We start from the raw sequence: 72,089 nt of genomic DNA, 5'->3' as shown, positions 1-72,089 counted from the left end.
CACTTCTCTTGGTTATTAAAGAAACTTAAAGCTCTGAGTTCATTGACTATAAATGTTATAAGAGATGATACAGGTATTCTTTACATTAAGGAAATTCAATATATGAACATCTAGATTGCAACCAAAGAAATTGGATATTTTTCCATCTTACAAAAAGGCTCGCACTTTGCCAAGTTACTTCACTTATAGATGTCATACCACACATCATATTCAATTTAGCAATCTGTTATTTATTAACAGACAACATTTACATAGCACTTTATGGATAGAAAGCACAGTATAGAGACCCAAACCCCGCCCCCGACACTTTGCAAATATTACTATCCTCCTTTTATAGATAAGGAACCTGAAGCTCAGAGGAGCAAACTGACTCACATATGTCCTCCGCTTATAAGAGGCTGAAATACGTAGTGGGTAAGAAGCAGAGCCAGGATTGAAATCCATGCCCTTGAATTTCCAGGCCAGGGCTCTTTCCATGCAACCATCCCACCATACTTTCATATCAAATGACAAAGTTTAGGGATTATTACTATTATCACCTCCCTCTCACAGTATACCGTATAGTGCTAAATCATATAGTAGATAGTCAATAAACTTTGTCAAAGTGTACAGAATCCGATCACAATGGTTTGTTAAACTGTATCAATCAAGGGCAATTCAGACATTTCTTTAGATCCCAAGGGGTTCAGTTGAAATGATAGATGTGGATAACTGACAGTGGAATCGAGATATCAGAATGGTTTGGTGCTATCTGAAAATTATAATGAATCAGGGCTTAAGAGATTGAGATTGCAGTCCTGAATGAGATCAACTAAGGAATTTCCTGTCTTTGTACCTCACTTTCTGACTCTGTAAAGTAGGAGTTGGATAAAATAGCTTTTAAGGTCCCTTCCATTTCCAGATCTATGTTCCTACATTAGACAGAGGGAGCATCTTAGAAAGAAGGGAAAGGGAAGGGAACAAATATTTATTAAGCACCTACTATGTGCCAGGCACTATGCTAAGCTCTTTACAGCTATGATCTCATGTGATCTTAGAATTTTGAATGTCAGACCTGGAAGATCTGAGCTGAGAGATCACTTAGTCCCACCCTCTCATTTTACAAATTACAAAACTAAACAACAGGGCAGCAAGGTGGTATAGTGAATAGAGAACTAGCCCTGGAGTCAGGAAAACCGGAGTTCAAATCTGACCTCAGACACTTGACACTTACTAGCTGTGTGACCTTGGGCAAGTCACTTAACCCCAATTGCCTTGAAGAAAACTAAGGCACAAGGAGATTGGTGTCTTTCCTAAGGTCACAAAGGCAGAACTGAAAATGAGGAAGTAGGTATCAGGCGACCTATTTCTGTTCAGGAGCTTGACTCAACCTCTCCTACTTGCCCTAAAGACGATGCGACTTCCCCCAAGAGGGAGACAGAGAAGTTTTGTGAGCTGCCTGCCAGTAGCATTCAGAGCTGAAATGTCTCAGCAGGCAGAAAGACATACTTTGGAAGGAGCAACTGAAATATTTGGCTTGTCTGATTGCACTTTCATCCCTTGGAAATACCTCCTAGTTGGTTTTCCCAGCTCTGGTCTGTCCCCTTTTCAATGCATCCTTCACATCCTGTCCAAACAAGCTCCCTGGTGCAGTAGCCTGATCATAGTGGCTCCTTAGAGCCTAACAAGTATATGAGCCTCTGATCTGTCTGGAGCCTGTCCTCCTAGCTTTATCTTATATTAATTACTTCCCTTCACCTTCTAGAAAAATAAAACTGCTCTCCATTACTGTTCTCGTCCTACCTCCCCCTTTCTCCATGCCTTTGCTCATTCCATTCTTCATGCCTAAAATATAGTTCTTCCCATCCCTCTCTTTGTTTGATCATATTCCTTCCTTCCTTCCTTCAAGATAGGTGCAATCTCCTCTGTGAAATCCTCTTTTATCCTCCCACTCCCCTGGTGAAAATGATCTCTCCCTCCTCACATTTCTTGGAGCACTTTACTGGAAACCATTCCTCTGCACTTATTCTCTCTTGTATCATAATAATTGGTGTTGCCTCCCCCCCCCACTTCCATTAAGTCAGAAACTCCTAAAGAGCAGAATTTGTGTTTCTATCTTTGCAACCTCAGTGCCTTGCATTAGTATACTTAATGATCCGCTTGCTGGATTGACTGGAATTACCTTCTTTTAGATTCCAGGAGGCAGGAAACAATGGGATGTGTGTCTTAGGTTCTCTCTTTCCCACTCCTCTCCTATTTAATTACTGAGGGGAAGGAGGGAATTACAGGGGCTGCTCTTCCCGTAAAACCCGAGGAATCTTACAGCAAGAGGATATAAGGTCACTGAACCAGCTGAAAGAGAAGTGGAGAGGGACGGGGTGTTGTACTATCCCATCTGTCCATGCGCACACATCTGTGCCTCACAGCTGGAGGAAGAGAGCTAGAAAAATGAGTGTGTCTGCAGTTCCCTTTATTCCCCCTACAGCACGTTCCTTCTTGGCTTTTGTGTCCAGCAATTCCTCATCCATTACTATACTGACTTCTCTCTCAAAGGTTGCTGGAGTTATCTGTTAGATTCTTGTCTTCACTCATTTTTGTTACTGACTCCGATCTAAAGGGATTTCCCTTACCACCTCAAATTGAGGCTGACGAGTCCGATAGCTCCCTGGGGGGAGCAGGAGGAATGGAATTCAGGTTACATGGTCTAACATTCTCATTCTTCATTCCACATATTAGCTTTGCTTAGATAATAATAATATTAACAATAGCTAACATTTATATAGTGCTTACTGTGGGCGAAGCACTGTGCTAAGTGCTTTACAAATATTATCCATTTGCTACAACAATCCTGGGAGGTAGGTACTGTGACTATCTCCATTTTACAGAGGAGGAAACTGAGACAGAGATTAAATGACTTGCCCCGGGTCATACAGCTACTGAGTGGCTGAGGTTGGATTTGAACTCAAGTCTTTCCACCTCTAGAACCAGCACTTTATTCAACAGGATCAAGATGGAAAAGACCTCAGTCCGCCCTGCTGCCCCTCTCCCTGAACCTCATTTTGCAGATAAGTAAATTGAGGCTCAAAGAAGTTGTGTCTTGCCTAAGGTCATCTAAAAAGAAAGGATTTGAACTCAGGTCCTTAAGTCCAAAACCACATCTCCTTCCATTGCGTTATATTATTTATTAAAGACCTTAACTTAAAAAGGCCAATGTCTCCCAATGCATGCAGTTGTCCTGATGGCATATCTTATCACTGAACCCAGATGGCTCTGGAGGAGAAAGTGAGGCTGGTGACTTTGCACAGCCCTCCCTCACTTAAATCCAATTCACTTGCATGTCATGGCATCACCTTCCTAATGTCATGGTCCTCTTCCAGATAGAAGGATAAACAACAACTGCCTCCTATGGTATAGGAAAAAAAAGCTTTCCCATATCCAAAGCTGCTTTTTTCTAGGCCGTAGGGTTTACAAAGCACTCTCCTCACCATAACTCAGCTGGCTCAACGTTCAAGAACTTTGAATTTAGGTAATTTAGGTTCAGAAGCCACAATTTCATTTGAATCATCTCACTAAAAAATTCTGTGGTAGTTTATAAGAAATCTAGTCTAAAGATTTTACATTTGTTTTAATGTACTACCCCTATCTAAATCTTCATTCCTTTATTCAGAGGCCTATGTAGTCACATTAATAAGTCTCTGAAAGGAGACAACAGGCTGCATAGCATGGGGGAGGGCTTGCAAGAAGCCCAAAGCTATGGAACCAGTGTTTTGGATCCCTGAAGATTCTTCCATATGGGCATTTTCTGCAGCATCTTTCTCTGATGAATTTTTCCAGAGCCAGGCAATTCTTCCTAGGAGGAAGGAAAATCATTTCTGCAGCCTCTTTCCCCCAAGGTCTGTGCTGGCTGTCTGGCAAAGAGCCTTTAATAATGCATACATGTTGGGCAGGGGAGGGTCACACATGAATAAAACAGCAACTGCTCTCATCTCTGAGACGTCAGGCCTGAAAAATCAGGGCCAAGGGAACAAACCAGATGGAACGCAAATTAGAATAAGCTTTCCTGCTTGCACCAAGGATTGGGACTGTGGATGGTCAAGGCCCACAACATCTCTACAAAGGCAAGTGGTGAGCAAATCACTTTCACTGATGGAGTATGGGTGAATCTATACAGAGAGTCAAAGTATTATGGGATTTAGGTTTGAAAGGGCATTGGGGATGGTCTAGTGCAATCTCCTAATTTTATAGGTAAAGAAACCAAGGGCTGGATAAAGGGGCAGTGTGACATAGTAGAGAAAACATCTGATTTAGAAAACTAACAACAGCATTGTCACAATTGTGCTACATGCGTTACTTTTGGCCCTTAATCTCCTCAGCCGTAAAATTAGAGGGTTGGACTAACCCTACATGTAGGACCACAGATTTGAAGCTAGAAGGGGCTTTTCAGGCCATCGAGTCTAAACTCCTTATCTTACCAATGAGGAAACTGAGGCCCATGGAGGCTAAATGATTTTCAGGTAGTATGCATTAGAGATAGGATTTGAATCTGCATCTACTGATGGGGTTCTTAACCTTTTTCCTTCTTTCTTTTTCTTTTCTTTTTTTATGGACCCCTTTGCAAGTCTGGCAAAATTTAGGGACCTCTTTTCAGAATAATGTTTTTAAAACCATAAAATGAAATCCATAGAATTACAAAGGAAACCAATTATATTGAAACATAGCTACTAAAATATACATATAAATACACACACATACACACACATATATGTGTATATATATTTTTATACACACACACACACACACACACACACACCGAGTTAATAGATCCCAGATTAAGGATCTCTGTTCTAAGGCCCTTTACTGTTCTCAATCTTATGGTCCTATAAATGACCAAGGTCATTCATTGATTTAGTGCCAGAGTCATTGACTCTAAGCTAGTTAGCTCTTTCCCTTAGTCTCCATAATATTTTTTCTGAGAAAGACAGGAAGTAGTATGGATACTTGTTCTGATCTGCCTCATTTTTGCTATCAACTGAACATAACTCAAGAAAGCTCATTATTTTTTTAATTCAATAATACTATCAATAGCATGACAGCATGTGATAGGGAAATACACATGCCTGACAGAAAGAAAATGAATCCACATGCTTTTAGCACTACCCATTCTCACCATTAACAAGAGTTAGCAGAAAGGGCTGTCAAATATAGAAAGGCTAAGAGAGTAAAGAACAAAGGTATGTCATAGAAAAAGGACCACTTTGGCTATATACTTGAGACATTCATCTCAGCTGTTCTCTCAATTTGGAGGTGGTTAGACTTTATTGATAAGAACCAGCAGCAGAGGACTGACTGATGCTGGTGATCTGATGTAGTCATTTGCCTCATCCCAGCTCAATGAGAACCCCAGGGGAAGGCAGAGAGTTGTGCAAAAAAGACACAGCATTAGTGCAACTGTATACAATCATTAATTGCATAAAAGAGATTCAAGACGTTGTCTTCATGCAAGCAATCGATGAAGTCAAGCATATTTGGAAGTCAGACCCTGGGTGTTTGTGACGCAGTGTGGTAAAAACAGTGTTTGAGTATGGTAAGGAGGTAGAATTAGTTTTTGGTTTAAACAATGGAGTTGATGAATGATTAGTTAACGCAACTGTGTGGAAGCTGAGAAATTATTAGTTATAAGTCAGTGAGTGTTTGTGATAGTTATAGGAATGTAGTTTGCAGGTCAATCTACTAGACTTCAAACTCCTTGAGAGCTCAGAAATATGCTATCCAGTTACCTCCCATCTGTTGGATGCTATAATTGCTCTAGAGGAGTTAACACCAAGGCCAAGGATACACTCAAAGTGACCGGCTGGACACTTAGAGAGTACCTTGCGCTGACTTAATTCTCAATCACCCTGACACTTTCACAAATCAAGGCTTGACCTAGAAGGAGAACCTCCAACTTCCCAAGAATCTTTTCTAAAAAGCTTTGCATGTGATCCTAGATTTAGGTCTTGAAGGGATCAGAAATTGAGGGCCAGACAGGTTAAATGGCTTGCCCAAAATAAATGACATAATTCAAACCCAGATCCCATAATTCAAAATCCAACACACTTTCTATCACACTACAGCTTCAATAGGGAGGGTCTTGAGCATACCTGCCTGCCCAGTAAGATTCAGAGGCACAGCGAAGATGAGATTTTTCTCACTTTCAATCTCATCCTATAGCTGATGAAGTAAAATTTTTGTCAAGAGTTTCAATGCTTTAACTTGCACTTTTTATTCAAGTTAAAATGTAAATCTCTTGAAAAATGTATAAGGAGAAAAGGAAAGTCTTATTTTAAGTTGTCTTTACTAATGGATACCCCAAAACTTGGCTGTTAGATACCAAGGATAAATATCACCTACTTCATATTTTCACTCTTTAGTATACAGCTTAGGGGAAAGAAATGGAATGAAAAATCATTTGTTAAACACTTAGTACTTGTCAAACATTGTGCTAAAGACTGAGAATAGTAGATGGTCTCTGCTCTCAAAGAGCTCACCTTCTAATAGGTAGAGACAACACATACAGGAGAGATTGGCTGCAGTGTTGATGAAAAGATCTAATGGTCCTTAGGCTTGTGGTTTCCAAATTTTAGGTTAATAACATGGTCTCACATTCCCGCATTTTTTTACATAAAAAATCGTCACATCCACCTTTCATAAAACAATCCGCTCAAATGATTTTCTTAACTCATGATTTATTCAAATAGAATTCAGAATTTATTATAACTCATCTGTGTCATAAGCCCATGCCAACTGACAGTGACGGTGGCAGATTTTACTTGCTTTGAGACTGTGCTCTGATTCAAATGTAACCTCATTTTCACATACTGAATTAAATAATCACAATACTGCATTTGCTGTCAGTTGGAGTTTGCTGAGCTATCCTGCTTTTGTTGACTCTGATTTGAACTTTATTTTTCATTGAAAAAAGTATCTGTATTTATGCTGGAGTTTTACTTCAAAAAGTCTAGTAATTTTGGCCATTGCTTCATGTATCTCATCTTCTCCGCAATTTGGGAAACTATGCCTTAGGGCAAATGATGATGATGATGATGATGACAATTCACATTTCTCTAAGCACATTAAGGATTGCGAAATGCTTCCTCCACAACAACCTTATTGCAATAGATTTCTAATGAGCTTCCCTACCCCAAGTCCCTCCCTTTTCAATCCATCTTCCATGCAGGTACCAAAGTGATATTCATAAAGGAGGGGTGGGGCCCTTTGACTGAATCCAAACTTCACAGAACAAGTCTCCTTAAAAAAAGGATTTGTTCCATAAAACTTGGACTCAGTCAATAGGTCACACTCGCGGATCTACAGGGCCACATGTGGTCTCGAGGTCGCAGGTTCCCCACCTCCTGTTCCTAAAGCATGTAACATGCCCATCTTGTTTCCTTGCTCAGAAAACAAAGTGACTCCTTATCACCCCTAAGAAAGCATCTCTGTTTGGCATTTAAAGCCCTTCTGAATGTGGCTCCCACCCACCTTTCCAACTTTATTCCCCTTCACACACTCTTCAATGCAACGAAACTGGCATTCTTACTGTTCTTCACACACGACATGCCATCTCCCACCACTGAAACTTCACAGAGGCTGTCATCCGTGCCTAGAATGCATTATTTCCCAACCTGTCTTTTAAAAATCTCTATCATTCAAAACTCGGCTCTTTCGTTACTTCTTACGTGAAGCCTTTCCTGATCTCCCCAGTTTTGTCCAGTAGAGCCCATGAGCAAAGAATGAAAGCCAGGAGGTACTTTGATTAAGGTTTCTACAGTTATTCAAGCCAGAGGGAAACACCTATCTCCCAGATGACTCTCATGAGTAACTGACATTACCTCTTCCTTTCAGTTGGGAAGTTAAGCATTAAGCATATGAACATTATGTTTTATCTTTTATCTTCCACCAGTGGGATCTGGTAAGAATGACATTGCATTCTGAGGTTGGTGGACTTGAAGTTTTCGTAGTTTTGGTGATGCATGTGTATATTTTATTACCTTTTTATCAAATCCAACTAAACTATTTGCTAAGATTATGACCCTTGAGCATAGGTTTTGATTGACATAGAGCCCTGGGGAGAAACATAAGGTGAGGATCTAGTTATGAATAATTAACTGCAAGATGGGGTCATAAACTGTTAACAAAATGAATCATACTCTTACACAGCAAATAATAAAGGGTGACTTGACAGTATGGGACCAGAACTGACTGACATCTTCCCCTGTCCATGGTCCTAACAGATGATAAAGTACCACCAAGTCAAATTGCTACCACACACCCTATTGCATAGATGTTGGGCTTCAGATTCAAAGTTCTTTTCACCGCACTGCACTACATAAGGCCCTCCTGGGATTATAAAAGCCTTACATACTGATCCTGTTTTAGTGTCCATAATGACAACAGATGGGATCTTGTCAAACATCATGTAGCACTTGTCATTTCTGGAATCTATTTTTGCTTTAAAATTAGCTTCTCAAATTAAATCTCCACCGACTTCTGTAAACAAAAGAAAAGCGATAATTCCAGACAGAGAGTACGGTCTCCTGGATTACTGATAGAGTATACAAGATGCTAAATAATTGCTGGGATAAAAAGGTCATTGTTGAAGTCCATCAAGCAATCAATACAGTTAACAGATTATGTTTGCCTTATGAGTGCATTAGGCCGTGGGGGAGAAAAGGGAGGAAGCAGGAACATTTTGCCAGGTGAGGTCAAAATACATTTCTGTTGGAAAAAAGTATGCATTCAACTATGATATTTAAACAGAAAATGTAATGTGATTTTGCAGGTGTATGAGACCATCTCCCAGGCTTCTAAGAACACAGTGTACTTTGGTGTAATGAAAGAAGGAAAAGAGAGACTTAAAATTCTATTTTCATCTGGTTACATGCATTTTGTATACTCTGCTTCTGTTATTACAACAACTCTTGTGAAAAAGAAACCAGGAGAGTATAATCCTCTGAAGTGGCCATGTCTGCCTGTGGCTATGACAGGATATTCTAGAACCCAGTCACAGCTAACACCATTCACACAAAACTTGTGATGAGTCTGCCTTCAGGTTCAACAGAAGCTACACATGTTAGTCTTATCTGTGACTTCTCTTTCTGTCACAGGATGCCTGCCATGGACTAAGAGCATGACAATTTGTTCTCAACCTTCTGCAGTTTAACATATTTATTCCCTATGTGACATTCAAAATCAGCACAATTAGCCTTAGCAACCAAAGACTAAACAGAAATAATTTATTATTCTGCCAAGCTCAAAAAAAAGTATCATGGTTGTAACAACTCCAAGTACAGACTAGACATCAATTAAAGGATGTTCAGTTGTTCCCAGAAAAATAAACAAACTCTATATGATGGGAATTTATTAACAGGTGTTTGGTACTTACTCAGACCACCTAAGATGGAGACACACACATGGGAGATGCCAGACCTGCTTGTGAAAGAAGACATTCTATGCTGGCCTACCATGTAATTGGGACCAGCCTCTTTCCATTGGCTGCATAGCCAGAGCTGTCTCTATCTTTAAATCTACATGACACTCTCTCTTTCCAACAGCATCCAGGGATGAGGGATTCATTCACTTACAGCGAGGGAACCATATGTAATGGCAAGCAAAATGGAACTTTTCATTGTTCTTTGTTTGAATAGGGCTGGCAAAGTGGTATCTTGTCTTGGAATGTTTCTCAGCATTAAGACAATCAAGAGTCATTGACTTATATATGATGTGATGCTGGGGATGGGGAACTGTCACACACCCAAGATGGGTGAGGTCAGAGCCCTCAGGGCTCCGAACAGGATATAATTGAGGGGAGCTTGGTGTTTTACTTTTGAGGAGCACACTCACTGAAACAATGTGGGTGATGAGACTCTGGGCAAGCCGTTGAACCCTGCCCCCCCCACCCTGCCCCGGCTTTGTAACTCAGACAGGTGAGATGTTGGTGCTTCTCTGGTAACTATGAATTGTGATTTGAATCAGATAAGGTCTGTTGATGTTCGTAATTTCTGTTTGTATTTGCCTTGAAGTTCAGGGGGATGATCTTTTCCCCCAGAACTAAATGAATGATATATGTATGTCTACTTAAACTGAGATTGTTAACCCCTTAAAGTTGCTTTCCTTAGAAAAGCAGATCAAAAAACCTGCGTTAGCAACTTTCTGTATGCTGGTTGTTGTTGGTTTTCCACAGCCACAGTAGCTGCTAGCAAGACTGTTGCTACAGCATGTAATAAGCTGGGAGCTTTAAAGACCCCAATGGTCAACCTTCCTTGCCCTTAAGTCCTGTAGCTACAAGAAGTGAGCTTGGAGTTTTGATCTTTTCTTGTTCTTTTCAGTTCTAGGTTCAGGGAGTATAGTGGCCAAACTGGATACTTGTATGTTAGGTACTTTGAAGCCCAAAATTCTAGATTAGATCTTGCAGCCAGCCCAGAAAGGAATTCCTGAGAAGGATTCATGCCCAAGGGAGAATTTTGACTTGGAACTTGATGGGGCTAATCCTATGTAGGAAATGAGCCCAAGTTATAAACCTAATCTCCATCTCCTCCCTAAAGACCAAAATAGCATAGAGGGAATTATGCCCCACCATGTGTTAGGGAAAATGCATGTTTGCTCTGCCATATCATTGAAGTAAATATTCCTTTATGATAGCTAGACTGATTGTTAAGCAGTTAAATGGAGTTTGAGAGCTTGCATCCCTAAAACGAGGAGAACAAAACCTAGGGGCTATAGTAAATGACAGAGATGAGCACCCCCAACAACTCCTTAAAGGTAGGGGAGAACCCTGGGGAAGGGGTGAAATGTAACACAGCTGGCCTTCGGGTAATAGGGGACAGAGTAATCACTGTAACATAAGCTTTGAGGAGTTGGTAAATGATGAGTGATGGAAAAAAGAAGAAAAAGAAAAAAAGTGTCAATAAAGTATTAAGAAAATAAACCGAAGAGAGCAAAGAGAAGTTTAGAAGAGGAGACCAGACAAGCAGGACAGTTTTGTTCCTACCATCTTAAATATGATACATGCTTCAAAAAACTTGAATGTATGAGCAAAAGAAAACAGAAGGAAGTTCAAAAGGAAACAGACCACCAAGAGAGCTCTGAAAGCAACATGTTGAATTTAGCACATACTTTTAAAAAAAGCAAACTGTACCAAATGGAGGTTTATTATTTCACATATAATCCTACTTTCTGTTATACTTTCTTCATGAAAATATTTTTTCAGTTTTTTAAATTCACAACAAATTAAAAACAAAATTAAAAGATATAAAGAACAGAGGTTCACAGTTTCATATGCAATCTTTTCTGTAATTTGTATATGTTTAAGTTTATATTGGCATAGAAAATTCACATTAAAAAAGAAATATAAACTCACTGGCAAGTGGATTAGTCTCTGCTTTGGACAGGCTCATCAACACCAATTTCTTTTTCATCTAGAAGGTCTGTGTCTCTTCACAGCCCTTTGGATCACTCACATCTTTCATTCTTTAGAGATGGTGGTGTTCCAAGATTCATAAAATTATATAACACCACCAAGACATTTTTTAAGATAGTCAGTTGTGTGGTACTGTTGAAAGCACTGAACGTCTCAAGGGACGTTCATCTCTTTTCCTCCTATTAAATTCTGGGACTAGCTCCTTTTCAATCTATGATACCTATTCCAAATATATGTACTGATTAATTAATTCAATGGACCGACCATCCAACGGTGTGTTATAATTTAAACCAACCATTTTTCATATATTTGGATTTCTTCCATGGACTGTTATATTGATCTCTTTTGAGTAATCATAGATCTCATTTATGAGGCACTGTAATGTTCTAGGGCTTAATGTAATCAGTAGAGTGTTCATGAGGCAGGAGCAACATAAGAGCTCACAGTCTGTAGGACCTCAATCTTCCATTTGGACTCTGCCCAAAACATCCTCCATAACAGTTATGAACACCTTTGGCAAGAATATCTCTCTGGAATGCAGTATGACCTACTGAACAGAGTATGGAGGGAGGAAGACCTGGGTTTAAATGTTGCCTGACATTTACCAGCCATATGACCATAGGCAAGTCCATTTACCTCTCTGCACCTCAATTTTTCTCATCTATAAGATGGGCATAATAATACCTATATTACTATCTCATAGGATTGTTATGAGGCTCAAGTGAAATAATGTATATATATATATATATATGTGTGTGTGTGTGTGTGTATAGCATTTTGTTACTTTAAAGCACTATAAGAAGTCATAATTACCATTGAGATTTTGTGCCTCGTCTGACGTTAATATACAGAAAGTCATCGAGTAAACATCTCTGTGGTTACTAATATATGCATGTTAGACATCTTGCTGGAGGAAAACATTTAAGGCTGTTTTTTGCTCTAAAAAGCAAAGTAGGTACATGGATCAGGAATTATTAATGTTCTCTTGATTACCTTTTTTTGGAAGTAGTACTATCCTTCTTTTGGTTTCTTCTACTCCCTGTGATTTTTTTGGCAAATAATCTCCCATTGCTTTCAAAGTTATTCCATCTCCAATTTGGAACCAAGGTCTAAATTCCTCTATTTTGTGCCACAATTTTCCTGACCCTATTTATTCCTGAGGGTATCCCATATCCCCAGACAGATTTTTATGTATGCAGTAAGTATTTATTCAACCCCCAAAAGTTTCATGGCAAACTTAGTTTGGAAAGTTCTTTATTTTTAACGTAGAATGCCAACTAATCCACTTCTAATGGCTTATTAAGGTAAAGAAATGATACTGGTTTCTCACCCAAGGGCAGCAGAGTGAAAGCTCTTATGGGTTCAAGTCCAGCTGTGGTGATGGGCTCTGTTTTTTGAAGACCAACCCAACCCTATGTGGAGGAGCTCAACACCAGGAGTTCCACTAAGGGAAGGTTTTTAACCACGACTACTTTAAAAACCATTTACTATAGCAGTCAAACATCTTAAATCTCAGGACCCCTTTACACACTTAAAAATTATCGAGGAAGCCAAAGGACTTTTGTTGATGTGTGTTATAGCTATTTGTATTTGCCATCATAGAACTTAAGATGTCTCAGTACTAGCATGAAAATAGTTTTGACCTCATGGGGCCTCTGAAAAGGTCCTCAGGCTCCCCCAGAATCCCCAGACCACACTTTGAGAACTGTTGTATTACAAGATGGTGGAATCATAATCTACACAATCCACATTCATAATGATCTTCACAAGAGAATATTCCCCCACTAAGGAAATACTGGATCCTTATCTATTAAGGTGGTATTTCTGGAATCTAAAACTAATCCTAGAATCCTCAATAATCATTCCGGGGAGTCTGTGGGCTCCTGGGTATCACCCATGAATGCAACATGAAAGAAGTATTCTATTTTAGAATCACAAAATTTAGAGATGGAAGGGACCTTGGAGATTATATAATTCAATTAGTCAGAGATGACTGCTTTACAGATAAGAAAACTGAAAACCATACATGTTAAGAGATTTGATCAAAATGACAGATGACATAAACAGCTGATCTGAGATGGAACCCATGTTTTTAGACTTCAAGTCCATTTGACTATTGCTATTATTTCCTTTACTTTTAGAGCACTAGCTGTAAAGTCAGAGGACCTGGGTTCAACTCCTACCTCTAATGCTTACTCACTTGGGACTTTAAGCAGGTCACTTAGCTTTCACCAGCCTTCGTTTCCTCATCTGTAAAATGAGGAGGTTGGTCTTGTTTATAAGCTAGGAGAAAGGTCATAGATCATTGTGAATTTTTTTTTGCAAAATACTTTTATATCCCAGGACAGGACAGCGGAATGTACATTCAATTTAGAGTCAAGAGATTTGGGTTCAAATCCTAGCTCCTACTTTAGCTGGGAAGCCATGTGAAAATTACTCAGCCTCTTGAGTCTCCATTTTCTCATCTGTAAAACAAGGAAAATAATACTGGTACTACCTTTACTCACAGGGATGTTGTGAGAAGGGTATTTTGTAAACCTTAAAGGGCTATAGAAACATCAGACATGAACCATGGCTACATAACTTTAGCCTCTTTGAGCCTCACTTTTCTCTTCTGTAAACATGGGTAGGATAATGGTAAGAGCAAAGGAGTTAATACTTTGCAAATCTTTAAGTAGTAAATAAATCTAAGCTACATCAAAATGTTTTTCTGGATGCTATAAACACAAGTTCTTGGTACAAGATTAGCAACAAAAACAATAATAAATGACATTCAGCCCTTTTAAGATTTATAATACACATTATCCACATCGTCTAATTTAATTGCTTAATCTTCACAATGATCTTGTGAAACAGTAATAACATATACAGGGCTTTAAGGTTTTCAAAGCACTTTATAAGTAGTATTTCAGTGAATCCTCACCACAACCCTGGGAGGTAGGTGCCGCTATTATCCTCATCTTACTGAGGAGGAAACAGAGGTAGAATGACTTGCCCAGGGTCACACAGCTAGTGTCTGAAGTCAAATTTGTACTCAGATCTTCCCGACTCCAAGTCTAATCCTTTATCCAATGTGCCGCCTAGATGCCGAAATAGATATTACAAGCATGAAATACATTTTACAGATGGGGAAACTGAGGCTAAGAGAAATGAAATGACTAGCCTAAGGTCACACAGACAATAAGTGGTAGAGCAGGGACTACCCCCGGGTCTTCTTTAAAACCAGTGTACATCCCACATTATTTCTCTTCCTAAGGACCACTAATGGACACAAACACTTCTCCAATGTTGGCTTTTCATTTCACAAAATGGAAAGGAATCCCATTCTTGTGGACTTCCAAGTTTTAGTTTCAACCTTCTGATCTTCGACTGCTCAAGTTTCAGCCCCACACAACTCATATAATTTTGAGTGTCCATCTTCATGCGGCTCCATCTTACAATTCTTGCTTCTTCAATTATTTACAGTTTTGTATGTACTTGTACTCACAAGCTGATTTCATTTGAATAATGGACTTTAATGGAATTTGTATCTTCACTCGGTACAAACCAAACCCTTTCATTAAGGATGTAGTTACCATGATTTAAATAATGCAGCAAGAATGCATCCAGGGATCTGCTCCACTTCCTTCCGGCAAATATTTATCTATTCTACATTTTGAGAGTGAAAAATGCCCAACCTCGGAGGAAAAAAAAGATGGCTGTGGTATGGTCCAGAGAGTAGGTTATGAGCTCTAAACTCAGTCTTTTGAGCTTTGACTAAGTAGATGGGTCAGTTCTGAACCCACACATGGTAAAAACAATTTTGTCAGTTCAAGTCGATGACAAGTCTTTGTGGGCTCCATAAACAGCGGGGACAATTAAATTCATTTCAGTGAGCACTTACTAAATGTCTACTATATGTCAATTACAGTGCTAGGCACTGGAGAGAGGGAGAGGAGAGAGGGAGCAAGAGAGAGAGAAAGAGAAAAAGACAGAGAGACAGAGACAGAGAGAGAGAGAGAAAGAGAGAGAGAGAGAGAGAGATGCAATTTTTGCTATAAACAGCACCTTTGTTGCTGCCCGTGAAAGTTATTACCAGGCCTTATAGGCGTATGGCCTTCAGCTAAATAAGGTTGTTTGTAAGCCTAACTTTAGTGTTACTGAACACGTCCCGTTTTCTCCTTCTGTGTCAGTCTCCCAGTCTTACATCCCTTTCGCCTTGGATGCCCCTGGCCTCAAGACTGCTCAGTCTCCTAATTTTTTTCTTTTCACTGAACCAAGAGCCAGTGTCCAGTCCCAGCTCTGTCATCATTATCTCTAAGACCTTGGTGAAGTCTTTCAACCTCATCTTTAAATGAAGAAGTCAGAGTAGATGATCTCTAAATTCCCTCTCAGTTCTAACATTCTTTCACTCCATGGACCACACCCTCCATCCATTTCCACAGAGCCTAATGTTTCTTGCATCCACTAATCATCCACTGATCTCCAGCATTCAGCCCTGTCTTTATCAATAGGATGCTGAAAATAAGTACCTTTCTCTGAGCAACTTTAAAGAATTTTACATCTATGACTTCCTTCAAATTCACAACAGTCTCGGAAAGTTAGCTGGAGACACAGAGGCACTTAGCCAGGAGTGGAGCTCAGAAGACATTTCCTTTTCATTCAGGCCTGAGTACGTGCCTTCTCTGGGGTTGCCTGCCTCTAGAGAACATAGAGAATGGGCAGTCATTTTAACAGCGCCTGACACAGGGAGGAGTGGTTTTTTTTTCCTTTTTTTAGTAGGAACTAGATGGGCCATGAAAGCTCAGAAACCCATTTCAGACTATCAGATGCTCCCATACACAGGCAAAATCATTCTCCCCTAGCCGAGCACTGAGTCAATAACAAAGTACTCTTGGATGTCAGATTGGTTTCCTTTATAAATGGGAAAACATAAAGAAACAAAATGTTCCATACCACCACAAACCTGCCAGCTAGCGATAGTTACATACACAGGTTTCACCAACATAACTGCATAACACTGCCTACTATTGATGTTAGGTAACTTTTGATAGGTTAGCAAAGTGCAAAAATTTGGATTTCAAATTGCAGTACCACCAAATGCTGGAGAGCAATTCACATACAATGGGGGCACTGTATTTTTTTCCACAAGGAACAGGAAATGAACTTATTAATGGCTGTCTCTTGGTCTCCCCATAACTGATACACAAATAGGTATGATGCCAGGAAATAAAGCCCTATTTAGATACTTCTGGGAAATGAGACATTTGCAGATGTCACCTTCAAACTACAAGCAAGAGAATAATTTTTTTTTGTTTGTGTGTACCTGTGCTTTTATTAGGCTGAGGAACTCCCTTTACTGATATAGATCAGTAATGCTCATCCATAACTTGTAGTCTGAGAGAGGATTACTTGAGAGCACTGAGAGGTCAAGAGATTTGCCCAGGGTCACACAGCCAGTATCCATCAGAAGCAGGATTTGAGCCAGATCTCCATTCACTATGACACACTTTTTGAAAACAGATACCAAAGTGATTTTCCCAGAAGTGTTTCCCGATTATTTTCAAATGTGGTCCCCACCAAAGAGAGCTGGGACCTACATGATAATTTAAAAAATAAGACAGCGTTTTAAGAATAACAATTTATGGGTCTACCTACCTTTTAAAAAATGTTTCACAACAACATGATGTAAGGTAAGTAAAATTATCCTTCATTTACAGAGGATGAAATTGAGGCCCAGAGAGGCTAAGCCCATGATCACACAGCTAGTCAGTGCCAGAGCCAGGTGTTCTGACTTAAAATCTGATGTTCTTTCATTTTTGGCAGCCATGATATACCGCATCTGTTCATCTTATTTTCACATGTCTAGCCTTTCCCCCCCTTCTCTCCCCTTACACGGCCCCAATCTCGGTTCAAGACCTCATCCCTCTTGCCTGGGCTATTGAAATACCTTCTGACTGGTCTCCTGGCTTCAAGTCTCTTTCTTTTCAAATCTATCCTGCACAAAGCAAACTGATGTTCTGAACTCACAGGTCTGGTCTTCCTCAAGGAGCTTCAGTGGCTCCCTATGGCTTCTAAGATAAATCATTAACTCCTTAGCCTGGAATTTAAAGCCCTCCCCAATCTGGTTACACTCTTTCTTTCTAGACTGATTTTATATTACCTCCTCGAAACCACCCCACAATCTAGCCAAATGAGCCCACTTGCTGTACCTCTCACACATTTCATCTCCTCCATCTGCCTTTGAACAGGTTGTCCCCTATCCCTGGAAGGCTCTCCCTCATTACCTTGTCTTCTTGGAATCCCTCCAAGACTGCACTCAAGGGCCACTCCCTTTTCTAAGCCCTCCCTCCTACACCAGCTCTTTCAGTATATAATTTTGTATTTACTTATGAGAGTACATTTACTGTATCAGAGGACAAAACATCTACTGTTTTCCCCAGTAGAATGGTAGGTCCTTGAGAGTAGACATTATTATGTTTCTGTCCTTAATAACCTCAGCATCTGGCACATAATAAATGCTTGCTGAACTGAATTCTGGCCCTTGGGTGTCCTGCTCTGCATAAAGTCAGTCAACAAGCACTGATTAAGTACTTACTTATATGCCAGGCACTGTACTGGACACTGAGTAAACAAAGAAAGGCAAATACACTGTCCTCTGCCCTTTAGGAGGTCACAGTCTTATGGCAGGGACAACATGCAAACAACCATGTACACAGAAGATATGTAGTGTCAATGTGAAGTACTCTTAGATGCTAGCAGTGGGGGAGAGCAGGAAGGTAGTAGAAGTAATGTTTAGGCAGAAGAAGCTGAGGCAGATGTGAGGAGAGAGACCATTCCAGGCATGGGGAAGAGTCACATGGGAAAGACACGAAAATAGATGTTCTCTAAGAGCTCCTCTGAACTAAGAGTTATCATGCTTACAGAGTTCCATGGGTAACTCAAAATGCAATTATGTTATTGATTGGTGGAAGCTCAGCCTCTTTCGGGCACATATGTCTCATTGATTTGAAAGGAGAGACTATGGCATTGAACCACCTAAACGTGTCAATTTGGGAAAAGAGATTTTTAAGTTCATATAACCCTTCATTATGAAGGTCATTGAGGGTAGAGAAGCTAGTGAGATTTAATTATTACCTTTTTAGGCAATTAAAATGTAATTTACATAAAACAAGCAAAAAACAAAATTAAAAATCACACAGGAGGAATTTTCTTAAATCAGTTTCACAATCCTGGGAAAGACCAACGAGGTGGTGGTAGCCACTAACTGACCAAAGCCATAGCACAGGGTTTTTTAAATAGAATAAAGCCCAAGAAACCAGAACTGGTTGGAGTTATCCCATCTGGAAAGCATTTAGAATAATTGCCATTACTGTCCCCAACGCTTTTTAATTCTAGTGCCTTCCTATTTTTCATTTCCTATTTATTCTATATATAGCTTGCTTAGTAACTATTTGCTTGTATGTTATCTCCCCCATTAGATTGTAAGCTCCTTGAGGACACTTTTGCCTTTTTTAGTATCCCCAGCACATAACACTAGCTCATAGTAGATCTTTAATAATTGTTTACTGAATGAATTCCTGGGTCTTGGACACTTTGTGGGAAAATAAACCACTTCTGGCTGGAGCTCCAGGCCAGGCTCAGGGGGAATGACAGATGCCAAGTGATCAGACCTGTACTGCAGTGAAGGATTAACAGCACAGCTAATCTAGCACTAGGCATGTTCTTATAGAGAACACCTTTACAATTGTAGAGTCAGCTGGTATGCATTGGGTTAGAATTTACTTTTGGTCCTCTAATATTGCTCATGCCCAGTATATTATTTATGGATTTTCTTTTCCTTTTTGCATAAAGGACTGCAAAGCTCACTTGGACTTAAACATATGTAGATGGGGTCTGGGAATGAAAATGCACATAAGCATTGGGAAAGAAGCCCTAAATAGTAGAAGCAAGTTGAGGGCAGAGAAATAGGGACCAGAGAGCTACGAACACTGAACTTTAGGCTGCTCAGATTTTGCATTTAATAGGACAGAAGTAGCACATCTTCCATGCACATTTTCTTTGTGATGGAGTTAGTCAAGATTAGCAGTGGGGCATAGCTTTTTTTTCATAAATTCTGATATATAATTAATATAAGCTTGCTATGTATATTAAAGGTCATTACGAATAAAGTAGAGAGGCAATCTAACAGAATGGATAGAAAGTCAGCTGGAAGCCAAGAAATGCTGGGTTCGAGCCCTGCATCTAACACTAGCTGGTCTCAGAGCGTGGGGGACCAACCCTCAGGAGTACTCAAGGGGGATTTTCAGGGCAAAACTATTTCCATAATAATACTAAGATGTTATTTGCCTTTTCCAGTCTCATTCTCTTGAGTATGCAGTAGGGTCTTTAAAGGCTGCATGACCTACGAATTAATATCATTATCATTGGCTGGAAATACGAAAACCAAGTTACTATCTCATTAGCAGAATTGTACTTTTGCCTTGCAAATGGATGAATCTATAGACTATGAGGTTGCACTTGTTTTGCCTTTATTCATTCAGAATCAACACCAACTATTCACTGAGGAAAATCTTCTTTTATGAAAATATTTGGCAGCCCATATAAGTCACGCTGAATAACTGCGCTGACATTTGCACCAATGGTGCAGAAGCAATGATGGGTCAAGCTGCTGGTACCTTGACATGAATCAAGGCAATGATATCCCAGTCAGGGGCAGCTAGGTGGCACAGTGAGTAGAGCACCAGCCCTGGGGTCAGGAGGACCTGAGTTCAACTTTGACCTCAGACACTTGACACATTTACTAGCTGTGTGACCCTGGGCAACTTACTTAACCCCAATTGCCCTACCTTCCCCTCTCCAAAAAAAAAAAAAATGTAAAAAAAAAAGTGTACTAGTCATCATGGGCTTCTTCACCACTATCACTCACAAAAACGCCATTTTCATTATGAACGTCCTACACGAAGCAATATTAAATTTTATTTTTTTAAAGTCTTTTTACTATTCTGTGTGATAAAATGGAATTTCCAGCGAAAGTGCTTCTGGCACATAACTGTGCAATTGGGACATGAGATGAGCTGAACTAGGTGCTTTTTTTTGTTAGAGATTGCCATTTTTACTTGAAAAAATGACTGATAAACAAACTATGGTTATTCAGACTTGAGTATTTGGCAGACATTTTCTCAAAGCTGAACAAAATAAGCCTGTCACCTCAAGGAAAACAACTGACAGTATTTGTTGCCAAAGATAAAATTCAAGCTTTCAGGAAAAAAAAATTAGAGTTTTGGAAAACTTGTGACACTGCAACAACTTTACAATACTGATGAGATTGGTAGTGATATGAATAAAAGTGATTTTTTAATATTGTATAATAAAGGGTGTCAACATTTGGAAGATCTGCCTAACTCAGTGAACCAATATTTTCCAAATGACCAAAGGACAATATTATAAAGTCATGCAAAAAGATCATTCAGAGGGCCAGACAGAACAATGGATTTTAATATAACAGAGCACAAAAAGTTCATTGATCTGGTTTCAGATTCTACATTGCAACTAATCTTTTAAAAACTATCATTTGTCAGTTTGGGGTGTGGTATCAAATAAGAATATCTACAATTTTCTGAAACAGTATTAAATTACTCTTCCCTTTTTAAATTACATATCTATATGAAGATGGATTTTCTTCATGTGTTTTTATTGTTGTGGCTCAGACGTTTTCAGTAGTGTCTGACGCTTTGGGACCCCATTTGAGGTCTTCTTGGCAAAGATATTGGAGTGGTTTACCAGCTCATTTTATAGATGAGGAAACTGAGGCAAACAAGGTAAGGTAACTTGACCAGGGTCATACAACTAGTATCTGAGACTGGATTTAAACTCAGGAAGATGTCTTTCAGACTCCAGGCTTGACCCTCTATCCATTGCACCACTTTTTTAATATACATCAATCAAAATGATATATCACAACAAATTGGATGTAGAAGCAAGTATATTAAACTAGACATTAAAGAAATTTGGAAAAAATGTAAAATAATGCCCCTCCACTATTTTTTTTGTTTTAGAAATATTTTTTACAGAAATGTTATTCACATTTGCATGTAACAGGTTTATTGTTATTTTAAAATTAGTAAGTATTAACACTTTTTGGTTTTAGTTTCTAATATGGTAAATATCAGTAGATATAATTCACATAAACTAAAGCTCTTTGGGCTCCTTGATAATTTTTAAGAGTGTACAGGGGTCATTTGAGAACCTCTGTTTTAACACAAAGTGACTGTGGGAAAATCACTCAACTTCTCAGTGCCCTAAGTCAACTGTGTAAAACTCTAATTTTCAGAGACGATACTAACTTGCATTAGTAGATAGAGTTTCCTCACCTGGGGGCTCCTTATACTGAGGAAACATCCCTATTTTTTATCTATGCCCTACCAATGAAATAAGAGACAGGAAGCGCTATCAAGTAGAAGAATTGTATTTTATGTGGCCCCAGGGCGGGGGAGGGAGGGACAGTAGCAATTTGAGAAATTACAAAGAGTCAATATAAAAAGGTTCCCAGTAAATATCTCTCTCTAGAAATGGACTGGACCACCCCTGGAGGTGGTGATTTTCCTGTCCCTGGGGACATTCAAATGGAGACATCATCATCTGTCACCAGGGATGGCCGGTAGTTCCATAGTACTTTAAAGTTTATAAAGCACTTCACATGTATAATCTCATTTGATCCTCACAACTGTATTGTCACTTTTATCAGTCTCATTTTACAGGTTAAGAAACTGAGGCCGAGAGAGGTTAAACGATTTGCCCAGGTTCATACAACTAGCAAGCGTCTAAGGAAGGATTTGAACTCAGGTCTTCCCAACTTCAAATACAGCAATTTATCCTGCAGCACCTAGCTCTTTAGAAGGGAATCCTGCTCGAGTACAGATTGGAGCAGATAGCTTCTGAGGCGCACTCTAGTTTTGAGGTCCCATAAGAGTCAATGAGAAGGGACACAAGAAACATCACCAAGGACCGTCAGGCTGTCATCACCACAGGTGTGTCTACAGCAGGGCTGGAGGGTGCATCCCCATTGGTCCTTGCCCTGAGGAGAAGGGCCAATGGGAATGCTCTCCCAGGCTATGCTGCCATACCCTAAGCATGTTAATTACTTCTGTTTCCTCTTGTCTGGATTCCAGACAAACAGCGTTCTTACTGGTCTCCCTGGCTCCAGCCTCCCATCTCTCTGGTCTGTCCTTCACGTACTTACACACAAAGTGGTACTTCCAGAGCATAGATCTGATCGGGTCTTTCTTGGGTTCCCTTTTGCCTCTGGTATCAACTACAAACTCTTCCATTTAGCATTTAGAGAGAGTCCTGCACAGCCTGACTTTCCAGGTCTACATGCTATTACTCCCCTTCACACATACATTCTCCAGGCTTTCCAAGGCGGCCTTCTCGTCTGTTCTTCACACGCATTTCATTTCCTACGTTTGTACCTTTGTCCCAGGCTGTCCATCTCTACCCACCCCGCCCCCCAAGCCTGAAATGTTCTTCCTCCTTGGAATCCCTAGTCTACTTCCAAGTTCAACTCAAATCCCCTCTCCGTATGAAGTTAAGAGGCCTTTCCTGATCTCCTCCCTGCACCCCCTTCCCAGCTTCCAGTGCCTCTCCTGAAAAATTACCTCGTATATATTCTGCATATTAAGGCAGCTGGAGGGTGCAGTGTTGAGTGTTGAGCGTAGAGTCAGACAAACTGGGTTTCGAATACAACCTCAGATACTTACTAGCTGTGTGACCCTGGACAAGTTCCTTAACCTCTGCTTGCCTCAGTTTCCTCATTTGTAAAATGTGGATTAATAATAATAATACCTGCCTTGCAGGGCTATTGTAAATATCAAATGAGTTACCATTTATAAAGCACTTAGCACAGTGCCTGGCACATTACAGGCACTTAATAAGGGCTTATTTTCTTGTTTCCTTCCTTTGCATTTGTGTATATATGCTTGTTGTTTGATTGAATGCAAGCTCTGTGAGAGCTTACATGGATTGATTGAATGGAAGCTCTATGACAGCAGGGACTATTTTATTTTGCACCTAACACAGTGCCTATCACACAGCAGGCACCTTATAAACCCTTTTTGATAAAGTGATTGATAAGTAGATGCATGACTAGAAAAGGACATGAACCAGTTAGGTAGTGAGAATGATAGAAAAATGGAAAGTCTGAGTGCTGAATGAGCATCCATGAAATATGAAAGGAAGCAGAGGAAGTCTGTCAGTGCATTGGGTGGACCCTCCATGGATTCCTTTCATGGGAAGGCCTGGACAGGAATCACATTAAATGGAAAGGCATGGAGGGGTTATGATCTGCTCTGATGGATGAAGATCCCCTTACTGGTAAGATCACAAACCCATTTGAAGTATGAGAACCCTAGAGGGAAAAATCTGAGGTATAAAGGGAAACGGGCAAGATGACGTAAGGAGTGCCACCTCCTGACAGAGGAGACGGATTAATAGGCCGAACGAGTCAGGCATTTTCGGACATGGCCAATATGGGAATCTGTTTTGCTTGACTATGCATATTTGTTACAAGGGTTTGGTTTTTCTTTTCTTTTTCGGTGGGGTTGAGGGAGTTGAGAAGGGAAAAAAATAAATGATAGTTGAAAAAATAAACAAAAAAGGAAAGGGATAAGGATCATTCATAGAAAATAAGGATAAAGACCTTCGAGGCAGAGAGTTGTAGAAAAGAGACAGGAAATTGAAATTGGTTCATATGCAACACACTCATATTACCAATTGTAGCTAGAGATGTACTACTATGCCCCTCATTGGGATTTTATGGTTAGGGAGTAGGTAAGCATTTATTAAGTGGCTATTATGTGCCTAGCACTGTGCTCAATGCTTTGCAAACATTACTTCATATGGTAGTCATAACAAGCCTGAGAGAATTATGATCCTCATTTTACAGGTAAAGAAACTGAGGTAGATAGAGGTTAAGTAACTTACCCAGGGTCACACAGCTCCTAAGGATCTGAAGCAGAACTTGAATTCAGGACTTCCTGATACCCACTCTATCTACTGCACCATCTAGCTGTCACTGACTCTGGTCTGGTGAATATTACAGAAATTTCTGACATAAAGCATAAAGTTTATCAAGATAGCCTCTTCTGCTTCCCACATTTCCATAAGAGTATGAGAGAGGTACTTTTGTAAAAGTACAAGTAACTGGGTTCTGGAAAGAACATAGTGGTAGTCATGCCTCATTAGATACTTCCCTTATCTGACAGGAGATGAATCACAACTAACAACCACCAAATACTAATTAGAACACAATCAATCCTGTGACATAGATGGATGGACCCTGTAAAGCCCAACTACCATCTAAGTCAAGCATCACCCCCAAAGCCCTTCTTTGGTGCCTCTTTGCAGCATGGAGATTGACCCTTGGACCAATGGAGTCCGAGCCCTCTCAGGTCTTGCTAAGCTGGAAAGGCTCTGAATAAGGGCTCAGAGATGAACTCTAGGTCTGTTGCCCAAGGACCAAAATAACTAACTTTGGAGAGACTCATTCCTGGACACAGCATATAAAAACTTATCTACTAAGGCTTGGAAGACTTGTAATCATTCTTAGAAGGAAAGACATACACACAATATATCATAGATTTTCACAATATTAAATTATAAAAATCAAGATTCAAACCATCACAAACTGGGTATATTTAGTTGAAACATTTAATAACTGGACACACTGCTCATGATAAAATGATTCACCAAACTACACAATATGTCAACCTAATTTAGACATGAGCTTCTATGAACATTGATTTTAGTTACATAAAAGCCCATTAACAGCAGTCCTGAAATATAATCTAAATGACCTGGAAAGGAATTAGAAAGCACCAGGAAAATATAATCAATTTTTTTCTTTTATACATATTCACCAGAGTCTGACCAGCTTCAGAAAGATTATTTTAGCAAGTAAATTTGAAGGGAGAGTTTGCCCAGAAAGCAATAAAATGCCCAAAGCCACAGACCAGTCCTCAGACTCTAAGGGCTTGCTTGGCAAAAACAAGCATGGTGTGTGTCCTGACCTTACTTCCCAGTTTGATTGCTGACTTGGAGCTGCTCTCTTTGTGGCTGTATTCATCCATGTGTAAAATTACCATGAACCCAATTCAGCAACAACAAAGGGAAGATGCCTTTCCAAGGCACTAGAATGGGCAGTCTCTGTTTTATTATATCATCGTGGTGATTGTAATTAAGTTTCATTTTCTAAAGAAATAATTGTGGAACAGGGTCTCTAGTCCTATCACTAATAAATCAGTTTGCTATACTTGTCTTTGAATCTCCCATCCTGTTGATTATTTCGGTTTTCACCTGAAGATGTATCATTTTAGGGTTGTTAGGGCACATCCCATCCCCACTCAAAATGGAACCCATCTGCCCTCAGTTTGATTCCAAGGGAAGCTCATAAATATCAGAAAAGACAGGCTCCAAAGACAAGTGTATACAATAAATATGAACAAAAGCACAATGTGGTGTGTGTAGATCTTTACAAAACCAGTTTCAATTCTTGACATATCTGTAAACCTCCTGTGTCCTCATAATCAGGTGTAGGCACTTCAAGAATGGGGAAGGGTGAAAGGGGTAAGGAGGAAGACAGTGGCAGGCGTCTCCCTCAGGGCTCCCCAGTTCCAGCAAATATTTTCTGATTAGCCTGCCCTGCAAAGCTCTACTAGTCAGAGGGTGGAGGGGTTCTCTGGAATACAAGCAGCTAAGATTATCACTACATAGAACAACACAGCAATATTATAGATAGGTTGGGTGAAACGTCACAATGACCTTATAATGAAATGGCCACTGACCTGGATATATTATTGTGGGTTATATCTTTATAATTTTTCTTATTTTAAAATACTTTGATGTGTTGAGAAACTCTTGGCCTCCTTTGGCATCCTCACAAACTAGAGGAAAAAAGAAGTACTAATGAAAGCCTGTTTCCTTCTGGGTGAAAAGTGAAGACTTATTTTACCCTCCCCGTGAAATCACAGAAGAAAGTATACACCTGGAATTCCTTCACCTGAAACTTGGCCCTGGTAATCACGTGATTAGCTTATTTTCTTCAGAGTCAAGCAGCTTCATTGATCCATAAATAAGCAATAATCCCAATTCTTCAGAGTATCAGAGAAATGCCATAGTATGAAGAGAAAAAGTACTAGATCTGTGTTCAAATTCCAGCGCTACTTCTTGCTACCTGCTCAACCTTAAACAAGTTACTTCATTGTCTGATTCTGTTTCTTCACCTACAAAATGAGAGGGTTAGACAGATTATCTTCGTCCCTTCCAACGGTAAATCCTTTGAAATGACCCATTAAATTTTTTGGAGCTGGATTGAGTTCAGGAAAATCTACAATGAATACACTTAAAGAATTTTTATACCTGGAAGGCGCCTTAATCCAAACTAATCCAGCCACTTTTTTCTTCAATCCTCTGTCTTTAAGTAAAACATTTGTTGCTCCAAAGAGCACTAAATTAAACCTGGGGATCTAGTTCAAACACTGCCCCTATGTTACTAGCTTGGACTCATCATATAATCTCTAAGGCTCGGTTTACTCATTTTTCAATGATCTATAAGGTCCTTTCCAGCTCTAATTATGTATGCTCTATTCTAAATGGGCATCACGAGAAAGAAATAAGATTATAAAAAGACAAATCAGCTTGCTTAGTTTGTACCTCAAATCTATAAGGAATTTTTGAGTAACTTAAAAAGCAGTACTTGTGTAACCCCTTAACAATTCATATTTCTACAGCTATATAAGGCTAATGAAGTGTCTGCCTTACAACGCTGCAAAGCAGTGATTGTAAATATTATTGTATCCATCTCATAGAGGAAGATACTGAGGACTAGAGCGGTAAATGTATTGCTCAAAGTCACAGAGCTAAGTAAGCGGCAGAGCCGGGATTCCCAAAGGCCAGCTTCTCTCCTCCCAACTATACACCATATACCAGAGGGTTCTTTTTCTGATCTACCGCTCCACCCTCAATGAACTTTCTTTGAGAAAATGAGACTTATACACAACAACCACAACAATAGAGAATAGAACATAATTAAGTGGTAAAGAACAGATAATCAGTTTAAAAATGACTTCTGGAGAAGTTATATAAACCTACAAGTAGAAGCATTATGATCATTGAGAGAGCACACCTGATTGGGGATCCCTGGAGTTGAGAAATCTGTCTTCAATCTGACAATGACTACATCTAGGAATGTCACTTTCCTACTGTGGTCTTTAATCATTCCATTTGAAATGGCTATCCTTGCTTCCTCCTTCCCTTTTCTCTTTCTTCTCCCATCTTCATGAGATCCAAAAAAATGCCTGTATGTGCTCATCTTTTATCAGTCCATATTTCTCCCTTGCTAATGACCCCTAACCAACTTTTCTGCCTTTATCATGTCCTCCAATCCTTCCACATTTTAATTCTTTCCCAGGTGATCCTTCCTGTACTGGCCATACTCTCCTCTTTTCCCTATCTTTACCCCACGGTGAATCAGTTCAACTCTACTATCTTACACACTAGAATCCTTTGGTCCACTGTCCAACTGCCAATCATACCTTGCCAAGCTCTAAGCTTGGATTATTTCCAGGATCCTCCACCTGCTGCTGAATGTGGCTGGAGAAAATTACAAAGGCCAGTTAACTGGGTTTACTACAAATTTGTCACATAATCTCAACTGGCCCTTAACTGAAGCCAGGCAATCCTAGTAGATTCACTATCCCACCCACCACACCCAGTATTACAAATATTTCCATTCCCCTCATGCCCCTCATGGCACCTTCACTCTCTAAGCTGAGAACTTTGATCCATACTTACAAAATATTAAGGCACCTAAAATTTAAAGCCATTCACAGGGTTGTTGTGAGGATCCAACAATATAATATATGCCAACTGTTTTGCAAAACCCTAAATAGCCATGTAAATGACAGGTGTTATTATCACCAACTTATGTGAATTCAATTATCATCTCTATGCAGATGATTCCTAGGTCTATATATTAAGCCCTAGTGTCTCTTCTGAGCTCCAGTTCCAAATGATCAACTACCTTTTGGCCAACTCAAACCGGATGTTTTCATGGACAACTCAAACTCAACACGCCCTCCCAAAACTCATCTTTCCCCCAAATTCTCCCTTCTTCCCAACTTTCCTATTTCTGTCCAGAGCATTGCCATCCTCCCAGTCAGGCTCAAAACCATAGTGTCATCCTCAACTCTTCCCTTGCATTCACCCCCATAGCAAATCTGTTGCCTTGTGCTATGGATTCTACTTCTGTAATCTCTCTCTCATATGTCCCCTTCTCTCCACTCACATAGACACCAACCTGGTGCAGGCCCCTATCACCTCATCTGTGTTAATGCAATAACATTCTGCTTGTTCTCCCTGCCTCAAGTCACTCCTCATTTTGATGTCTCCTTCCTTCTGTTGCCAAGATGGTTCTCCTAAAGTACCATTCTGACCACATCATCCCCCTACTTAACCAACTCTAGGAGCTCCCACAGTTGATTCCAAGATCAAATAAAAAATCCTGTCTTTGGCATTTAAACCCTTCATGAACTAGACTTTTCCTACCTTTCCAGTCTTCTTATACTTTCCTCCCCTCTATGTACTCTATGAACCAGTGACATCCTATTCCTTGCACAAAGCACTCCATTTCTTGACTCTGTGCCTTTTCAGTGGTTGTGTCCCATGCCTGGAAAGCTCCTTCTCACCTTTGCAGCTTCTTGGCTCTCTTTAAGATTCAAATCAAATCCCACTGTCATAGGAGGCTTCTCATCCCACTAGCTCCTGGTGCCTTCCCCTGAGGTTTCTCTCTCTCTCCTCTCCCCACCCCCCCCCATACATCTCTTATATGTACAGTTATTTGCATGCTGTGTCCCCTATTCTGTCAGTTTTTTGAGGGCATAAACCATGTTTTTGCTTTTCTTGGTAAATAGTAAGCACTTAATAAATGTTTAACTGACTCTCTCTTTTCAAATATCCCCTACAATTAACAGGTGCTAGGAAGGTGGATATGGTAAAGTCCCTATGAAAATTCAGGTGTTGCAGCAATCTTTATAGGAAGAAAGGAAGTAGGGCAAACTGGCCTTGCATAACAAAAGCTGAACCTACTAAACTATTTGTAGTACCTGAGGAACCCATAATATCACCAACTTTGGGCCATTCCCAACTCTCCAGCTCATAAATTTCCACTTCTCTTGAATTTCACCCAACCTAGCCAGAATAGACTCATGTTAGAGTATAGTAAAGCAAAGGTCATTTACTTAAAAGAATATGAGATAAATAACAAGGAATAAATCAGAATCTAAGAACAAGCTCTGAATGTCTCTGGTCTCCCTTTCTTCTATTTCCAAGGCACCCCTTCCCTACCTCTTGTGATACCTAGTTCCATAGCTCTGGTTTCAACCCTCTTCCTCTATTAAAACAGAAAGAAATTTATATCCTTTTATAAATTTAACTGAATTTCATTTATTCGAGCATGTTAATTTTAATTCCAAAAGATTTTTGATCCAGTTGGTGTGGGTACTCCGGCATATATTAATAGGAACTCATTCAAGCCCTAATACCCTTTTTGAATGACTGGGGCCCACATAACCATCTGATGACCAGTCCTCAGGGTGGATTTGCAATGGGAATACCTTCGTATGAATCTCAACTTAGCTATTTATTATTTAGGTGACTTTGGGGAAGTCATTTCATCTCTCTGGGGCTCAATCAATTTCCTTATTAAAGAACAGGGATCATCAACCTTGAGGCACAGAAAAGTGGGGAAGGTCTGTTGGTGGATAAGATCCAGGACCTTTGTTTTATTATTTTTTTTACCAAGCATGATGATGACAATAAATGGTATAAGAGGAAAGTATTAAGACTGAAGCTGATTACAGAGAGTAAAGAACTAAAAATAAGAAAACAACCCTCAATATTTGAGTTGGCTGTATAAAAGTATTACTAATTATAGTTACTTACATGAAATCTTCAACATTTATGGCCAATTACCATGTATCACAATAACAATTATGTCTATCATATGAACAGCTGAAAAATTCTTGAGTTGTCTAGTTTGTCGTTTCATCCCCCCAGCTAATAAAGAATTTCAGGAACCTTCAGAGAAAGTGGATACATTGTCTTAAGAGTTCCAGATAGATAAGGAGTCAAAGTTTGATGGAAAACCAAGGAGTTTGGGGAACTGATTTCAGAATTCATAGAAAGGATCCCATGACCTAAAATTCTGAGTGAAGTTCAATCAAGAGGAATAAAAGGATCTCAATAACAATACTGGCTACTTAAATATAAATTATCCCAATGAGAAAGAAAAGAGGGACGTATATAAAGAGATAACACCCACATAGTGAACTCATTGATTAACTCAGATTTTTCAAAGATAGGTACAGAAGTGGAAAGCAAAGGCTATGCTAGGGACATGAGAAACTCAAGGAAGGGAAAGGCTTGGGGGTCAATGGGCTGATAATGAATGATAGAAAGAAAGTTGATTTGCTCAATTTTCAGTTTCCTCACATTTTCTCTACCAAGGAGAAGAACCTTCAGAATGGGAAGCATAAAACAAAAATGGTTAACAAGGAATTAAAAATCAAGATGAGTGTAGAGGTAGTAAGGAAGTATCTAGGGGCCCTTAATGCATTCACATGGAGAATCTCAAATGAACTATATGTTATAGTAGTGAAACAGCCTTAAAGAAAAGAAAATATTAGGTCTTCCCATCTTGTCCAATCTGGAAGTGCAGGGGTTGTGAACACACCCAATCCCATTAGTGATTGTCATAGAAGCTTGACCTGCTGTGCTTCTGACCTGGGATGGCTTGCCTCTCCTTAGGAATCTTAGGAACCTACCCCCTACTCCCAGAGCCTCATTATATTGATGCCAAACTTAATATGGACACCCAATTTTTATAGTTCATAATGCTGATGCTCAACAGACCTACCAACTTCATTATTCCCAGTGGCTGGGATTACAAGCATGTACCACCACACCCAACTGAAAGAACTTTTGATTGTGGCTAGCAAATGACTATCTATATCTTTGAAAAACAACGATGGATAAAAGCAGTGCCAGAGGCCTAGAGATGGGGAAATGCTATCCTGGTATTCAAAATGGGGAATAAATTATGTTCTTTGAACTCCTAGGCCAATGAACTTGACTTCAATTATTGGCAAAGTTATAGGACTCAGCAGTAAAGGAAAAAATTGTGAGTTCTTAGAAAGGGATGTAGTAATTAATAAGAAACAGCATAAGTTTATTAAAAAATAAGGCGTGCCCAATTTAATTCATTTTTCTTTTTTTTTCTTTTTCTCTTATTAGACCTAATAGATTCAGAGGAATGCTATGATCATTGTCAAAGTTCCTGATGAAGGTCAGATAAACCATGTCTTTCACCATATCCTTTTGGACAAGATGAAGAGATATGGGCTTGATGATAGTACAGTTAAATTAGTTGAGGACTGGCTGATTGACCCTAAGAGTGGTGATAGGGCAGTTAGGTAGTGCAGTGCATAGCATGCTGGGCCTGGAGTCAGGAAGATCTGAGTTCAAATGTGGCCTCAGACACTTACTAGCTGTGTTACCCTGGACAAGTCACTTAACCCTGTTTACCTCAGTTTCCGCATCTGTAAAATGAGCCAGAGAAGGAGAAATGGTGAACCACTTCAGTATCTTTGCCAAGAAAATCCCAAATGGGGTCACAAAGAGTCGGAAACAACGGATGATTAAAGAGCTGCCATCAACCTGGAGAAATGTTTCTAATGAGCATTCTTGGACTTTTTGGTTTAGAATGATAATGGCTGACTTGGGGAAGGTGGAGATGGCCAGCTTACCAAATTTGCAAGTGCTAGGAGGGACAGCTACAGAATTGGATAAGAGTTGAAATTTTTAAAAATATTGATGGGCTAGAAAAGTAGAATGGCATTAGTGAAGAGCTATGTTTGGTTTCAAAAACAGGATCGAAAGACATGACTAGGAAGCAGTTCATGTAAAAAGACAAATTGTTCTTGTGCAGGAGTGGGGAACCTGCGGCCTCGAGGCACACATAGACCCTTTAGGTCCTCAAGTGCAGCCCTTTGACTGAATCCAAACTTCACAGAACAAAGGCTGCACATTCCCCACTCCTGTTCTAGAAGATTGCAAACACAAAATAAGTATGATGTAGTAGCCAAAAAATATAATGCAATCTTATATAGTATTGATAAAAGCCTAATGTCTCTAACCAGGGAGCTGATGGTCCCACTCTCCATTTCCCCTTTCAGAATACATCCAGAACAGTAGTTCTTCACTTTTTTTTCATCAGAGACCCTTTTAGAAGGCTAATGAAGCCTATGGGCCCCTTTTCAGAATAATATTTTTAGATGCATAAAATACAAAAGATTACAAAAGAAACCAACTATGTTGGAATAGCTATCTTTCTATAAATGTATAGATAGATACGTTTTAAAAAACCAAATTCATGGACCCCAAGTTAAGAACCCTTCTGTTCCACCTACAGAAAAGGCAACAGGAGAGGGAGCCAACCATGATGATTATATAAAGGAACCAAAGGCTAGGTTGGGGGTTCTGGGGTTGGGGCTAGATGGGTGAGGCACTGAAATATTAAATGGGAAATAGATGTGTTCTACTTGACCCTGGGGTGGGGGAAGGGGGAACATAGAACTGGGGCTAATGGATAGAAATTACTTAGAGGTATATTTCAGCTTAACATATAGAAAAAATTTCCTTACAAATTACAGTATTCCAGAAGTTCTGGCTACCGTCGAAGATTATGGCAGAAGTAAAAAATGAATGTGAGCACATTAAGAACAAGCATGCACCAAGCATGGAAGGAGTTAAACTGGATGCTACACATAACTATGGTAACAGATGTAGCTAATTTAGGAGGCAAATGAGCATGTTGAAAATCTCAGAGTATGGTGTTAAAGAGTGAAGGAGGATAAATTCTAAATAAAGGGATGCCGAGATAATTAGTATGAAGAGTCAACCATCTGATACCAAAAAAGGAGAAGAGTAACTTCTCCCACCCCTACCATTCTTGGTTCATATAATCATAGCATTGTAGGATCAAAGGATTTAGAGTTGGAAAAGACCTGCTTCAATACTCTGACTTTCAAGATTAGGGGAGTGAGCCCCAGAAAGGGGAAGGAATTCACCCAGGATCACGATCACACACACACACACAAACACACACACACACACACAAGCACACACACACACAGAGTAAGTAGCAGGGAATCACAGAAGAGAATCACAAAGCTGAAAGGTATCTCAGAGGTTACCTGTACCTGAGTAAGAATCCCCCTCGACCCCTTGTCAAAATATCCTTGACAAAGTGTCATTTGGTCACTGCTCAAACATCTTCACTGGCAGTAAACTCATTACCAGTCGCTATCTCAGAGAAATCCATTTAATCCTTGGACAGCTCCAATTCTTTGGAAGTTTATTCTTAGTTTAAACTACGGTCTGCCTTTCTGTAGCTTCTACCTATCAGCGCTCAGTCTGCCTTCTGAGGACAAACAGAATAACTCTTTAAAATAAGGGTTCATATCCTTGGTGCACATTAACTTTTTAAAAAATATTTTGGAAACTATATTTCAACATAATTGGCTTTGTTTGTAATCCATGTATTTTCTTTTATGCACTTAAAAATATTATGAGACAAGGTCTATATTATGACTTTCATTTTTAATCTGTGTATTTTATTTTATGCATTTAAAAACATTCTGAAAAGAGGTCCATGTTAAGACGCACAAAAACAGTTTAAAGGCTCTATTTCTAAACCCTTTTCCATATGTTAGCCGCCCTTCAAATATCTGAAGACAGAAATCCCTATCTCCGGTTCCCATCCAAGGCTCTATTTCTCCAGGCTAAACTATTCCCAGTTCCTTTAACTGGTTCTCACATTAGATGGATTTGATTCACCTCTTCCACACTAGATGATTCCCAACTTGTTAATGTCCCTGCTAAAATGTGGCATCCCAAACTGAAATAATACTTTCGATATGTTCTGATCAGGACTATCATGTACTTCTTTCTGAACATTAGGCTTTGATTAAAATCCAGTCCTGTTATCTTTCTGAGCTGTCACCATGGTGTACACCCTGAAGATTAGAAACAGTAAAAATTAAAGAAATATCACATAAGTCCCATGCCAAAAATAGAAAATTAACAGAGAAATTTTATCACTGAATAGCCTAACTGGATGTAGCATGAGTTGAAGAGTGACCTTTATGATACTTTGCATAGGGGTCTTGATAAAGTCAGAGATCTAGCTGTAACATGCTCTTAGAGATCATGTAGTAAAACCTCTCATTTTTTTTCATTTCGAGAAACCAAGGCCCAGAGAATGGAAAGTGACTTGTATAGTCGCAATACAGAAAGCAGCAAACAAATTATTAAATAAGGTTCAGGACAACTAGTCATTCTCATTTCAGTGTATTCTCATTTCAGATTTGGTGACAATTGAAATATAGCTTCTGTACGTGAAAAAGTTCTTTGTGCCATACGGAGGATGGAAGGAATTATAGTGCATATTATCTATGGAGAAAGGATTTGGTTTTGTTTCTCTCCTACAGCCTGTTATTAAAAGTTAACCTTTTTATTTCAAAAGTATCTTAATGAGGATTATGTACCCTTTTGCACTTATAATACTTCCAGAACGAGTGTTTCAAGAATAGATGAAGGAAGATATAAAAATCAAATAGGTATGCACATTCTTTTAGTCAGTTACTGAATTAAATATTCAAGCCCTCACACTTCCCTGGGAATGCTCTGATATTCTGCAGGCAAGTGTGAACACAGTTAAGCTATTTTTAAAAGAACTACAAACACCAAAAGATGGAACATCCAAGGAACAGTTAAAAGCATTTGATTCTTCATTTGTTTTAAAATAAAAATATATTCAATATAGACTTTCAACCAACTGTGGAATAACAGTAAAGTTATGAGTGTAATGGCATCTATAAATTAGACTGCTTTGAGAAAGACAACTAAAAGAGGAAGCTGCTCCCTGGATGGCTTGAAGGATGTATATATACACACACACATATATATATAATATGTATATATGTATGTACGTATGTGTGTATACACATATACATATACGTGGGTGTAAATATAAAGGATATAAATATATAGAATATATCATCTATATCATATCAATCACATATATATGTGATCAACATATATATATATATATAATACACGATAAAATGCAAGAAAGCTAATGCATTCTTAAACTGAATTGAAAAGTATAGCATCTAGGACTAGGAAGGTGGGAGTCCCATTGTATTCTGCTGTAAGCAGATCATATCTGTAGCTGTCAGCTGGTGATACAATGGTCAAAGTGCTTGGTCTGGAGTCAGGACGACCTGAGTTCAAATCCAACTGCAGACACTGGCTAGCTGTTTGTCCCTGACCAAGTCATATAACCTCAGTTTTCTCAACTGTAAAATAGAGATGATAATAATAGCACCTCCTTCACAGGGATGTCGTATGGATCAAATGAAATGATATTTGTAAAAATGCTTAGCACAGTGACGGGTACATAGCAGATACATAGCAGGCATTATACTCCCTTCCCTTCCCCCTGTAGCTCTTCATGCAAAGAATCTTATTTTTGGAACACTTGTGGGGGATGGTATAGCTGGGATTTTCATTCAGATATGGATTGAATTATATGGCCTTTGAAGTCCTGTTTTTTAAGGAACAATGACTGTAATAATTTACAAAAGCAATTTCATCTATTTTCCATTTCCCTTTCAAATTTCAAATCAGCTCATCTCTGTCCCCACTTAGCAGCACCATTTAGGTCTTTATGACTACCTGGACTGGTGCAATAATTTCCTAACAGATCTTCCTTCCTCTACCCTCTCTAGTTCATTCTTCACGTCTCTACCAGATTCATCTTTCTTATAAACAGATCTGTTCACAAAGCGACTCTGCTCAAAACCCTCTAATGGCTCCCCATCGTCTACTGAAAATAATCTTTCTCAGTAGTATGCAAGGCCCTATACGTAGGATGTCTATCTTTCCTACTTCGCTTACTTCACATAATTCCCTTCATTTCACCCCAATATACCCACTCCCTGTATATGTTCCAGGCTTTCCCACTACCAGGTCTTTGTACCCACTGTTCTCTATGTCTAGAACACTGTCAACCGCCCTTCTCCCTTACTCTCACCATGTGTCCTTCCTTTAAATCCTAGCTCAAGTGCTACACCATCCAGGAAGCCTTCCTAGATGCCCTCTTCCAACCAGGGATAATCTTCTCCTTTTTCCCCATTTGTGGATTTTGACTGTATTGTCCCAGATTATATGTTCCTGGGGGATTATTATTGTTGTGACTTAAAGTATCGTTAAGATGATTTTTACATCTGACTCTGAAAGCTTCAGCACCGTATTCACAAAAAAAAAGATACAAACTGGGATCCCGAGGGATGTCTGCTGGACATCTTTAGAACAGAAAATTATAACAATAAATGACACAGTAATATTAAACGATATGGGGAGGTTTTCAAATATCTACTTTTGGAGGAAGGGGAGAGGCAACCTCATATTGAAACCAAGGATCAGTGACAGCAGCTAGATTGCTGGGAAGGTTAATCTCATCCATAGGTATGAATTTTAAGCATAATGCTACACCTGAGACTGACCTTCTAAAGTAGGGCAGTTTAAAAACTTTCCACATAATCTTAAACAGGGGATGAAAAAAACCACCTCTTACCTGGTACTGAATACAAGAGAAAATGAGTTGGAAAATCCATATTCCCTGTAGGAATCCAAAGAGCTAAGTTTCAAAAACTTAAAATGGAGCAAAATGACAATTCAGCCACAGACTACTGAAACAAATCCCTAGGATGATAGATTCAGAGATATGAGACCATGGAAGCCATATAGTACAACTCATTCATTTTGCTAACACCCAGTGAAATTAAGTGATTTGCCCCAGGTCATGAAGGCAATAAACCACAGAGCTAGAATTGGGAACCCACATTCTCAGTCTCTAAATCACTAATCTTTCCATCACAGCATTACCCTACATTGTTCAACAATTTACCAGGGACTTTGTTAAAGACATAGATGGTGTATTCATAAAATTTGTAGACAACACAAAAATGGGACAGATAGCCAACTCATTGGATGAGTTAGGATCCAAAAATATCTCAACGAGTTATAATATTGGACCAAATCTAAGAAGATGAGGATTTAATATTAACAAACCATAAGTCTTTTGTTGGGTTTTTTAAAATCCTGGTTTCTAGCTCTATCTGCATTCATTGGGGAGCATGCAGGTGATATCGGATTCTCAAAGTTTAGGCCAGTGGAATCTGCACCCTCAAATTTCCTACAAAGGTCCCAGCAATGGATTGCCCTTCTATTGTCCAAAAAACACCCTGAATAAGCATAGAAAGGATTGTAACTAGAAGAGCTGCCAACCAGGCAATTATTTCTCTTGACCCTTGCCACTCATGAAGAGACTACTAAAGCATGGAAGGGGGATGATCTTTGCTGGTGGACACAGACAAACCACAAATATACTGAAATAATGAAGAATTCAGAAACCTAGGTCGTGTCTTAGGAGACATGACATCTTTTCCTTTCATTCCATTCAAACGGTAAAAATCCTAGTTCTGGCCTTCCTCACCACTTGCTTAGGTTATTGACAACAGCCTCCTAACTGAACACCTGGCTTCCCATCTCTCCCCTACTCCCAATCCATCATCCACAAAGCTGCCAAAATAACCTTCCTAGAACACAAGTCTAATGATGTCACTCCCCCCATTGAGAATATTCAGTTGACTCTAAGATTACAGTAATAGTAATAGCTAGCATTTATATAATGCTTTAAGTTTTGCAAAACCCTTTACAAATATTATCTCATTTTATCCTCACAACAACACTGGGGGGTGGGTACTTGTATTATCCCCATTTTACCAGGTGAAAAAAATTGAAGACCTGTCCAGTGTTACACAGCTAGTAAGTGTCTGAAACTGCACTTGAACTCAGGTCTCCTTGACTCCAGGTATAGACTCAACACTATGTGCCACCTAACTCCTCAGACATTTAAAGTCCTCTGGATTTGGATCCAACCTACCTTTCCAGGTTTATTTCACATTGTTCTTCATCACACGCTCTACATTTTAGTCAAATAGGTCTACTTCCTCAAATTCAATATTCCTCAAATATCCTCTTGCTTCAGTACATTTGTAGAGGGGTTCTCTTGTGCCTTGATGGCTCTCTCTCCTCCCCTCCACTTCTTAGAATCACTGATTTCCTTTAAGGCTCAGCTCATGTTCTGCTTTCTATAAGAAGCCATTCCCGATCTGCTTGGTTGTTACTTCTCTCTCTTTCCTCCAATAATCACAAATAAGCTTATCTTTTTTATATGTTTCATTCTTCTAATACAAGATAAACTCCTTAACAGCAGAATCTATGTTGTGTTTTGTTTTGCCTCTGTAAACCCGGCACCAAGCACCGTGCCTCAAACGTAAGCACACACATTTAACGACTACTTGTTGCATTGGACTGGTCTGTCTGCATAAATTGGTGAGCATGACATAAATGGACTAGAGACAATTGTGGGGAAATCTTGAGGACCAAAGCACAAACGGATACATTGAGACCTGAGTTCTAAGAAACACAGCTCTGACTTCCAAATGTATCCACATCACAAAATAAGCCAAAAAGTCCCAAAAGAAGGATGATAGGTGAATGTGGCTACAGAAGTGGAACAGAGACCTCTGTTTTAAGTATGAAGACGAGAATGTGTGGACCGAGAAACTGTTACACTAAGATGCATGAGAAAATATCCCCAGAAACTTGCTTAGGAGACATGACATCATAGAAAATGAAGTATAACCAGCACCCTTTTTTCTTTTTCTGTTAAAAAAATGTTTGCCAGTATTTAATGAAAAAATGAAATAAAATTACTAGCAGCCCGTTTTGAAAAATTTAAATAACTTTAAGAGTCTAGGGAGATGGAGAAATTATATTAATTTATGACTAATAACGGTTCATTAGACAAATAATGAGTAAATGCCCCCAAAATGAGCTAAACTTCAAACAAGATTGGTTTATAGAAGTCTCCATATTAATTGCTAATTTGTGAAACATAACAAAGGTGACCTCTGATGGGTGTCTGTGCATTTTCCAGATGAAAGAATAAGGCTTAAAGGGTATTAGGATCCTGGGATCAAAGACAGGGACCTCAGAGGTCAAGTCCCACCCCTTCCTTTCACAAGTGAGGAAAATGAAACCCAAGCAAATGAATTGACTTATCCAAAGTCACACAGGTGATAAGCAGCAGATCTGGGATTTGAAACCTCTTTCTATAACTTTAAATCTAACACTCTTTCTACTGTACCACACTGATTCCTTAAGTGACTTGCCCAGGGTCACACAGATATTAAGTGTCTCCGCATGATTTAAGCCCAGGTCTTCGGATTCCAATCACACAAATTAAACTGAATTAAAGGAATTGGCAGGAGGAAGAGCAGGTAAGACTTTTTTTCCCCACAAAGTTAAGGGAAGATGAATTTATATCTGAGCTTGGTGAGATGAGTTCCTTTGCTAGGTTTTAGCCCCATGGTCAAATCAAACAGTGCACTGATGATAGATGCATGGCTTTTGGTGTGTATATCAGCACCATTTATTGGTTGTTGATATGGCTACTAGCATGCGGTGGACAGAAAACAGGGATGGTTTTAAATATGAGGGGAAATTTGCTATTTGTTTGGCAGAATATCTTGCTGATTCATGAGCTCTTTGTGCTTAGAATTTAGAAATCGATAAAATATTAGAGATCATGAATTCTAACTCATTCATCTTATAGACAAAAATTAAGACCCTGGAGGGTCTCAGTTCCTTCATTTGTAAAATGAGACTTGACCAGTGTCACAGCAGTAATAAACAGCAAAGTTGGGGTTGAGATTCAGGTTCTCAGTCTCCAAATCCACTGCTCTTACCCTGAGCACCAAAGTCACCTCTTTTTAATAATCTGGGGCACTGGTCCTTCTCTCAGTTCTCATCAATAGACTGAAGCCTGTGGGCATGAATACAAATGAATAGAAACCATTACAACCAATACCTCATTTCCTTTTGGATATAAATCCTGCTTTTTAGCCAACATCCACATGGAGGCCTAATTTGTGCAGCTTTTCAAAGACAACTTTGAAGGAAAAAAGAAATGTTACAAAAAAGTTACCCGAGGGCGTGTGGGAGCGAAGAAGTTCAGTCCCACATGTTTTGCCTTAATGAAAGGGTGTGCGTGTGTGTTCAAGTGTTCGCTGAGTTATTATGAGAGCCTTACACATTTATTTAGATTTAGAGCTGTAAGGGACCTTAGAGATTGTCTGGTTCCACCCTTCTCCCTCTCCCTCCCAGTTTCCCTCCTCCAGTGTTTTACAGAGTATTAAACTGAGGTTTTAGAGAGAGGAATGACTTGTCCAGTGTCACAGAACAAAGACAGAATGAAGGTTGGAACTCAGGCAATCTAACTCCAAATCCAGAACTCTTTCTGTAGGACAGGGGTGGGGAACCTGCGGCCTCTAGGCCACATGTGGCCCTCTAGGTCCTCAAGTGCAGCCCTCTGACTGAATCCAGACTTCGTAGAACAAATCCCCTTAAGAAAAGGATTTATTCTGTGAAAAACATCTGACTCAGTCAAAAGGCTGCACCCAAGGAACTAGAAGGCCCTTGGTAACTAGGCCATGCTACCCCTTGCTTCCAGTATGACTGTGGCAATCTGGAACCTTGGTACAGATAGTGTGGGTTGGTTTAATAGGATTGTTTCCCTCCCACCATCCAACTGACAACCTGGCATTGAAGAAGTTAGAGGTTTATTTGATGGTTATTTCTTAGTTGTTGTTTTTTTATACTAGGGGCTGTGGTACGGAAGAAAAACTCAACTTAGAGTACTTGGTACACATGGTCAGTGTTTCTAACAGTTACCAGCTGCGTGACCACAGGATTGTTATTTAATTTTTCCTAGACTCAGTTCCTTCATTTGTAAAATGGGCGTAGTAATACAGATACCACCTGCCTCATAGGGTTGTGAGAGCAATGTTTTGCAAGCCTTAACACACTTTACATGTGAGTGGGATAACTACGAAGGAGATAATTGAGAGGACCAGACATTTCAAGGGAAGATAGGTTTGGGTAAAATGTTAAAATAGGGGACTTTGGGCAGCAGAGAACAATATAAGGGCATTGAACTAAACTGGAGATAACAGAGGGACTAGAAAGAGATATTCAACGGGCACCAAAAAAACTTCACTATTTTTCATGGGACCCTGGTGACTCCCCCAAAAACAAGGAATATAAATGGATTAAGTAATCTCTGAGATCCATTTCAGTTCCAAATACTATGAAGCTATGAACCAGTTTGTCAGGAGTTCTATAAGCTCCTTAATTCCCATCCTTGGCCATCCACATCATAGTTAGCAATGACCTCAAAGCCAGGAAGAGCTCTGGTCAAGTCCTGCCTCTGACACATTCCATGTGACCCTGGGCAAGTCATTTTACCTCCAAGTGCTGTGTTACTTTCTAAGACAGTAAGAGGCAGAGGAGGTGCTAATTTGCTCCAAAAGAGTGAGTTTCCTCATCTGGGAACTCCCTGTATATATATACAACTAAAGATCCCTATCCCTATGATAACAATAAGAACATTTATAACTATCCTAAAACCTAGCGGAGAGGTTTTGTGAAATCACAGAATCTCAGACAGTAACTTATCCAACCCATGCTTAAACAACAATATGCCCTACTATGTGTGTGGGATACAAGATTGTGAAAGTTTCCCATGAATAAATCAGGCAAGGTAATACTCAAATAGTACAAATTTAGTTAGGATGTAGACCTCACTAGGCCTAAGTTTCATTTTCCTGTAAATCATATGATTTCGGGGAAATCAGGTGGTCTCCCCCTTTCTCCCTCCCCTAGCCTACTCCCATGCCGTCATCTTAACATTGAAATTTCCCTATAAGGTAATTCTGTAGTTTCTATGCTAGTATTGGGTAAACTTATTCTGGGATAGATTGTGAGGCCACCTGTCCCAGCAAATAGGGACAGGAGTCCAGCCTCTAGGGGTGGAATTTCTTAGAATTGTTTGTACAAGGTTATATATCTCCTTGCTTGCCTTCTCCCCCTTGCCTCTCTGCACTACCATCTCCGCCCTGGTAGTGGGAGATGCCCAGTTCTCATGAGACTTGATCAAATAAAGCTTCTGTTTTGTTTCTACCTTTGAAAAACCGAGACACCTCTGTTTTTTTTATTTTGAGCCTGTGGTTTGTCCCACACATATGTACCCAATGACTGGTCATCTGTCTTTTGTCTGAAGATCTACAGTGAGTGGAAACCTTCCAAGGCATCTAATACCACTTTTAAATAGCTCTAATTATCAGGAAGCTTTTTTTTCTTTTAGAGTACTTGGTACACATGGTCAGTGGTACACCTCTTTTTGATGAAGGCTAAATCTGCTTCTTTGCAATTTTCACTGACTGCTCCTAATTTTCTGGATCCAAGCAGAGGAAGTCTAACCTAAACTTCCATATGATGTCTCTTCAGACATTTGAAGGCAGCTATCAAGTCCCTCCCCAAGTCTTCTCTTATGCATAATAAACATATCCAGATTGCTTCAACTGATCTTCATATGGCAAACAGTGGGAGCTTAACAAACAGTTGTTGAAGAATAAATTATTGTATTTAAAAATAGATTTCCACACACTTATCTTTCCTCTTTCAAAACTTTTTATCGGTTCAATAGAAACAGAAAAAAAAAGGAAAGCATAAGCAGTTCTTAGGAAAACATCTGTGTTCTTGGATCAAGATAATCTTTTCTCTTTTACTTAAATCCCTCACAAGTAAGAATTCTGTTAAAGCAAACAACACTGTGAGAGAACACCTTTTAATTAATTTTTTCATTGCCTTAAAGAAAGAGTACTTACCTCATCCAGAAGAATTTGAAAATTAAATCTATCAGACATTTAAAGAGCAACTATATTACAAAAGTTATTCTCAACAATTAAAAAAGGTGCTTTATGAGAAAAACATGGTATAGATTCCCAAACCAGGGAGTGATAAAGCAGAGAAAAAAAATCACACAATATTATTAATAATATTTTCCTGACCTGAGATTTCATCTGTGTAGGGAAATCCCAGCAAGAAAACTCCCTCCACCAACTCAGATGACCAATTTTTTTGAAACTTAACATTTTAGAAAGTTACCTAAGCAGTACTAAGAGATTCAGTGCCTTGTTCAATGTCCTATTTTATGTTTCAGAGTATTTTGCAGGGAGCATAATCCCAAATCAATTTCCAGAACATTTAGACCAATTCGCAATTCTACAATTGACTTGAGCCCAGGCAAAAAAAACAAAAACAAAAACAAATCACACTGAGTATTTATGAAAGTCTGACATCCAAGATATGTAAGGTACTGACATAAATTTATAAAGCTAAAATATATTCTCCAATAGATAAGTAGAGAGATATATAAAAAGCTTTAAAAAGAATATATTAACAACTATGTGAAAAACACTAAAAATCACTAATGATAACTGAAATGCCAGTTAAAACAACTCAAAGATATTATGTCATACATGCCAAGTTGGCAAAAACAAAGGATAAATCTAATCATTGTTGGAAAAGCTATGAGAAGTCAGACACATGAAAGTCAGGCACAATTCATTCTTGTGAGCGTTCAGTTTGTAGAATTGAGAATTGATCTCGATGTTGTGGAAACCAATTTGGAACTATGCCAAAAAATTACAAACTAATTCATATTCATAGTCTTTGACTGAATGACTCCTGCTACTTAACATACCTCAGAGAAGGGGATTATAAGGAAAAGAACGATCTCTCTTTTCCTATGTCTTATGACTCCTAACTCTATTTTTTGTTTTCACCATGACTTCCATGCACACCGATCCCCACTTCTTTTCTAGGCCATCACTTCTGGACTGGCTGCACTCTCCCTATCTTGACCCCTTAGTGAGCCAAACCCCTGTACTACTCCTATACTTCTCTCTAAAATTCCTGGCCTCTATGTCCTATACCACTGGACCCACCTTACCAAACCCCAACTCTGAATTATTCCAACCAATCACTTCCTTCTTTCTTATTCACCTGTTGCCAAAAGGAGCTTGGGGAAACCACAAAATTGTCCTGATCAGGTCCACTTAAAAAAAATCACATTTGTATTGCAGCCTATATAAGCTCTGAGACATCCTTGTCCCAACTTTTGCTCCCACTGGGTGAGTTGGGTCCCCAAAACTTGTCTAGCTACATTTCTCTCTCAGAGCTGAGACCACTCTTTTCCTTCTAACCCACTTTGAGATATATGTTAAGTAGTGGGAGTCATTAAGTCAACGTCTATAAACTATTTAGTAATTTTGGGGGAGCATAATCCCAAATTAATTACTAGAACATCTAGACCAATTCACAATACTACAAACGCTATATTCATGTGTCTAACTTTTCACAATCTTTCCAGTGTTGACTGATTTTATCTTTTGTCTTTGCCCACTTGGAAGGTATGGGGGTACACCTGAGGCATTCTCTAGTGACTTTGGCTCCAGCCTCCATTAATGTGCTTTCACTCAAAATTATAATTGAGAATCATTTTGACAGCTAGACTCACTTAGCTTAGATAGTGTATGCACTGAAGTGATACAGTAAAAGCAGTTGGTGCAAAATTCTGTCTCCCTCCACCAACCCGTGACACACTCTCCCAAAAGTACATACAGAATCTAGGGGAAGCTAAAATCAAGATTAGAGAGTGCATGAGGCAAAGAAGTAAGCTCCTGATGGATGAAAGTTCTTTTCTCCCATTCTTGGAGGTGCTTAAGATGTTTCCCTTAGGTATGGTATTGCTTCTTTTCTGGGATCATTATAAAATTATGAGTCCAGTTCATCCTTATCTCACAAAGATGCACCAGCAAATCTGGGGTGCTATTTAAGATATTGATGTGAACAGCTGGTATCCCCTGGGGTACAATGCTAGGGCATCAATGGAAAGATGGGAACTCCAACATCATCCAGAACCTTCAAAGCTGGAGGGTCCTTCTCTGATTACCAGACCCTCCTCCCTCTCCAGACAGTTCCTTCTCAGGGTTTCAAATGCTTTTTGCACTTAGTTTAAGGTCTATGAGTTTCTTATTAATTGGGACATAGTCTTACCTAGTTAAAGTTGTATCAACCTCATTCTTTTCACATCTAATTTAAATGAAGTCCTCACTGTAGCATAGGCAATCATTCTACTCTTCCCAAATTGATTCGAAATCTCTCTCTCCCAACTGCTCTTCAAATATTCTTGTCTCTCTGCAAGCCTCCCATGGCACCCTCTCTGCTGAGGACCTCATCTCATACTTCGCAAAAAAAAAATGAGGCCATTCCTTGAAAACTCCACGTTCTCCCCTCTTCTTCATCTCAAGCCACTCAGATGTAATCCCTCGTTCTCTCACTGAAGTTTCTTGTAGAGAAGTGGCCCTTTTCCTTGTCAAAGGCAATTCCTCTGCAGGCACCCTTGATCCCATCCTTTCCTGCATTTTTTAGCAAATTGCCCTCAATATTAACACTACTTTCTTCCTAATCTTCAATCTCACCCTAATTACTGGCTCCTCTGCTGCCTACAGACATGCCACCCTTCCCTTATCCTTTACCCTTTCCCTGCTCATACCATCCCCACTATTTCCTTCTCTTGTGGGCTAAATGCCTTGAGAAAGTCTTTTACATTTTCACATCCTCTCCTCTCACTCTATTCTAAACCCTCTGCAATCTCGCTTCTGAGCTCATCATTCAAGTGAAACTGTTCTGTCCAAAGTGACCGACTAGCTTAGTCGCCAAACTAACAAATCGCTCTTTCTCAATCTGTTTTGCTTTTAACCTCTTCGTAGGATATCCTCTCTACTCTAGATTTTTATAAAACTACCTCCCTGGTTTTCTGAGCTGGGCAAAGTATGTTGCTGAACTAATTGATCACTGCTGTCTTGATACTGTCCTCCCTATGACTCTATGACACTCTCTTTTTTTGAGACTGATGAGATAACATTTTTCCCTTCATGGTACTTCTTCTTGCTTCTGTCTCTAATCTCTTTTTTGTTTTGAGTGTTCATGATCTCCCTTCCTCTAAGTTCAGATACAGGGCACCCCAAAAGTCTTAGTGGAACCTTAAGTTATTAAAGCTCAGACTTTTGAGACACCCTATAAAAAGTCCTCTGGTTGACATTTAACACTTTTCATAACTGACTCCTTCCTCACTTTCCTTGAGAATGTTTGTCTTTTAGGTCTTCTCATACTTGAGTCCCCTCCACACACTCTATAATCCAAAGATTATAGTATTATCCATAATAATGCCTACTTGCAGTTTCTCAAACATGACACTCCATCTCTCTTTGCATTGGCCATTCCTCATGCCTAAAATGTCCTCTCATCTCTATCTATATCTTGGTTTCAAGTCTTAGCTCAAATCCTACTTTCTATAGGCCTTTCCTAGTTCCCTCACTCCCTGTGAGGACCTCTGAAATTGAACCCCACCCCAATATCTTGCATTTACCTAATTATTTATGTTTTTCTCCTTTGTTAGAATACAAGCTCCTCGAGGGCAGAGACCATTGTTGTTAAACCTTTCTTATCCCTAGAGCTCAGCACAAAGTCTCTCACATTGTAAGAACTTGACAAATGCTTTGTGATGGATTAATGGATTGAGTGAAATATTCATAGTAACACCCTTTGTAGGCGCAAAATGCTTTTTTTAAAAAAGTAAGTTCCCATCAATTTAGGCATGATTGAGCAAATTGTAGCATATTAATGTTATAGCATTTGAAGGAACAATTTATGTGAGGCATTCAGAGCCGTATGATTAGAGTTGTGTGAACTGATGCAGAGTGAAGAAAGTAGAACCAGAAGACAACATTAAAAGGCGACATAACTTAGACCAAAAGCAACAAACATTATTGTTTCCCAAACGACTAATGGAACTTCTTTCTTTGTGGTAAAGAGGTAAAGAACAACAAATGGGGAATATGTTGACCTTAAAGTTTGGTTGAAGAAGGCAAACAAGCTAGGTGATGGAAATTGTATATTAATTATTCATTTATTCCCTTAAAGTTAGCATATACATACATGTATGGAGCCAAAGTCTGACTGCCTGAACAAAGAAATGAGAAGGTTTAAATACATTTTCAGTCCCAACTCTGCATGCCTGCATTACTTCACTTTTATGATCCCCATGTATGTTTAACCATGATACACGACAAGGATTTTCCTTAATGGAATAGGTTGTAAAAACAATAAGTCAAGATAGTTGACAAAGTGTCAATTGGAATTACAACCCAGGATCTCTGTGTTTAATTTACCACTAACATTCCATAACATAGTATATGCCCATAAAATATTAAGATAAGAAAAAGTCACATTATTCAAGATAGTGTCCGGGGTCAAGGTTCTCATCCTTAATGCCTTAGACAGAGGAGGAAGGAATGCTCTTAAGTCAACCCGATCTGGCCTTGTATCGCTGCTGTCTTGATACTGTCCTCCCTATGACTCTATGACACTTTTTTTGAGACTGATAACATTTTTCTCTTCATGGTACTTCTTCTTGCTTCTGTCTCTGATCTCTTTTTTGTTTTGAGTGTTCATGATCTCCCTTCCTCTAAGATCAGATAGAGGGCATCCTCTGAGCTTACTCAGAGAACAAAGAGGTTGTTTGTTTTAAGCTGGTTAATCAGTTCAGTCTCTGGCCCTTATTAAAGTTACAAAAATGATATTAAATGATCATCAATTATATGCTCTGTCAGTAGAGGCAGCTATATAGAATGATTTTGTTCAAGTATGTTGTTATTGTTGTTATGTTTCAAGAAAAAGTACAATGTGAAATATTATTGGGAAGTTATTGGGAAGTAACTGTGGCATTCAAAAAAGGCACCAAATTTCTAAATCCTAAAGTGATTTAAAGGGAAGAAAGCACACTGACACTGCAGATAGATATGTTCCATTTCTAAGAACCATCAATAGATTAACAATGCAAGAAGTACTAAAAGAGTGAATAAACAGCCCAGGAGGCAAAAACTGCTGATGATCTCAATTCTGCTTTCACTCCACCCCCAATGCCTATGTGCACAACTCTGTGTTAAGCTAAGCACAGAGATGAACAAGATATGGTCTCGACCCTTAAAGAGCTTACAACTGAGTAGTACTCAAAAAGCAAAAAACAAAACAAAAAAGTCCCCAGAGCACCCCAAAGATGCTAGGAAAACTTTTAATGTCCCTGTCTGTGATTCTTCTCAGTTGAAGCAGGTTTCCACAACATTGTATGATGACGAGAAGACATCAAACAGATAAATCAAGGAAGTAAACAAACCCCAAACTTCTCAGTAGGAAATATTACATTATGTTATATGTAGATACAACACACCCTGGAATGTTGGCATCTTATCACTGACCCTGAGTATTTATCGAGCACCCCAAAACACAGCGCCATGAACCAGAGAAGACACTTCTTAAGGAATTTACAATCACATGTAGAGTAGTCCTATCATCCAGATAGCTCAAAGTATTCAAGCAGATACTGACAAGTGAGGCTCAAAAAAATTGAGTGACTTGCCCAGGGTCACACAGCTAGTGACTAAGGTAGGATTTAGTCTTCTAGATCTTCACAACTACAAGACCAGTTCTTATTCCAACATCCTTCCTGTTGCCGCTTAAGACTAGCACATGATATGTAACTGAACACACATCCACAAAAGATTTGTGGGTTCTACATTCTTAATGGCAAACAGGTTTTCATTTATCTGTGGCCATTAATGATTCCCCTTGGGGAACTCTTTTACTTGAAACTAAGAAAAGTAGTGAAAGCCTTTTAGTAGAAGCAAAAGAAACTAGAATTCAAATCAATCACTGGAGGGTTAGTGGGAGCTGAGGAGGGCTCTAGAGCCATGGTTTTATCAGTGTGTGGAACTTCTGGCATGGAAACTTACTCCACCAATTCAAGTTGGCAATTCATTTATAACATAATCTTAAAGGGTTGCTCAGGGCACTGAGAAGTTGAGTGGGCTTTTGCCGCCCAGCGGCTGTGGTGCCAAAGTGGCCGGAGATGGCCGAATGCCACAGAGAGTGAAAAGAAAAACGCAAAACATGGGCCAGGCAGAAGAGTAAAGAACAGCTCCGTTTATTTAACTGAGGGACAGGGCTTATATATCTTTTAGGCAAGCAGAATCAACAAATCCACGTGCAAGGCATTTGCATAATGCATGACTTCCTTGTGCTTCTGTTTCCCTTTTGCCATAAACAATATTGTGTTAATAGCCCTTAGGTGGTATATAGCACGTGTGTGCCATGGGGGTTTTGGAGAGAGCACGTGTATACTGAGGAGGCTTGAAGAGCCTTCCTTCATCCTGAGCAGCATGTGTACGCCAAGAGGGGGATGGAGAGCCCATGTGCCAAGTTACCAGCCCGAGGGGAAGAACAGGCCTCTGGCCTGTATCTTATCCCACAATGGACTTCCTCAGAGCTGGCCCTCTACAGGCTTTCCCATGGTCACACAGCTACTATTGTGTCAAAGGCAGGAATTGAACCCTGACTCCAAGATTGGCTTTGCTATTCATGACCCTCTGAATCTTAAAGTACACTTATTCAATTTTTATTTTCAGTGCTTATTAACGCATCTGTTATATGGAAGGTACCATGCTAGGGGATGCAAGAGATATGGAAAACATAGTGGCCACCTTCAAGGACTATACAGTCTAGTAGGAGAACTAAGATACAAGTCTAAATGTGTAAATATAAAATAAGATATGACAAATACCTAAAATATATATATATATATACACACACGTATACATACATATACACATGTGTGTATATATACATACATATATATGTATACATACATACATATATATGTATACATACATACATATATATATATATATATATGAATGATGAGATCATTTCCTCCTAGTAGATAAGGAAAGACTTATCTACATTTGATACCAATGGATGTACCATTACAACTTGGCCGTTAAAGGCAGTTATGACTGGCAGCTAGTGGTGCAGTGGATAGAGTGGCAAGTTTGGAGTCAGGAAGACTCATCTTCCTAAGTTCAAATCTGGCCTCAGACGATTACTAGCTGTGTGACTCTGGGCAAGTCACTTAACCCTGTTTGCCTCAGTTTCCTCATCTGCAAAATGAGCAAGAGGAAAAAAATGGCAAACTATTCCAGCGCCTCTCCTAAGAAAACCCCCAAATAGGGTCACGAGGAGTCAGATATGGCCGAATAACAACCACAAAAATGATTGACAGCCTAGAGCAGATAGAGTGCTAGACCTGGAGTTAGGAAGAACTGAGTTCAAATTTTGCATCACATACTTACCAACTTTGAGACCCTGGGTAAGTCATGTAAACTGTCTGACTCATTAGAAAAATGAGGATAATAATAGCACCTACCTCCTAGGGTTGTTGTGAAAATAAAATGATTTGGTATTTGTAAAGTGCTTTACAAACTTTACAATGTTCTATAAATGCTAGCTATCACTATGATTGCTGCTACTTAGATAAGTAGAAATGCCTTTTGGTGGTATGGTGATTTTTCCATATACGGTGGTAATATCTTAATTGTGAATGCCCTATGGGAATCAATCAATCAATAAACTTTTATTAATTGCCTATTTTGTGCCAGGGACTGTGTGGAGACCTGGAGTTGGCAAAGCCCTTATTTCTACACCTCCAGTTCCAGATCTTCCCTGTTTGTATTTTCTTGGGTTTGATGCACCCTGAGACAGTTCTTTAGGGCCTTAAAATGCCCAGCTTTTCTCCTCTCCTCCCACTCCCCATCTTGGATTTGACTCTTCTATTCATAGGAATCTTCCTGAGATTATCCCTCTGCCTGAGTGTTGGAAGTTGAGCTTCTGATGGGGCCCTGACAGATGGAAACTTCCATTCTGTTTATTTTGCATAGATTCATTATGCAGATGAATTCTTAGTCAGAAGTTAATCTGCCCAGTTCTATGTAGGAACAGAAGATTTGGATCTGGAAGGAGCCTTAGAGATCGAATCCAATCACTTTATTTTAAAAAGAGGTGAAACTGAGCCTTGTGATGAGAAGTAACTAATTCAGATGTCTGACTTGTGAATTCACAAATAATACGCAGTTTATACAAGATGTTAATATATGGAATTATTTTGTGGATACTTGGTTTTAGTGGCAGTTTCCTCTACCAACCCTTTTAATTATGCTCATTTACCTGTCCCTACTGTGTATGACCTTGGACAAGCCATTTAAACTCTACATTCTGCATTAGTAAAAAAAAATCAAAATTAAACTTAATTAAAATGAGAGGACTGAACTAATTAAAATTAGGTCTCTTCTAAACTTTAAAAATTTTTCAGACTTGTGTTATGTGCTGCCTAATTGCAGAAGGTCTTAATTTTAGTCATTAGAGAGTCAATATGGAAGAACTGAAAGAGGAATGAACTGGACATTAGAAGATCTAGCTTCTAGTCCTATCCATCCATGTGGCCTTGGAGGAGTCAGTTGAAATTCCAGAGCGTCACAGTCTGCTATTTTGTTGGACTAAATGACCATGACCTCCAAGTCACCCTCCAGTTCTAACAATGTATAATTTTACCATCTGTGAAATGGATAGGTCTGCCATATAGAAATGTATTTGGGGAAAAAAATATGACTACCTAATTTTTAAAGAAATAGCCATTCAGAGGGAATAGATCATCTATTCCCTGAAATGATATTCTGATTAGACTGTTCAACATAAGCCTATCAGGGTATAAGCCATCTTTTGTATTTAAAATTTTATTAGTCTTCTAAGAAATGACTGCTGAACTAGGAATTTGATGTGGAAGAACCTAAATATAGATGACTTCTCCCAACTAATATAGTCAGTGAACCAACATCTAAAGTAAATTCTAACTTTATAAGACTAGAAGGCATATATAATAACTTTTATTTTGCTCACTCTTTGCATTTTTATAATTAATATAGGCACAGAGACAGACTATCACAGACTTAGGTTGTTTCTAACTTAGCTAGGCAAAATAACTGTTTTGGGATTTTTTGGGGGGGGAGGCTAGAGAGGGAACTTGGGGGGAGATTTATGTGTAGAGGTCTTTTCTATAAAAAATATTATAGTCATAGAACCAAAAAGATCACATGTTTTCTGGTGGCTTTGCATATGTGCTTGCACACATACATTTGCTTTGCTCTAATTTATAAACAATCTAAATTGAATTTCTTTTTAGTCTATATAAGGAAAAGATAGATATTTAGTGGTGAGTACTGTGAAACTCTGACCCTCTCCTGATTAAGAATGAAAACAGGTGGAATTGTAAAAAGGCAATCTATTTAAGCACAATCAGAAAAATACATTTAAATACTTAGTAGAAAAAATTTTGATGACAGAGGAAGACCTTATAAGTCTGGAATTTCACAGGGACCTTTGATTTTCATCCGAAGTACTTTCATTGAGGTCTTTTGAACAACTGATTCATGCCCCAAACAACATCAATTTTCAGTTATAATAATCAATCAAAAGCAAAACCCATCACTACACAATTTAAATACCTACTAGGCCTCCAAAATCACAGGCTTGAACTACACTTTTATCGGCAGAAGACTCTAAAGTATTGACACAAAACATGAAGGCGGCTGAACTTGACATCTCTAAAGTGGTGGTCTTTTTGCAAACGCCTCTTGTCCGAGTAGGATATCAAGATCCCTCCATTGGGGTTACTCAGAAAACATTAAAATGCCAAATTAGTGCATCGAAATTCAATTTATATTATCTACAAAGCAATTCTGAGACAGTGAAACCTTTACAATGCAGACCACAAGCGGAGTCATAGAAAAGAGACCAAACAGATGGCTACTGATCATGTGTCAAAAATGAAGGATAGTTTCTTTTTTGTTTTGTATGATGGTTTTTTTTTTCCTTTCTCCTTGGAGGGGCGGGGTGTTGACTGGGCGGGTAAGGACTTGGACAAGGGAGGAAGAAAGAAAACAAGACAATAGGAGAGACTGAAGACTACATGGCAAGCATTCTGAAGAAGGCCGGCCCCAGGTACATCACTGGTTGGCTTCAAAACAAGACTATACTTGTCCTTGCCTCACAGATGCACCAAGGGGAGCAAATGGGAGGGGGGTGGAGGAAGGGGGAGGAGAAGAAGAAAAAAGGGGAGAATGAGAAGTTAGCTCTCCAGAATAAACAAAAATGTCATGACTTTCATAGGCACTGGCCCCTGAGTGATTGAGAGCCCTGAAAAATGAAAACATACTCAGAACACAATTATATGCCGGTCTCTCTTTGCAAAATATTTCCAGATCAGCCACCTCCTTACCCTGCCCCTTAGTCTGTGAAATAGCTACAAAGTGTGTTTCTGTGTATGTTGCTACCAAGCGCACAGGAGGTATCCCCCAAGAGTAAATTATGCAGAAACGATGAAGCCACAAGCCAGACTGAACACAAATTTTTACCCTCTAAAAGATGGGGGAGGGCAGAAGGGAAAAATAAAACACATTCTTTTCTTTAAAAAACAACTCACCTGTAATTGAGATAAACCTGGATGGATATAAGCACTCATCAACCCTTCTGTAATAGTACAATTATTTATTATTGCTTTATGCAGACTAGTCTAGGGGATTATACTCCAGAGATGTTCATTGACTATCAATCAATCTTATGGTATTTCTGTGAGTAGGCACCAAACACCGTGACGGTGAGGAAATACATCACAAATGAATATTGTAAAATGCCAGATGTCCACATATGGAAGCTCATCATCTACCTAACACACGACAGATTTTTAAGATAACATTCAAAACAGATAAATACGTAGACCGGTCATCTCCACGCCCACGACCGCCTTACCTCCTTAAAGCATCTTATCCATAAGTGATCTTCCGCTGTGGCCAATTTGTAGGTCTGAAGTCCACCCAGCTAATCTGCAGAGGAGCCTTCATTCATCCATCCATCCTCAGCCCCACACTTGTCAGAGCACTGAGGATGCCTCCCCTGCCCACACCTGGCTGGCACTGCCCTCTCCCGCACGCAGCTCCTTCACTTTAACGGTAATTAAAGACAACAGAGGCTGCTGCTGGATGACAAAGGTTTTCTTTCCAGTCCCCTCCCTTATAGCCCTGCGCTCAAAATTAAATCCATCTCCCGCATGAGGCTTCAGAGGAATGAGAGCGCTTTACTGTTGCCTATACTGACAAAGGGAAGGACCCCGGGTGCATACACAGCCCCCTCTAGCGGGTTATAGCCCCCAGTGCAGCTTGCAAAGAAACCTTGCTGCAATCTCCACCTACTCTCTATTGCTGCAGTCTGGAAGATGATGCAACAGACCAGATTTGATGTCATCTGGGCTGTTCGAGCTGGAAGAGGCCGGAGAGATGCTCTAATACGAGTCCCTCGTTTTACAAGAAAAGAAACTGAGGCCCAAGGGAAGTGATTTGAAGTCTTGAAACAAGTTAGCGGCAAAACAATATTTAAAAACTTTTCAGATTTCATCCAAATCCAGGTGTCACCGTTTTAAAAAAATGACTAAAAATTACAACCAGTAACCAATATTGTCGTTTTATTCTGGGAGGGGGCGGGGTCAGAATCTCAAACTTGAGCTTTGTTAGCAGAGGCAATTTAATATGGTGAAAGGTAAGGAAATTCTACTTATGAGCTGTTATACTAAGTCACTTTCCTCTCTGAGTTTCACTTTTCTCATCTATAAAATAGAGACTGATGTGAGGAAATTGCTTAGTAAATCTTAACATACTATACAAAATCTTCATCTCCTTTGAGGATATGCTCCTTAAGAATTATTCTCATTTTCCCTTTATCATACCCTCTCTTCTTTCTTTCTCTCCTATCTATTCAGCATTTTGTGTATGAAAATATGTTCCACTACATCCTTATAAAAAATTTCACTGCATCTTTTAATCTTGGCGTCCACTAAGTCTATCAAACTAGATCTTGCCATCCTAGCAACTTGCATTTGCCATCTTTTTTATTAGAAAGTTTTCTATGTAGTTTCTCTATCCTAACTGCTCACTCACCACCTGCTTGGAATGTGATTTTTGACACCAATCATCTGAAACAGTTCTCTCCAAGGTTGACGATTATCTTTTAACTGATGAATCTAATGAATTCTTATCAGTCCTTATTTTCATAAAATCACAGAATTTTAGAATTGGAAGGGCCCTCAAATGCTGTCTAGTCTAACCTACGTTCAAAGAAAACCCCTGCCCTGAACCTGACAGGTGATTATCAAAATTCTCCTTGAAGACCTTCATTAAAGGGAAAATCCACTAATCCTCTTGAGGCAGCCCAGTGATACTTTTGGATAGTACTAATGGTTAAAGTTTTGCTGATAACAAAACTAAATTTGTCTCTTCAATTTCCAGTGATTGCTATTGGCTCTTCCTTTATTTTTATTTCTAAAAGAATTTAATTAATTCTAATTATTCTAATAATTATAGAATTAGTAATTCTAATAAGAATTCTTATTTCTAAGATTCTCTATTCTATATTCTTATTATTCCCCCTCCAAACCCTGCCCACACACAAAGAAAATTTAATCCCTCTTTAATTTTTCTGCAGCTTTTGATACTATTGCCTATCCCCTCTCTTCTTCCTTGGCTTCCATGACATTATTCTCTCCTAGTGGTCTTACCTATGTGAACTCCCCTCATTCTTCTTTGCTGGCTCCATATCGATCACCTGCCTCTGAAGCATAGTCCTTCTCTTTTTTTTCTGTACTCTCTCCATAAATGATTTCATTACATCCTACAGGTTCAGTTATCACTTCTATCAAAATGATGATTAACTCTATATCCCTATCTCTAATGTCTCTCTTGATTTCCAACTCTCTGCTAGACATTTCCACCAGCCCTTCAAATCAACATGTTCTGAGCAGAACTTTATCCTCTTTCCTATATCTACCCAAACCTACTTTGCCTCCAAAGTTCCCAATTTCTGTTTCAGTTATCACAGTCTTCCAGTAATCTGGATTCAAAAGGTCAGTCATCCTAGGTTTTTCCTTTTTTTGCCCTACAAACTATATCTGTTCAGTTGCTAAGAGCTGTCTATTCTACTTTCACAACATCTCTTGTATCCTTCCCTTTTTCTCTACTGGCTGCTACCTTAGTTCATAGGCTCTTATCACCACTCACCAAGACTACTGGAATAGCTGCCCTAGTTTCCATCCCATTCTCTTCCCAATCCTCCCCCAAACAGCTGATAAAGTGATATTCCTAAATCTCAAAGTTGGCCCTCTCACACCCCTGCCAAAATCCTTGATTGGTTCCCAGTTGCATCTGGAATAAAATATGAATTCATGAGCCTAACATCATAAGCCTTCAACAATGTTCTTCCAATTTACCTTCCCGGCTTTATTCACATTAGTTTCCTTCATAGATTGTATCTTATAGCCAAATGGACCATTAGCTATTTCTCTAAGTTGACATTTCACCAGAGATGATTCATTTGCACAGGTTATCTATCTCCTTTTCCTGGAACCCATTACTTCATTATCTCAGCCTATTAGAATCTTCCTCTTCTTTCAAGGTTTAGTTCATCTGCCACCTCATTTTTGCCTTTGTGTTTTCAATGCCCAGTACCTTGAAACTTGTACCTTGCAAATAATAATAATAACAATAATTAACATTTATATGGTTTTCTAAGGTTGGCAAAGATATATATGTACATATATGCATATAGACATGCACATATATTCTTATTTGAGCCTCACAACAACCCTATGAGGTAGGTGCTTTATTATGACCATTTGAAAGAGGAGGAAACTGAAAACGAGTGGTTAAGTGCCTTCCCCAGGATTATATAGCTACTAACCGTCCGAGGCTTTATTCAGACTCAAATCTTTCTACTCTGAGTTCAGCACTTGATTGTTCCCATTGCTACCCCAGGAGAGGAATGGGGGTGGGGGTGCGGAGGATACTCCGTTGGAGCTCTAGGAAGAGGAAGGCAAGGGCTGCCAATCAGCTTCTCTCCCACTTTAAGAATGCCTGCTGGCAGGAGATAAAAGCCGGGAGGCCCAGAATCTGTAGGTGGATGCCTCTGAATTGGCCTTACACTGTGGCTGCAGAGATGAGTTGTTGACAGAAGGAGAATAAGAGAAACAGTAGAGACCCCTTTGTGGAAGAGCAGTGCAGCTGGGGATTAGGGGTCTTGTGTTTCTGGAGTGGTTTTTCCTGGGTCTGATGGGAGAGCCTGAGTACCGAGCAGGGTTTTAGGCTGCCTGAAGCTGTAGATACAGAAAATACCAAAGGGCACCTGTGACTGAGACACAAAGTCAGGCGTCACTATACCCTTGGCCATACCTGACACACCCTTCAGTTAGGGCATGCTTCCTGCAATGAGGACATTAAGGCTTGAAGAGTTTACCTTGTCCTCTAAAAAGGTCATAGGATCAAAGATATAAAATTGGAATGGAGCTTATTAAAGGCCATCTAGTCCAATCTCATGTTATAGATGAAGAAACAAGTCCAGAGAGGCTATTCCCTTAAGGTTACACAGGTAGTAAGTGGCAGAGTCTTATGCAAATATAGGTCCTTGGACTCTAAATCCAATATTCTTTCCATTGAACCATCCTTTCTTTTCCTAATTGCAATACAGTTCCACAATAAGTTAAAAAAAAGTCTTTGCCCTAATCCTACCCCGGGGCAGCTAGGTGGCACAGTGTATAAAGTGCTGGGCTTGGAATCAGAAGGACTCATCTTTGTGAATTCAAATCCAACCTCAGACACTTACTTGCTATGTGATCCTGGGCATGTCACTTAACCCTGTTTGCCTCAGTTCCTCATCCATAAAATAAGTTGAAGGAAGAAATGGCAAACCACTCCAGTATCTTTTCCAAGAAACCCCAGATGGAGTCACAAAGAGTCGGCCATGACTGAAATAACTAAACAATAAAATTAAGGATCCTGCCATCTAAAAACAAAAATAATAAAATGAAAAGCTCTTAGAAGCCAGATAAAGAGGAAATTCATTTATAATATCTGTGATTCCTGCTTAACTTGTAGAGGCGATTACAAGTCAGGGACTACATTTCTTTTAAAATACCTACAACACCTGGCTGAGGGCTGGCTAAGTAGTAAGCCCTGGCTAACCATTTGTTGAATTGAATTATGTTTGGGGAAACACGACCTGACCTACAATCCATCTATATAATAATACGCCTTACATTGTAATTATAAACTGTCAAAGCTGGGAACCTAAAAATGATCTATGTCAACTCCTTCCTTTTATAGATGACAAGACTGTGACAGAGAGAGAAATAATGTTCCCAGAGTCACACAGCTAGTTTAGTGGCTAGGACTAGAACCCAGCTCTGTCTTCAGCTTAATGCTCTACACCACACTACCAATGCTCATGATTAAATGGGAACTCCAGAGAACTTACTACTTTTCCTCTATTATACAGTTTAAACAAGTTCTCTAATATTCATGGATTCTTAACACTGACAGAGACCTTCAGATCATCTAGTCCAATCTGCAATCAACTCAATCATCATCTTATCAAGACATAAAATATCAGCTTATCATATGTAACCTGAACCCCAAAGACTATTAGTATGGGACTCTCTCCTCCTTGGTAGAGACTAGTGACCCACACCTGAGTGAGGGGCAGGGTAGAATTGGCAAGAGTGGGAGAGAGTCTCTAGTCTCTTTCAAGTTTCTTCAGTCTCTTTAAGTACCTTTAGTCTCTTCAGACTGTTTTGGGGTGCTTTTGGCTCCAGTTTCAAAAGAAAAGATAGATGATGCCAACCCCACTTCAGGTTGCTAAAGAGAAAATAAGACTCTGGGACAAAGCAGATTGAGAGGAGCTGGCAGTCTCCATCATGTCACTATTCCCAGCTTGCTAGAGATTTAAGGGAATTTTCCCCCTGGATGAGATCTAGGACTCTCTCTCTCTCTCATTTGAGTTGAGCTACCTCACTGTCAATGGGAGAGCGCCTTCATTCTCTTCCATGTGTTCTTTCTCTGATTTCTGTTTTGCCATTAATTTGGATAAATGAGTTTCTTTGCTATGTGTTATGGATGTTCATTGTGGAACTAGTATTTGGTGGGAATGGAGTCAGACTTTGGATTTAAAGCTTGGGGGCTCCCTTTCCCCATTAATTAACAATGATCAGAAGTTAAGTTTGAATCCAAAAACTATATTCCCCTAGAATGGGGGTAGGGAACCTGTGGCCACATGTGGCCTTCTAGGTCCTTGGTTGTGGCCTTTTGACTGAGTCCAGGTTTTACAGAACAAATCCTTTTATTGAGGGGATTTGTTCTGTGAAGTTTGGATTCAGTCAAAGGGCCCCACTTGAGGACCTAGAGGGCCACATGTGGCCCTGAGGCCTCAGGTTCCCCACCCCTGCCCTAGAATAATAATATTTATATTTAAGGAAGCAGTTAGATATATTTCTAGTCCTGTAGAATATGCTCCCCTCTTTCTAAGGAGAACACAATGACCAAGTTTCTAGACCCAACTTCCTTCTTCCCCACCTGGCAGGAATTAGTCTCCCTTGGAGAAGGATGGGAGAAGAGGTTAGAGAGGTCTATTCTACCTCCTTTTGAACCACATGATGACACCCCTATGGTACATGTGAGGGACAGCCTTCACTACACATAGATTTAGAGTTGGACTTGACCATGGAGATCATCTATTCCAATCCTATCATTTTGCGGATAAGGATACTGATGTTCAAAGGTCACACGGGCAATAAATGGCAGAGCCAGAATTCTTAGCCCAATCTTCTCCAAATTCATTGCTCTTTCCGGTATACCACAGTGCCTTCCATGACGGTGGGTTGAAACTCTGTTTTATTATTTTAAAAATTTCCAAATCACCATTACCTAACTCATCTATTTATTTGATGTCATCCCAATTCAATTACTAAAGAAAATTATATTACTGAGTTAGAAAAAAATATAATAACAAAGTTCATTTGGAAGAACAAAAGGTCAGGAACTTCAAAAGAAACCAGGGAAAAAAAGATGTAAAAGAAGCAGATTTATCAGTATCAAACCTTAGGCTATATTAAAAGGTGATAGCATTGTTGAAATATAAAAAGGGTAAGTTGGATTATTTTAAATTAAAATTTTCTTATATAAATGAAGCCTATGTAGCCAGGAATAGAAGGATAGGATGTGAATGGGTTAGAATACAGCTGTGGCGTAAATGATGACCTGGTTGCCTTAGAAAAACATGGAAAGACTTGGACTTATGAAGGAAGATGCTGTCCACCTTCAGAGAGACAGATGATGGGAGGAAATAAGCATACTACAGTCTTACATACATGTGTATGTGCATATATATGTTTATAGGTATGTTTATGTTGTATATGTTTATAAATATCTATGTATACGTATATATATGAATATATATATATATTCATACTTAACTGTAGCCTTCTTTGGGTGATGGGGAGAGGGAGGGGAAGAAAGAAAAAGTTCACAGCAGAGAACAAAGAAAGCAAACAAGGAAGCAAAGAAAAGCTGGTCTTTATTATATAGGTCTCCCTGAAATGGAAATTTATTGTTTTACATTGAATCCTCTCTTATGGCCTGCTGTATATATCACAATGTTTTTTTTTTCTTTTCTCATTTTGTATTTAAGTTTAAAAATTTTTTAAATTTACTAAAAATAATTTGCAAATGGCCAGGAAAGCACATGGCGATTTCATCCAAGTCACAGAATTTCAAAATTGGAGGGGACTTAGGGGAATTCATCAAACCTCAAGCTCAGTAGGAATTCCCTCTAGAACCTTCCTAAAAATGATCATTCAGCCTCTGTCCAAAGACTTACGGTGATGGAGAAGTCACTACCACTTAATAATGTAATGGAGGTTGGTGCATTCCCAGATCACCTAAGATAAAAGCAGGCTCACATTGCAATAATTGCAGCTCATATTTATGGAGTGCTTTAGGGTTTGCCAAATTCTTTTTCTTTTCCATATGTCAAACCTAAGCCTCCTATGTATTAGCACTGTGCCCAGCACATAACAGATGCTTGTTCCCTTCCCCTTTCCCATCTCTAAAACTGACAACACTGCTTCCAGTTACTCCCTCCAGACAAAACAAAATAAATATACTCCCTCTTTAACCAGATAGCCCCTTAGATTTTTGAAGGCAGTTATCACAGCTTCACAAAGTTTCCTCTTTTCCTGGCTAAAAAATCCCCAATTCCTTTAATTGATCCACATATGACATGGTTTCCAGCTTCATTGTTCCACCACAAATTTTGGTCACAGTTCAGTTTGTTAACGTCCTTCCTAAAATATGGTGTCCAGGACTGATTATGTTATCCCAGAGGTGAATGGATTAGCTTCTGGTGAACTACCCGAAAAGTGCCATAAAATAAGTTATTGATCACTGCCCTGCCCCCAAACTCAAGAATATCAGTGACAGTTATTGACTGAGTCTGATGAAGATTAAAATGCGTCACTTTTTGGCTTATTTCTTTAATAAAACTACTAACATCCATACCATTTAGCACACATTCCTCTGACATCCAAACAACTGGTAGAGAAAACGAATTGCAAGGGGGGGATGGGGAGTGGGAGCTAGGAAGGGGGAAGGGCAAAACAAAACAGGGAATAAGTTCCTGATAACAGATTATATCTATATAGTATTTCAGGGCACCTAGGTTGCACAGCAGACAGAGCGCCAGGCCTAGAGTCAAGAAGACTTATCTTCCTGAGTTCAAATTCAGCTTCAGACACTTCCTAGCTATGTGACCCTAGGGAAGTCACTTAACCCAGTTTGCCTCCGTTTCCTCATGGAGAAGGAAATGGTAAACCATTCTAGTATCTTTACCAAGAAAACCTCACGAGTCAGACTGAAATGACTAAACAACAACACAAAGCACTTCATTCATGGAGAGAGAGAATTCAGAGATGGAAGGAACCTATCTCGTCTTGTCTTTGTCTGACTGAGAATTCTCTCTACAGTAATAGCAATAAGTTGTCATTTGACTCTTTGAAGAACTCTTGTGAAAGGGAACCCACTATCTCCAAGGCAAGCCCTCCCAATGACTCTGTTAAGACATTTTCCTTATATCAAATATAAACCTCCCTTTCTGTAACTAACTTCTGCCTGTCGCTTCCAGTTCTATCCTCCAAGGTCAATTGCTGTTCGGTCATTTCAGTCACGTCCAACTCTCCATGACCCTATTTGGTTTTGTTTTGTTTTTTGGCAAAGATCCTGGAGTAGTTTGCCATTCCCTTCTCTACCAGGGTCAGTCAGAAAAGGTTAAATCCCTCTTCCCCATAATAGCCTCTGAAATAACTGAAGACAGTTACCGTATCTGCTCCATGTCTTTGCTTCTTCAGGCTAAATAAACGTCATCAGTTCCTTCAACTGTTCCTGAGATGCCACGGTGGTCTTGAGGCCCTTCACCCTCCTATTTGTCTTTCTTTGGATGCTCATCGAGTTTTTGACATCCTTCCTAAAACCTGGCACCCAGAAGCACCTCATAGTATTCCACGTGTGGTCTGATCAGGGCAGAACACATATGGACCATCACACTTCCTTCAATCTGGATACTACTCCCCCAAGGGGTACATCTAAGAAGCTATGCAGAACAGTGGATCAAATTCTGAACTCGAAGTCAGGAAGACCTGAGTTCTTATCCTGCCTCAGGAAACACTGGCTATGTAACCCTGGGCAAGTCACTTAACCTCGTTCATCCTCAGTTTGCTCATCCGTAAAATGGAGATGATATTAATAGCATGTACTTCATAGAGTTGTTGTGAGGATAAAATGTGAAATTCTTTGTAAATGGCAATGTAAAATTACATGTAAACTTTAAAATGCTAATATAAATGCTTGCTATGTGTTGTTATTATTATTATCATTATTATTAATGCAGCCCTAAGTCACATTTAGTTTCTTGGCTGCCATAATCACATCATTGATACATGTTGAGCTTGTGGTCCACTAAAACTTTCAGCTCTTATTCAGACAACCTGTTATCCAGCCATATCTCCCCCATCTTGCATCTGTGAAGTTTGATTTTATGAATCCAAGTATAAGATTTTATATTTATGTCTATTAAATTTAATCTTACTAGATTTAACCAAAGGTTCCACATATCACTGCAATTTTGTATTCTGCCTTTTCCATTGGATATATTAGACATTCATCCAACTTTCTGTCATCAGAAAATTTGATAAACATGCCATTTGTGCCTTGAACAAAATCACTGATTAAAATGTTAAATAGCACAGGCCTAAGAACAGATACCTGAGTCACACCACTGGAGACTTCCTTCCAAGCTAATTCAACCACCTCTACAGTAATATACTCACTACTAGGCACTATACTTAGGAAGGACCCTGAAACATTAATGACTTTTTTTTAGTGTGCTCAACCAGTTCCCAAACCATTTTACTATGTTACATGACTCCAAAACCATATAACTATCATTCTACCCCATTTATCTCTATCTTATTCATAAGAAGAGGATAAGAAACTGTCAAATGCTTTGCTGAAATCTAGATAAACTATCTAAAAAATTCCCCTAAAATGAAGTTATTCTGGTATAACACGTTCTGGATGAAACCATGTGTTGCATCTAGTCTCACAACCTAGCAATCATCTTTGACCCTTTCAGTTCCCCTCATTCCCACCATCTCAGTCAGTTTTCTGCCACTACCTCCTCCTTCAACCTGTCTCACATGAAGATGTGGCCCTTCACCTTGCTAAGTAAGGCTAACCTCTTACACAAGTGATTCCTTTCCATCCTGTCTTCTCCAACAGATTGATACCTCCATCATCACACTCTCATTTATCTTTGATCTTTCCGTTTACTGTCTGATTCCCTGCTGCCTACAAACATGACCGTGTCGATCCTCAACCCCACCCTCCCACATTTCACCTATCATATCCCTGTTATCTTCCTATGTCTTCTACATTTTGTGGCTAAAGTCTTTGAGAAGGCCATGTATAATAGATGGCTCCAATTCCTTTCCTTTCACTTTCTTCTTAAGTCTCTACAGTCTGGCCTCCAACCTTACCATTCAAACAAAACAAAATCTCTCCAGAGCTACTCACGAGCTCTTAACTGACAAATCCCATGCCCTTCTCACTCCTCGTGTTTCTTGACCTCTGTAGCCTTTGACACTGTCAAACATCCTCTTCTCTCTAGGTTCTTGTGACACCCCTCTCTCCTGGTTCCCTTCCTAACTGTGCACTTCTTCTCAGTCTCCTTTGCTATATCTTCATCCAGATCATGCCCACTAACCACTGATGTCCCAATAGGGTTTTGTTCTGGGTCCTCTTCTCCCTTTTTGATATTTCATTTGATGACTTCATCAGCTCTTATGGATTCCATTATTATATCTGCACTGATGATTCTCAAATCTACTTATCCATCCCTAGCCTCTCTGCTGACCTCTGGTCTCACACCCCCAGCTGCCTATTGGACATCTTAAATCGGATGTCTAGTAGACATCTTAAACTCAGCGTGTCCAAAATTGAATTCAATATTTTCTCCCCATTTCCTCCCCACTTCTGAACCTTCCTATCACTGTCAAAGGCACTACCATCCTCACAGTCCCCCAGGCATACAACCTAGGTATCCTAGACTCCTCACTCTCTCACCCCCCACATCCAAACTGTTGCCAAGGTCTGCTGATTTTGCCTTCATGGTGTCTCTCACATGGAATGCTCTTCTTAATCATCTCTGATGCAGGTTTCCCTGGCTTCCATCAAGTCTCAGCTAGCCTTTTCCAACACCCTGTTATTATAGGGCCTTCTTTTTGTTGATCATTTCCAATTTATCCTAAATATAGCCTGTTTGTACATAGTTACTTGCATTTTGTCTCTCTCATTAGATTGTAATCTCCTTGAAAGCAGAAACTGTCCTTTATCATTTTTTCTACTTAATAAATGCTTAGTAAATTAAATTGGATTGAATGCTGCCTCTTTATGACCAGTGCTTATTTTACTAAAATGTTCACAAGTCATCCCATTAATAACGCATAAGAATATAAAGAAGAAAAATTAAGCTAATTAGTCTAAATTTTTAGGCCTTCTTTTCCTCTATCTCCCTTAAAAAAACAAATTAAATGAATCAGGACATTTATGCTCTCTAGTGCTGTGGCACTTATCCTATTCTCCATAACCTTTCCTCACTGACAGCAGCTCAAGATGTCACATCTGCCAATTCTTTCATTCCCTGAATAAATAGGTCACTTAGGTCTGGTGACAATAAAGGTTTGCTCTGCACAAAGCCCTATTCTAGGCACTGGGAGAGATTAAAACAACTTTAGTCCTTGCCTGTACAGAACTTATATGCTAGGATAATAGGCTTCCAGAATGTTGTGTTGAAAGCAAATTCAGAAAATGTTCAGTTTAACCCTTTTATTTTAGAGGTGAGAAAATTAATAATAATATTTATATAGAGCTTACTATATGCCAAACACTTAACAAATACCTCATTTGATAAACAACCCTGGGAGGTAGGTGCTATAATTATCCCCAATTTGCAAACAAGGGAACTGAGGGAAGCAGTGCCCAGGGTCACACAGCTATCTGAAGCTGGATTTGAATTCAGGTCTTCCAGACCCAACATTCTTATCCACTGTGCTACCTAGTTGCCCATAAAGAAAAAGAACTTCATTTATACCTCAGGAGACTAGAACTAATTTCTCCCAGCCCAGTGCTGTTTTTATTAAATAATACCAACCCACTCCAGGAGGGGCATACAGCTGAGATACAAATAATTATAATTTAAAAAATGAGATTAGTTGTGCTTTATTAGTGCCCCCAACCATCTCTGCCAGGCAACATTTAATCCCTCCAAGATGTCCAGTGCACTGATGCTGCCCTGGATTTCTCCTATTTTCATCAATAATCTTGGGGTTCTACATTTTCTGCCAAGACCCTAGTTGAGAGCCATCTGGTCTAACATTAGGAAAGTGTCAAATAGCATAAATAAATGCATAAAACTTAAAATCTTATCTCCTCTAAAAATGAATGGGGAGAGAAACGTTTTCCTGAGAATCTCTTCATTGCTTCCATTTTGTCACTGCATTTTAATATCAACCCCTCTGTTCGAGCAAGCTTGAGTGATTATTTTTACTATTATTTAGTTGCTGTCCTTATGTACAGGTAGAGTATTATAGAATTATAGGATATTAAATCTGGAAGAGACCTCAAAAGTCATCTATTTTAATCTGTATCTGAATGGGAATGTTATCTACATCAAAGGTGTCAAGCTCCTAGTCCAAGGGCCAACATTCTCTAAAGCAGTTGAACGAGATTAAAATATAATTGGGAAATATTTAACAAAATAAGTAAAAGTACAATAGAACATGAAATGATATCTAGACGAAGGGATCCTTACTATGATTTAGTCTCCCATCTCTATTTGATTTCGATACCACTGACCTACATCATTCCTAGTAAGTGATCCTCTACCCTTGTTCAAGGATCTCTAATAAATGTGGCCTGGCAGAGAAGGTTGAGGGAACTAATATAAACTCTACTAACCTCATTTTTTCCCATTGTAATTATTTGTATGTCCCTCCGGGAGTGGGTCAGTATTATTTAATAGAAACAGCACTGTCTTGGAAAACCTTAGCTGTAGACTCTTGAGACATACATATAAACATAGATACACATTTATGGGCAGCTAGGTGGGGCAGTGGATAAAGCACTGGGTTTGGAATCGAGAAGACTCCAGTCCAAATCCAGCTTCAGATACTCATTAGCTGTGTGGCCTTGAACAGGTCACTTAACCTCTGCTTGCCACTCACTCCCAAGGCTATTTATTCTATTTTTCAATAGGTCTATTGTAAGGTGGTTTCTTCCTTCCATTGACCCTAAACCTATTTGTCTGCAACTTCAATCTATTGTTCCTTGTTCTGTTTTCAAGTACCAAGCATAACCTTCTTCCCCATGACAGCCTTTCACATATATGATCATAGCAATATTGTTCCCTCTTAAATCTTCTCTCCTGCTAGCTAAATATCCCCACAGTTCCTTCGAGGGATCCTCCTATGACATATCTTGAGTCCCCTCTCCATTCTGCATGCCTTCTTCTGGACACTCCAACTTATCAATATTCTTGCTAAAACATAGTGCCCTCAAATAATATAAAATATTCTAGTCGTGGGCATTTACCAGGGCAGTGAACACCACAACTATCTGCTTCCTGTCCAGAAGAGTGTATGGAAGGGTGTAGAATATAAGAAGACTGGAAATGTTGGAAGAGGCCAGGTCTGGAAGGCTTTAAATGCCTAACAAAGGACTTTATGTTTGAGACTGAAGGAAATATGGAGCTACTGGGATTTATCGAGTAGGGGGATGACATGGTCAGACATAAACTGTGTTGAATGGGCAGAGACTTGAGGGAGGGAAAGCAATGAAAAGACTATGGCAGTAGTCCAACAAGAGGTAATGATCATCAGGGCATGAACTAGGGTGGGGGCTCCATTAGTGGGGTGATGGGGACACATTAGAGAGATGTTCTAGAGAAATAAATGAGAGGATCTGACAACTGGACGGATAATTGGGATGAGAGAGAAGAGTTAAGGATGACAGTGAGGTTGTGAGTAGGCAGTGAGGTGATACAGTAGATAAGGCACTGGGGCTGGAGTCAGAAGGATTGAGCTCAAATCTGGCCTCAGATAGGTACTACTAGTTGTGTCACCCTGAGCAAGTCACTTAACCTGTGTCTGCCTCCGTTTTCTCAACTATAAAATGGGGACGACGATAATGATAAACTTCCCATGGTTGTTGTGAGAATCAACAGATATTTGTAAAGCATTTAAGACAGTGCCTGACACACAGTAGGCAGTTAATCAGTGCTTATTCCCTTTCTCTTCCCTGGCTAGAAGGATGATGATGCTCCTAGTAAGGACATTCAGAAAAGGGGAAGGTTGGGGAGAGAGGAGCTGATAAGTCCTTTTAAACATGTTGAGTTTGAGAAGCTTAGCAGACATCCAGTTTGAGTTGTCTAATGTGTAGTTGGTGACACAGAACTGTAACTCAGGAGAGAAATTAAGGTTAAATGTATAGATCTCGGAATCATATGCATATAAATAATTGAGCCTATAGCAGTTGATGAGATCACCAAGTGAGAGTATAGAGAAAGAAAAGTAGATTCATGAGAGAGCCTTGGTGGACATGCCCATAGTTAGTGGGCATGGCACGTAAAATAGCGTCATAGAAACACTTGTCAGAAGAAAACAGTATCTAGGAGAAGAAGGTGCTCACTAGTGTCAGATGCTACAGAAAGGTCAAGAAGAGTAAGAATTGAAAGAAGGCCATTAGAGATGGCAATCTCATTGGTAACTTTGGAGAAGGAAATTTCAGTTAAATCCTGAGGTCAGAAGCAATACTGCAGAAGGTTTATAAGATATGAAAAGGAAGGTAAATAAAGACAGCAAGTGTGGAAATTTTTTTTCAAGGAGTTTAGCTGAGAAGGTAAGGAGAGATATAGGACAATAGCTAGCAGGAATGATAGGAAAAATTGACAGTCTTTAAAAGATGCTCTCATCCTTAACATACATAGGAGAAGAGGGAGAGATTGAAGTTTAGAGAGAGTACAGATAATAGTAGAGGAAAATGTGGAAGGGTTGACTTTGGCCAGGAAAAGGGTCACCTCTTCATCAGAGACTGTAGTGAAATATGATATAGTGGCAGATGATGTCAGAGGGATGTGGGGAGAGAAGGGGAGAAGAAAGAGTTCTCAGAAAATTTCTTTTGGATTCTAGTGCGATCCTCATCTGAGTGGATACCATAAGTGGCTTGAGTAGGATTTGAAACAGCCACTGAGGTGAAAAGGATAAAGAATTAACAAGGGAGAAGTAGAATTGCCTGGCTGCAGCAAAGGCCTAGTTGGCAAATTAGATTTTAAAAAATGTGGTGGGCTCTATCAGCAGTTTTGTGACTTTTTCCAGCTCCATTCAGCAGCATGTGTATAGGAGTGAATGAGGTGAATAGAGGGCATAATCCAAGGCTGGAGTTAAGCATGGCATGATAGGACAAGGGAAAAGGTATTCAAGACAAAATGAGAGTGTAGAGTTGGACTGAGTTTAACAAGGGGTTGGGATTGGGAAGAGAGGAAAGTGTTGCCAGCATAGGAGTGGTTGTCTGGGAAAGTATTGCAGGGTTAAAGTCCCAATAGAGGTGACAATGAGGACAAAGAACAGGGTTAGAGGTCAAGACATAAAGAAAGATGAAACAATATTACGTTCACATAAAAGAATTTGTGTTCAGGGATATGAAAGTAGAGGAGTAGAAGGTATTGAGAAGGTAAAAGGTATGACCATCTCTCTAAATGGGTTAGGTGGAGAAGTTGGATCACAGGATCTGAATAGGTTCAATAATTAGGAGGTTATTTGAATGATTAAGATGCTATCATTGTGCATATTGCAGTCTTCTATTATGAGGACCAGAGATAGGGTGGAGAGAAACTCTGTGAGACTGGCACTAAACTCATTGAAGGAGAATGTTAACCATTAACCCCTGAAGTCAATCACTATGATTGGGATTGATTGATAAATTTGGATTTCATTGAACCTCAAGTTTTCTGAATAATAGTGGAAGAGGGAGTGTCTGGAAGTAGAAATGGGGAGCAAGGAATATTAGAACTCCTCCACTGTGCCTGGTATGTAAGGGTATGAGATAAAAAGAGTATCTAGTGTTTGAAAGGTGCTAGATACAGTGACATGTGAAGGAAACCTTGATTCAATAACTCCCAGAAGATGTAAAGATTGAGAAATGAATAGATTTAGAATCAAAATTGTTACTCACAGAGCCAAAGTTCCAAGAGGCACAGTAGAAGAGATGGGCAGGATTAAGGTAGATAGGAATAAGAAAGCTGACAGCTAGGGTTGTGGAAAGGGGTTTATCAGCAGTGGTTGAGGCAGGGGAGAGTAGCATTCAGAATCACTGGCATGGTGAAATTATGAAGGGATGGGAGTATTCTAGCCACTGGCTCAATAAGTCCAGGCCCAGAGTATCAGTGAAGGGAGGGACATCCATTGAGAGTAGCAGGGGATGACAGTTCACATTTGCCTCTCTGGGGCTAGCCTCTTGGCATGTGGTATTATTGTACTCTATGGTATCTCAGAGCAGGAAGGAGAAAATTTTGTATCATTTTAGAATTGCATGAAAATAAGAGAGAACACTTATATAATACCCACTTTGTGCCAGGCACTGTGCTAAGAGCTTTATAAATGTTATCTCATTTGATTCTCACACCCACCCTGGGAGGTAGGTGCTATTATTTATTCCCATCTTACAGATGAGGATACCGAGGCAGAGGTTAAATGACTTGTCCGGAGTCACACAGCTAGCAAGTGTCTGAACTCATATCTTCCAGAACTCCAGGCCCAGCACTCTATCTAGCTTTACCTCATTTATAAATATGTGACATATTCATAGATGTTAACCTGCGCCTTCATTCACGTAATAGATAAAAGGGTTGAATAACACAAGGCAAGGGAAAGACAAGGGGACCTTCCTTTTCTAAATTGATATGAAGCCATTAATGATTACTTTTAGGGGCAAATCACCCAAATAGATGGAAGACTGTCAAATGCTTTGCTAAAAGGTAAACTACATCCACAACATTCCACTGCTCTTAGACCCACCTCAAAAAAGAATGTAGTATGAGTCAAATAGCAGGACCTATTCTTGATAAAGATGGTATCACCTCTTTGTGATCATTACTGCCTTTTTTAGCTATTCACTAACCCCTCCCTTTAATGATATACTTTAGAGTTTTTGCTAGGAACAAAAACCACTCTTTCAAAGTATCTTTTCTCAAAGATCACGGCCACCAATGCTAAGCCATCATAACCACTAGCTTATTTTATTGATATCTCTTGTCTTTTCACCAATCATTTCTAAATACACAGGACTTCCTTTGGAGCCTTACTTATAAAACTCACCAGGCATTTTTAAATGGTGCATGCTAAACACACACACACACTACATGATAAAAGTCTATGTTGTATGACATCTCCACAATGAGGAAACAGAATGTCCTCAGTAAATGAGGCTCTCTCAGCCACAAACATTATGAAAACATGTTTGGCGGGGGAGAGAGTGTCAGTGCATGGACGGACCTGTCCTCCCTCCCTTCTACAAGGTACAATTTGTTTCTGTGAGTTGTTCTTTATTGCTTCTGTGAGGTTTTTATACTTCTGCAGAACATCTGGGACTTCAACCTATAATGGATATCCAGCTTTTAAAATTTTCCTCCTCTTCAGAGTCTAAGGTTTCAAACTGACTCCAGCCAAGTTACCTTTTAAATTTCAGTTTTTACCAGTCTATGTAGTTTGAGAAAGTATAAAGCTTACTCATTTATTCCTGCCACTTTGACACTACCAGTATTAGTGATTTAGCCAACTGCCTGAATCTTCTTTAAGGAAGAATTGTGTAGATGATCACCATAGCTCAAAGTTCCAGGAAGATCTTCTTTGTGGAACTTGAGGGTGGAAGAGAATAAGAGATGGGTTCACCCCAGAGCTGAATCCCAACAGTGAGGGCCCTCTGCTGTGGTTCTTTCAGTTCCCTAGGGTATAATTCATCTGGGCTTAGTGACTTGAACTGACAGGTTATCCAGGCCTTATATTGTGATTTATCTTGGGTTTCAAGTCCCTATTAACCATCTT

This window comes from Trichosurus vulpecula, chromosome 3 (genome assembly GCF_011100635.1).
Source record: "Trichosurus vulpecula isolate mTriVul1 chromosome 3, mTriVul1.pri, whole genome shotgun sequence".
In the NCBI taxonomy this organism is placed as follows: domain Eukaryota; kingdom Metazoa; phylum Chordata; class Mammalia; order Diprotodontia; family Phalangeridae; genus Trichosurus; species Trichosurus vulpecula.
The sequence above is the reverse complement of the archived record's forward strand: the minus strand, read 5'-3'. Positions refer to the sequence as shown.